General features: G+C 43.0%; 2 protein-coding genes across 12 annotated transcripts; one reads left to right on the forward strand and one right to left on the reverse strand.

The window, feature by feature from the left end:
* The first annotated feature begins 1,989 nt into the window (after nt 1–1,989).
* On the forward strand, nt 1,990–28,839 carry Pcbd1 (pterin-4 alpha-carbinolamine dehydratase 1). 2 transcript variants are annotated; one of them, XM_004846217.4, is made up of 4 exons: nt 1,990–2,223; nt 4,548–4,679; nt 5,202–5,282; nt 6,098–6,625. In XM_004846217.4, the coding sequence occupies exons 1-4, from the start codon at nt 2,221–2,223 to the stop codon at nt 6,194–6,196; spliced, it is 315 nt and encodes a 104-aa protein (XP_004846274.1). In that variant the 5' UTR covers nt 1,990–2,220; the 3' UTR covers nt 6,197–6,625. The 2 variants fall into 2 exon arrangements, with proteins under 2 accessions (XP_004846274.1, XP_087040855.1); XM_087184729.1 differs by lacking the exon at nt 6,098–6,625 and adding an exon at nt 28,483–28,839 and having other exon boundaries at nt 2,004–2,223.
* On the reverse strand, nt 10,594–56,048 carry Sgpl1 (sphingosine-1-phosphate lyase 1). 10 transcript variants are annotated; one of them, XM_087184721.1, is made up of 15 exons: nt 55,927–56,048; nt 55,300–55,369; nt 38,546–38,708; nt 33,925–33,992; nt 30,607–30,754; nt 28,071–28,147; nt 26,052–26,180; nt 21,437–21,525; nt 19,762–19,867; nt 19,000–19,098; nt 18,183–18,332; nt 16,410–16,648; nt 15,841–15,987; nt 14,571–14,691; nt 10,594–14,030 (listed from the first exon to the last, which is right to left on the reverse strand). In XM_087184721.1, exons 2-15 carry the CDS (start codon nt 55,324–55,326, stop codon nt 13,890–13,892), a joined length of 1,704 nt encoding a protein of 567 aa, XP_087040847.1. In that variant the 5' UTR covers nt 55,327–55,369; nt 55,927–56,048; the 3' UTR covers nt 10,594–13,889. The 10 variants fall into 10 exon arrangements, with proteins under 10 accessions (XP_087040847.1, XP_087040843.1, XP_087040848.1 ...); XM_087184717.1 differs by having other exon boundaries at nt 38,546–38,711; XM_087184722.1 differs by having other exon boundaries at nt 19,774–19,867; nt 38,546–38,711; nt 55,864–56,038.
* Between the last annotated feature and the right edge of the window lie 15,801 nt (nt 56,049–71,849).

The following is a 71,849-nucleotide window of genomic DNA, read 5'->3' on the forward strand; positions in this document are numbered from 1 at the left end:
TAGGAGACAATCTTTGTGACTGGCTCAAGCAGAGATTTCTTAGTTACAACCCTAAAATACCAATCCACAAAACAAAATGAACTTTTTTTTTGGTATCAGGGATCAAACTTGTATTCTTATGCTTGTGAGGCAGGCTTTTGAGCTAAATCCCCAGCTCAAAAGAAATGTTTAACCTGTTGAATTTCAACAAAATTAAGAACATTTTCTATTTGAAAAACACAGTAAGAGAATGCAAAGAATATCCAAAAATCATACATTTGATAATTGCTCTGTATCCAGAATAAAAAACTCTCAAACTCAATACAAAAACAAATAAACCAGACTCAGTAGACTATAGTCAGAAACTTGGGAAACTGAGGCAAGAGGATTGCAAGCCTGGGAAACCTAGCAAGACCCTGTCTCAAAATAAAATTTTAAAAGGGGTTGGGATGTAGCTCAGTGCAAAGGCCCTGGGTTTAATCCTCAGTACCACAAAAATCAGAAAGGGGAGGCAAACTCTCAATTTTTAATAAGCAGGGAATTCAAAGAGACAATTCACTTAAAAATACTTATTTATGACAAATAAGCACATGAAAAGATGTTCAACATCATTAGACATTAAGAAAACTCAAAACCACAAGGAGATACTACTTCACACCAGGTAAAATGACTAAAATGAAAAAAGCTGACTACACCAAGTACTAAATAAATAAATATGATTCAACTACTTGTGGCTGTTTCCTAAATGTTATAAGCATGCACCTGCCATTTGATCCAGACATTTCTAGTATTGACTCAAGAAAAATGAAAGAGTAGACAGGTAGTTAGACCTTAGCAGGCCTGATGCACAGAGGGGTGGGGTGGGTTGGGGGTCCAAAGTACCATGCTGTGCCAGTTATAGCTAAATGAAGAAACAAAGACCTCAGTGTATAATGCACTTATAATCATTTATTAGGTCTCTACCTGAAGCACAGGGCCTCTGTTTCTAGAACATGGCATACAGTATTCCTGGTTGCCATGGCTTATGGCCCAGTGATATCTGAAAAGGAAACGTTCTTTAAAGATCCTCCCATCTTGGGCTGAGATCTGATTTCATTCGAATTTATCTTTCCTAAATTTCTTACATGATTAAGGGAACACTGACCATCTAAAAAAGACAGATATTTTGCAATTCCAAAGTAACTTCTAAGAAAAATGTCAATAAGCATTATAATTCCTGAGTCCTAGGAATAACTCTTAAATGTCTTTGTGACTTTCTCTCTGGATCTGCTTTACAATAAATTCTGCCTTTACTCCTGCATGATGGTCTATGTGTGGACTGAATTCTTTCTTCAATGGCACAAAGAACCTAGGAGGAGGAGAAGAGGGGCCAGTATCACCAGCATCTGGGTCTAGCTTTCCTGGTGACAAAAACGTACCCACACACAGTCTTGTACATGGATCCTTCTAAAGCTTTATTTATTTACATATTTTTGGTACCGGGGATCGAACTCAGGACCTTGCGCTTGGGAGGCAGGCGGTGGAACCACTGAGCTAAACCCCGGCCCTAAAACTTTATTTACGTAACTGGAAGCAACGGTCAAAAATGTCCATCCACAGTGAACTGCAGAACTACCTGTGGTAATATCCATACAAATTAATACTAGTAAATACACTCTACTTAGCAATAGAAGCAGGGCACTACTGATAATGCAACCATGGACAAACCTCCAAATACCCTGAATAGTCCTACAAAATGTAAACTGCTCTGAAGTAACTCAGAGCGGATCCCTGGTTGCCTGGGAGCGGAACCTAGGGAAGGAGAGATTACCAAGTGACAAGGAGGCTTTTAGGGTTGATGGATATGTTCATAATCTTGGCCGTCGTGAATGGTTTCACGGGGAAAACATATGTCAAGTTGCACTCTTTAAATAAGCGCAATTTACTGTATGTCAGTTATATCGGAATGCTTTTTAAAAAGAAAAGGTCCTGTCATCTGGCGCCCAGAGTCCCCCAACGGGAAAGCGGCCAGGCAGAAGCGCTCATTGGCAGCCCGCACGCTCCAGCCCGGCTCCCACACGCAGGGCGGCTCTGGGTGCCGACGAAAGTGCTGGAAGGCCCGGAGCCGAGCAGCGCTGGCCGCAGTTAATCATTAGCCGAGGGCGGCCCGAGCTCAGCCGAGCACGGCCCCGCCCCGGAGCGGGCCCCTAGCGCCCGGCCGCGCCTTCCCCGCGCCGCCACCTGCTGCTCGTGCACGCAGACATGGTGAGCCGGGCTGGACGCCGCGGGGGCCGGGTAGCGGGGCGCAGCGGGAGGGAGGTGAGGGGGTCCCTTTGAACCCCCTGTGTCGGCCCCTCGGCCGGCCGACGGTGCCTGGGGCAACCTAGGCCGGAGAGGGGCGGTGACGGGCGGCCCGGCCCGGCGGGAGCCGCGCTGCGTGTGACTCCTGGGCCAGGGCTCACTCGGCCGCCGCACAGGGGCGGGTTCAGCGATCGGCGGGGTGCCGGGCGGACGACGGGAGCCCGAAAGCGTGAGTCGCCGGGGGTGCTGGGCACTGCCCCCTCGGGATTGCATTTGGGTGCAGGGTCTGCCTGGGACCCCGCCCTCTGCACCCACCGAATGCTGTCCTGGCCTTTAGACCCCACCCCTTCCCCTCCATGGAGTCTGTGGTCCGCAGGGGGGCGCTGATGGCTCAGGATCGCCCCTCCAGGCCGAGCTGCGGCCGGCCCGCTAGGCCGCGGAGCTTCAGCAAACAGACACTTCAGGTCCTGGGGAGTGATTGGGAGCAGTCAGGGACAGGATGGAGTTTGGACATCTAGGGCCTGGGGAGGGACACTGAGGCCCCAAAGATTCGGGCTTGGGTAATGAATAACCCTTCTGCATACTCCCCCAGAGACAGACCTGGGCCTGATGGTGATTTATTGAGCAAACAGGGCCCCCTCCCCCTCTGACCCCAGAGCTCAGAGGGTTTGTCCTTCAGGCCCCAGGCCTGGGACAGAAGAAGCTCTAGAGGACGCTAAAGAGAAAATGGAGCCCACCTCCCACCCCCAGCTCACCTGTATCCACCCCCAGTTCACCTGTACCCACCCACCCCTTTGGGACCCGAGAAAATAGTGCTTCTTGATGCCTTGGCTGACAGGTGGTTGCCTGGATACAGGGACCCGGCAGCCACCGGAACTGGCCAGCTCTGAAAAGAGACCTGTATGTTGGCCGGTGGTGTGGATCTCTGCTGCCACCTCTGCAGCCACCAGGACTCAGGACTGGAGAGGAACTAAGCCCTGTCAGTTCAGAGAGGGAGCTCTGGTTGTCAGGAGGGAAAGCGGACTTCACAGAGCTCTGCAGGGCTTCTGCTATCCCATGCTGCAGGCCCTCACAAGTCTCCTTGTGATTTTAGAAATGCAAATGACATTTGCTTAATACCATGCTGTTCACTAAAGTGTCCCTGGGGCACCCCTTGAGGATCTGTAAGGCAGAGGTTCTTGTCCCTCTACCCACAAAGCGAGAGAGGTGAGTGCCACAGTCCTGCTACTCAGCCCAGGGCGTCCAGTCTGTTGGGCTGCTTCATAAAGACTAAATTTGCCTCCTGCATGCGCTTTCCAAGACCTGATTGGTTTCAAATTCAGCACTGTGTCCCCATTGCCCTTCCATGGTTCTGTCTTGAAGTCCATGCTCTTGGATCTGTCCCTTCATCTCCTCCACCTGGATCTCCCCAGAGAACAGGACTGACCCTTGCTTCCTTGACTCCTGTGAGGGTCCATACACAGCCAGAACCACACCACTTTCAGCTGCTTTGAGGGCACCTGGCATTGCAAACAAATTGCATGGGGTACTGGGGCTGCCATTTGCCCTTGGACCAGTTACTGCTCAGCTCCCCAACCTGCCAGGAGACAGAAAGTCCAACAGCCTAGGCCTGGCCACTCAGGGCAGTGGCTACAGTTGAGGATATAGGGAAGGTAGTGCCAGTGGCTGTCAACAGCAGTGTGACTCAGTCACCTGGAAACCTGAAATAAATGCTGGGCCTTTGGCCTTGCCCAGGGACGCAGACACAGAGACCATGCTCTGAGAACCTGCCTGAGTGTCACTGATGAGGGGTGAGCAAGAGAACACCAGATGGGTCATGTCCCTGCTGATGGCCTCAGCTTCTCTTCGGTACACCTGAAGGTTACTGTCAGGCATGGGGTGGAGAGGTTACACTAGAGCATAGTCAGAGAGCTTGCATGCTTGTGACACTTCCTGAGAGGGTGGGTTGTAATACATTAGATCTGGGCTGGATTTTGCTTTTACTTCATTGATTTTATTTGGGGGGCCCTCTGTGAGGCTTTGGTGGGGCTTCTGTCCCAGTGATTGGCATTACACTTCCTTTAGGGTTTTCTTTCTCCAAGGGGAGTGTAAAACCCAAGACTTGAAAGCCTACTGGTGAACAGGTCACGTTGGAGCTCCTGGTCTGTTGCTTAAAGACCCACTGCTCTTTGATAGGTCACCTGTGACTGTTATAGCAGCTCAGCTGGCTAAATTCCCCCAAGGGCTTGGGGCTCTGTTTTGACCTATAAAAGGAAATGCCCTGGGCCCATGTGCTTCTCCTTTTCTAGGCTGGCAAAGCACACAGGCTGAGTGCTGAAGAGAGGGATCAGCTGTTGCCCAACCTGAGGGCTGTGGGGTGGAATGAGCTAGAAGGCCGAGATGCCATCTTCAAGCAGTTCCACTTCAAAGATTTCAACAGGGTATGTAGAGGAGGGGACAGCATGCCAGCCTGGGGTGGGGGATGCCCTGTGGACTTGTTCCCCTGCTTCAAGACCTGCTGGTCAAGCCCAGCTGACCACACTAATCCAGTCTATGTGGGTGCTATGCCAGTGGGAAATTCACTTCCCTGGATAACTGGGAAGTGTCAGGGAGATGGGCCTGGGGCCCTCCCTACCTGGAACTTTTAGGAACAATCCTCAGAGGACATACTTCAGGTAGCAAATGGATGTACATCTAGTGACATTGTAATAGCCAAAAGGTTGGCAGACTAACCTCCTGTGCTCTTCACTTTGCTGCTGATCCTAGTAACCAGACATCCTTCCTGCTAACCTCTAACTCAAGCCTCAGGACAGGGAGTTCCCTGGGGAAAGGACTAGAGCCAGGGACTGTGCCTGGAGGAAGGAAGTCCATCCTCCTGCACCTGGGGCTTATAATGGCCATAAAAAGGTACCCCAGCATCTTTTCCTCAGAACACTAAGTTGGCTCTTGCTTCACTCCAACAGGCTTTTGGCTTCATGACCAGAGTGGCTCTGCAGGCTGAAAAGCTGGACCACCATCCTGAATGGTTTAATGTATACAACAAGGTGAGTGGGGCCAGGCGCCCTCTTGTCCTCTGCCCCAGGCCAGTTCTGAGAACTGTGACTCACTCGGAAGGCTCCGCTGCGGGCCTGCCTCACTTGCTCATTCTGTTTATCTCCTTTGACTCAACATAAACACCGCTCCCAAATTGGCAGTCTCACTACAAACTAAGAAAATACAAATTAAAACACTGTGAGATATGTGGACTTACAGTAGACACTAAGAAGTCAAAAGCCAAGACAGGCAATGCTGTTGGAACAGGACATACTTATTCATTGTTAATAGCTCTAAATGGCTTTAATCTTTCCGCAGGTAGGGAAGAATGAAATAGGAATAAACTGGGAACTCAGAATATCTATGCATAGCAAACAGATTGTCTGCTCAGTGAATTGAGGAACAGTCATTAAATGCCTGCCACGTGCCAGGAGCTCTGCTGGACTGTTTATAAGAATGTTAAGAGTGGAAGACGCTATCTGTAAATAGACAGTGGTTAGCAGCCAGCAGTGGTTTTGGGGTTTGCCTTTAGTTTTCAGGTTACTCTTGACATCTGACGTCACATCAAGGGGAGGCACAGTAGATGCAGACCTGTCAGGTAAACAGTCCCCAGGACAGATGGTGGCAACCAGCTACTGTTCCCTAGAGGGTACCATAGTGGTGACCAGCTACCATCCCCAGCAGAGATCCCAGTGATCAGCTACTGTCAGTGACCATCTGCTATTCTGGAGCTCTTCCTGGAGCAGAGCCTAATAGCTAGCGATTCTCTGCCACTCTTCTGCAAAGTCGGTAGTCGGCAGGCCCTGAACTTCTGGTTTTGTTTCAGGTGCACATCACCCTGAGCACCCATGAATGTGCGGGCCTTTCAGAACGGGATATAAACCTGGCCAGCTTCATCGAACAAGTAGCAGTGTCCATGACATAGGCCCGGCCCTTCTTTGCATTCCCAGGGGAGGGGGTGGCAGAACTGCAGGCAGGGAGGGAGCTGAGCCCTCCCCCGACCCTGCAGTCAGAACTGCCTTGTTGACCCTATTGCCTCCATTTAAGGGTGAGTCCTTGCTGTAAATACCAGCATCACCGCCAACGCCAGCAACTGAGCCCTTCTCCCTCAGCCACTTTCTTCATCCTTGGGGCTTTGTTATTTCTACTGTTTTGAATAAGCTTTGCCTTTCTTTGGAACTTACTGGCATTCTGAATGGTGTTCTTTCCTGGCGGGGTCTTGCTAATTCAATTCCCAAGCAGCTGTGAAGGGTGAAATAAAGTCCTGTCTTAGAACCCAGGACCCTAACGCAAATCCCACCCCATGTCTCAGAAACCTGTGCTTTTATGTCACCAATAAAACTACTGTATCACAGGTCTCAAGCTCTAGAAACTTCTTTCCCACAGATCAACGCAAGTTAGTCAACAGGCATGTAATTAGCTGTGTGTGTGTGTGTGTGTGTGTGTGTGTGTGTGTGTGTGTGTGTGTGTGTGTGTGTGTGTGTGTGTGTGTGTGTGTGTGTGTGTGTGTGTGTGTGTGTGTGTTACTGAGGACTGGACCCAGGGTCTTGCACATGCTAGGCAAGCACTGCTACTGAGCTACACTCTGGCCAACAGGCATCTAAATGACAGCACTTCACATTGGTGCCCTCGCAGCCTGGCCCCGGATGTGTGCCACCGAAGCTTTGTCCTGCGCCTCTCATCCTAAGGAAGCACAGCTTCATCATCTCAAAAGAAAACAGAGCCTGAAAAAAAGAAAAATCATGGAAGAAGGAAGTCTTCCGTGAAAAATAGGAATGCTCTTTTGTCGAGTGAAATAAGGCACCGTGCTTAATTTTTCTAAATCAGTTTGCCTCACCAGACTATAGCCAGATGAAGTGAGAAAATGGGGAAATCTACTGAAAAAAATTTAAGAGTAAAGCTGCCAATTTCAAACTTCATTCTTTGCTAACAGGTGAAAGTGCTGATGTAACAGACATGATTCAACTTGCCATTTGAAGTTAGCAGTATTGATTATGAATATGTCACTGAAGAAATGGCTTTAGTGCCATTAAAAGACACAGCTAGGCCGGGGATTTAGCTCAGTGGTTCCGCTGCCTGCCTGACAAGCGCAAGGTCTCGAGTTAGATCCCCTGTACCAAAAAAAAAAAAAAAAAAAGCGAAATCTCTTCATCTGTATAAAGCAGTAAAAATAACTGATTTTTCTTTAAACTTTGTGAACATATCAGATATAGCCATAGTGGTACCCTGTGAGGGTTGGTAATGATGAAGGATTTAAAGTAGTTGTGTTTGGGCCGGGGATTTAGCTCAGTGGTTTCGCCTCCTGCTGCGCAAGCACAAGGACCCAAGTTTGATCCCCAGTACCAAAAAATATTTTAAAAATTTTAAAAAATAAAGTAGTTGTGGTGGTGCGTGCCTGTAACCTCAGCACTTGGGAGGCTGAGGCAGGAAGATCACCACAAATTCAAGGCCAGCCTGGGTTATAGTGAGACCCTGTCTCAAAAAAAAAGGGATTTATAAATTAATACATGATGCAATTGCTGCTGGCAAGTCACATTTAATGAAATAGTGCTGCATCATACATCAAAGAAATTCATGTGAGAAAGCTTTATAAGTGGGTGTTATGGGAGCAGGGCGTGGTAGTGCCCACCTGTAATCCCAATACTGGGGGGGGGGGTGCTGCTGAGGCAGGAGGATCTCTGTGAGTTCAAACAGTGAGTTCAAGACCAGCCTGACCTATGTAGCGCGGGACCTTATCTCAAAACAACAAAAAAAGGATGTTATGCAAGTCATCATCAAAGCTGTGAATTTCATAAGGCCCTACGGATCGAATTACTGCCAATTCCACGAGTTCCTTAAGAGTAAGGATGCTGATTATAAGGACATCATTTACTCTTTTGAAGTGAGGTGGCCAAGCTGGAGTAAAATGCTGAACAGATTTTGTGAACTGCAAAATGCTATCATCATTTATGGAATCAAGGAAACTGAAGATAAAAAATTCACCAGGTTAGCATTTTTAAAAATTGGACTACTCATTTAAATAGGATAAACGTGTCATCAAGGTGAAAGTCAAATTATTTGTGCTGTATTTCAAACCTTATTAGTGTACAAAGTGAAATGTAAATTATGGTAAGTTCAAGTTATGACAGATACTATGTTTTTTGACAAACTGGCTAACCAGTCCTGAGAACAGTGGAAATTATGCAGCCTTCTTTGTTTTGACACAGGCGTTTGAGATAGGTTGTTTCAATTATCAATTTTTTGGCATATCTGCAACTGCATTTTCATTTGGCATACATGCGTTGCCTGTAAATTTTCCAATGGAATGTTTGGGTTACAATCAGACGAGATCAGGGGTGTGCAGGGTGGTACGGCTGTCGAGTTACAATCAGACTCAGACGATCAACTCAAAGGAGAATTGGATCATGTCACTTCACAGTCCAACCTTAAGTCATGGCATCCTTTCCAGCAGTGTGTATGTTTGTGAACGACTAAATAAAACCAATCAAGCAAGTAAAAAAATGAAAGCACTTACTCTATACAAGGCGTTATTCCAAGTACTGAGGGAAAGGGAGGGAGCTCATCTGGGAATCCAACAGGAAATCCATTAGCTTTTATTAGGCAGGATGAATTAAAATGGCAATGGCAGGGTGAGAAACAGGGATTTGTGTGACAAGGGAGATTCTGAGTTATACCTCAAAGACCTCAGTAGGATTCTTGAGAGGCAGCCGGGTGTGGTGGCACACACCTGTAGTCCCAGCAGTCAGGAGGCTGAGGCAGGAGGAAAGCCACAAAGTTGCAGGCTAACCTGGGATACATAGGGAGTTCAAGGCCAGCCTGAACTATATAGCAAGACCCTGTCTCAAAAAAAAAATTCTTGATCAGCAAAGATGGCTGAGAAGGCATCATGAACACAGGTAAAGGCACACAGGGCATAAGACCTATATCTAGAAAGGGAGTGTGTGGCTGTATTCTTTTCTTCATGTAGTGACAATTTTTGGGGAGGGGATTACAGGCATGCACCACCATACTTGGCACAGTTAAAACTAATTTTATGTGTCAACTTGACTGGGCTGTGAGTGACCAGATATTTGGTCAAACATTATTCTGGAGGTGTCAGTGTGAAAATTTCTGGATGAGATTAACATGAATTGGTACCTAGTAAAGCAGACTGCCCTCCCTAATGTTGGTGGGCCTCGTTCAGTCAGTCGAAGGCCTGCACAGAACAAAAGGGCTAGCCCTCCCTTGAACAGCAAACTCCTGCCTGACTGCCCTGAGCTAAGTTATGTTTCTTCCGGCCTTCAGATTGAAAATAAAGACACCCACACTTTATAGGTCTGCAAGATGCAGGCGCCTGGACTGGAATTACACCATGGGCTCTCCTGGGTCTCTAGCTTGCCAAGTGCAGAGAGATCTTGGGGACCAGTCCCATGAGCCAATTCCTTACAAGTCCTCTCTTCCTTTGCATATGTATTGGCTGTTTCTCTGGAGAATGCTGATTAATACACAGGCCTAAACATCAGAAGGGAGATTTCTAATCCCGATGGTGACTGCTGTTCTCAGAATCTTAGCAAAGGTCTTTGCCTCACCTGTTTTTACTCTGTGAACAGAGAAAGGACAGAAGCACAGGAAGGGACTGGCAGGCTTCAATCCATCCGAGCAGTCAGACTGCTTTGCACAACTCGGCCTGAGCCAGCAGCTCTGGGACAGAAGCCTTCCCCCCACAGATGCGTGGGACTGGGAAGAGCGAGCAGAGAGCAGTCTCTGCTCTACCCCATATGAGTGCCACACACATGCTACCTCACATGTCCTCGAGGCAGACAGGAACCTCTTCTCCCAGCAGCTCTCACCAATGACTGTTAGCCTTAAGCCCTTCCTGGGCCTGGAGGTGACTTGCAATGGCTCACCAGGAGAAGGCATCTTGCAAGGCCACAGACCAGCCAGCTGGGCTGAGGTGATCCCTCAAAGGCCTTAAAAAAGAGGCAGGGGCTGATGGCTGAGAAATAAGCATATTGTCAAGAGGGTTGGCAGGACCCCAGCCTAGCCCATATGCTGGTAAAAGATACTCAATACTTATGCTGATGGCAATTTTTCTACAGAGCTTAATGCCAAGTCCAAAAAACTCAGTGCTCTCTCACCTGCTCCACTTCTAATTTAAATTGTTTTAAGTGTATTCTGGTCTAAAAACTGAGGATTAGGGAACACAAGACACCAGACATGGAGGTAACAACTATCCTGTCATATTGCTTTCCTGCCTCTGCTGCTTATCATGAATCAGTGAAAAATGCCAGCCTTGGCATTTGTATGAGACACTTTTATGTGGGACAAAGACATGAGCGATGCTTTTTCAAAAATAAATAACTTTATTCTAAAATAAATCCAAATAACTGTAATTATTGGGTAGGATATTAAGCAGAGAAGAGATTATGACAATGACAGAAGCCTTAGTGGAAGCAAGGCCATTAAGGCTTCAAAGCAAGAAAAGGTTGTCTAAGCCTGACTTTTGCCCACGTGGGCTAGAGTTGGTGGCTATCAAATTAGGTCTCAGTCATTACTTCTGCCAAGCTGGGTCCAGCTGAATGGTCAGTGCTGCCAAGAGCCCACAGAGAAGGCAAAGGGGCTGACAGCAGGAGTGGCAGCCACCAGCACCCCAAGTACTACCTGTCAGGTCAGCCCAGCCTCCCAGTGCAAGCACATGCTGGCCTCTCTTTCTCAGGGTGTGCAGGTGCTCAGGGCACCAGGCCATCTGGCAGGAAACAAAGCAAAGACAGCATTCCTTGCCTACTTTCTAGCAAAGCCTGAAAGCCAGAATAAAAAGCAGGTTACCTGCATGACAGCTCTCAGATCCTGACTAACCATGTGGGGAGCCTTGTCTTTCTTATTCAGAATAAAACAAGATGCCCAGCAGTTATGCATGTGAAGATCATCTGAGGAGCTCTACCTGGCACCACCCAAAGGCTGGGCTTGAAGTCAGTATCCTTTGGTCAGACAGAGCCACAGGCCAGGCTGGCTGGAACCTACTCAGATGGCTTAATCCAGCAGAAGATGGCAGAAATGTAAGACAGGGGCCCTTTTCTGGGGAACTAAAACCTTGAATTCCAGTCTAAATAGCCACCTGACCACTCCTGGGTGTAGAGATTGATCAACTACCTACTGACATGCTTGGAGATGAGCTGGACTGCAGATGGCTTGGGGCTGTCAGTCCTAGCATCAATGGTCACACAAGATTCTCCCAGCAGGGGGCGATCTCTCATCGGCAGCCCAAGTAAACGAATGCAACCATCCACAATGAGTAGAGTTTGGGACATTTAATTATTTAATTCCTTTTAAAGAGATTATTGGTGCAATTAGGAAAGGAGCATGCAGATGGGGAGGAGGAAGTTAAGAGAAAAGATTTAAAAGAGGCAAGTACCATTTTCCAAGTATAAAATGGGGTGTAGAACCCAATCTGACATCTGCTAGCAACATCATACCATTAAGAACCCTACCTATCTGGCACAGAACAGTTATTTTGTGCTTTCACACACAAATGCACATAAAATGAAAAGCCTTCAGAAACATTAAATCAAACTAAGACTCTTAATCAGAAATTAAAGTGGCTATTGTAGGTCCCTTTGAGAACACCATCAGGCCCTGGCACTAATGCAGTCACAGGACAGAGGAAGTGAGGGGGCTCAGGGTCTGGTCCTGGGGAGACTGTAGGGCACAGACTTCTATTTTAGTGGCTGGTAGCCATTCTGGTGCCTGCTGGTGACTCTGGGTCTCTAGGCCTCTTCCAACATGATGCACCGGAGACCAGAGACAATTTTTTCACAGTTTAGATGACAGCTTCTCTCTCAAGGTGTCTGCCAGTCCAGCAACTGAAGGAAGCCATATGATTCTTGTGTCTTAAAGATCTCAGCCTCTCCCTGACACACATACATTGACCATTGCTGAACAAGAGAGATGCACACATGCATGCACGCACCACATGAGCTCTGCAGTGACATGGCCAGCTGATCAGCTACTGCCTAAGAAGTACAATGCTAAAGAAACTTGCAGCAGACATGCTAAGAAGCCTGAGGGAAAACCTAGTGCCCATGGCTCTCCCAGCCAGCATTCCCGTGAGGGGGCCAGATGATAGCATCTGCAGAGGCTGCATGTTCAGGAGTCCCTGAGAAGGGGAAGGGAGCAAATTTCCTCCTCACTTGTTCTAAGTTCCCTCCAACCCACACAGAAACCTCAAAGTCTGGTCCACTTCCCCAGGGTCCAGATAGGAAGAGCTCACCGTTAGGAGAAAGGCACATGGTATGTCACTAGAGCAGGACAGTGGCTTGGCGTAGATCAAGGCCCCCAGAAATGAAGAAGAGAGTGGGAAGAGGGTGCAGGATTTTGTCCTGTCCCTGCACCACCCCAGGAACTAGGTTTTATGAAGGAATCCCAGGCCCAGGGCCATAATGTCTGCTTGCTGACATACTATCCATTCCCAGATATTTATCTAATCCTACACTGCTCCCTTTCAGCTAGGGCTGAGGAGTGTCCAGTAGCTGAGGCTAAACTGCCAAAGTACCTCTGGAAACTGAGCAAAGGGGAATGGGCAGGAAGAACACACAAATGCAGGGAAAATGTTCCCTGCACTCTCCTCATACCCACCTAGGGTAAGTGAAGGCAACTTGTGGAGGTGCTCTGAGCTCTTCCTTCAGCAGACATACTCTCATTACACGAGTTAAGGCAATGGGGAGCAGAGGACCACCGCCAACTCTGGTGACACATATTTGAAGCTGGTGCTCACCTACACTGACATTCAGGAAGCACAGAAAAGGGTCTGGTGTCTGTTCATCATAGGTCCAGGAGAAGGCTCAGTATGCTCTGGCCACTGACAATTCAAGGAGGCAGCACAAAAGCCAGAAGGCCCTAAATCCTCTGAAAACCATGTTCTCATCCTATTCTATGGAAACAACAAGATAATGGGAGCATCATTTCAAATAAGTACCTCCAAAGACAGTAGCAATGAGTATCAAATGGGGCCTGCAAGCACAGACGAGGGCCACTGGAGCACTACCAACCAACCCTGCCATGGGCTACTGAGCAGACGTGCTCCCCCACGTCACAGGGTACAACATGGACAACCTGTGCCCTGGAAAAACAGAGCAAGCTGCAGTGAAAGTGACTTAAGAGACAACTGACCTATCTAAGCACAGGCCTGAAAAAGCCTCCTACCTAGGATGCACCAAAGGCCCACCCCAGGAAATGTTATTACATAAATGCCTCCTACCACCTGGTTAGCTAAAACCTCTGCCTTGGGTAGCAAACCCTCTGTGATCTCATAGCTTCGCTACAAGTCAGAGCCACCACACAATGATTAAGTGAACAAAAAGACAAGAGAAGTTAGAGAGGAAATGGTTAAAACAATTCCTACTGCTACATTTATAACAAGGGCAGGTTCATTATGCAGTAGAATCCTTCAAGGCCTTCAAATTTAAAACCACAAAAGGTAACAAGAGGAGGAGTAAGAATCCTGAGGCTCAAGCTGTCACACAGCCTATCTTTGTGCTCTATGGAGCAAGTCCAGTTGTCGAAGTTGTGGGTGGCTTGTTCCATACCTGGAGAACCTTCTGAAGGCCAGGAGCCCTCTGAGATGGCCTAGAAAAGCCCCAAGCTCAGCGAGGTTTCGGAGAACCATTCATCTGGCTGCCCTGGGTTACAGTGTCCGTACTGTACAAGCTGTCCAAGAAGACTGAGGAGATTTCTGCAACCAGGTTCCTGTCAATGATTGTCTGGGACATGCCATAGATGGCACCCTACAAAGCCAATCAAGGATACATTAGTGATGATGAGCACAGAAACAAGGATACAGCTGTGGTTATGATCCCCTCCTCCCCCAGTCCTAGCTTTCTAAGTGCAACACCCTCTGCCCATTCCCACTCCAGGTCTTATTCTATTAGAAAAACAGCTGGCACAGCAGTTTTCACAGGTACTTTCCAGTCTGCCTTTCTCTCTATAAAGGAACTATTCTATAAATGCTGAGAAAAAAAAACCCAGAAAAAATGTTTACAGTTTTTTCTATGTCAAAAATTTCTTTTCAAATGTACGCTACCACCTACTTTTGGATAGCAGTTTCAAATTCACAAGGTGGTTTATATACAGTAGATCTCATCTGACATGCCCGTTAACCCTAGGAATGGGTGAGGCAGGGGTCAGTAGCAACAATGAATTAACAAAGAGAGAGGTGTAGATAATGGGCTCAGGAAAGAACAGCCTCCAAATTGTCTGATGTTTTCAAACTCCCACAACAACACCTCAATTTCCAAGGGGGTAAAAAAATCTCCAAGTATCTTTACCATTCCTGTGACCTTTGCTTTGCAGTTCTTCATGATTTGGGTGACAGATTCCCGGACGTCCTTTAAGAACTGGATTGCCACTCGCTTCCGGGTATGTACTAATGTGATGCAGATATGAATGCTACGGCAGAAGAAAGAGAGAGATAAGGCTTGAAAACAGAAAGTATTTTAAAATAAAGCAGTTCCCCATTTACTGGCTGCCTCTTCAGATTATCTCTACTGTTCCAGTTCTTGGAATCAGGACTCTCCAATACTGGTTTTGCCAAGCATGGGCAGGTATCAGGCTTCTCAGCATGATCAGGAACCAGCTAAGAGAATGAACACAGCTGACTTTTTTTTTTGTCCCACCCCTCATAACTGCCAATCACAATTCCTTCAACCATGTGACCACCAATGGGATGCTTTTGTCTTAGACGATAAGCCCTCATGGAGAGATGGCCATGCGGCTGGGGCCTTGAAGGACTTGAAGGCAATGAAGAAACAAATTCACCTGGAGAGAAGATGGAATACAGAGAATTGTGAAGAGGGTAAGGGAAAGTCCAGGTGGGGTTGGCAATAGCAGCAATTTATGCAAAGGTAAGCTGTTATATAAAACACACTGAACTGCCCCACTCTGCTAGAGTGGAGGATTTTAGGGCACCTTAGAAAATTCAGTTAGAAAAGCATACTGAAAAACCCAGCAGCAGGCCTGAACTCTCAAGCAAGCACCCTCTTATAGATTTGTTTTGTTTTGGTACCGGGGATCGAACTCGGGTCCTTATGCTTGTGCAGCAGGCGGCGAAACTACTGAGCTAAATCCCCGGCCCTTGTTTTTTTGAGACAGGGTCTCCCTATGTAGCCCAGGGTGGCCTTGAACTCACAGCGTTCCTCCTGCCTCAGCCTCCCAAGTGCTGGGATTACAGGCATGCGCCACCACGCCCGGCCTCTCTTGAGGGTTTTGAATTAAATATTACCCAGGTAACAAGTACCTTATATGAGCAATTGGATGGCTGTGTAGAAGACGGATTGGAGAGTTATAGAAGATAGAGAATGGGGAAGAAACCTCATAAATAAGCACTTGTCTCAGGAGGCTGGCACTTCATTCTGCCAGAGGTGAAAGTGAATGGTCTTGCTCTTTACATCTAAATATTCCAGGTGGGAAGAGAAATCTTACAAATACAGTTGCTACTCAAGAGCTGGGTTCTACCAGGTAAAATCTGCATCAGGTTACCTAGCTCCCCAAGTTCTGCAAAGCTATGGACAGACGGAAAAGGGGCTCCTTCAAGCATACCTGGGTGGAAACTGCAACTGGTTCAAGTTCCACCCCTTAGCAGTCATCAAGTTTGATAGCCGGTAAATGTCAAAATCATGGGAGCCCAGAGAAATGACTGACAACTGAGGATCCCCGAAAATGAAGATGCCTTTAATATTTTCCAGTCTGAAAACACAAACAGAAAGGAAATTCAGCCACATCTGTTCCTCTAGTCAACATCCCTTTAATCTGAATCTAACCTTCCTTAAAACCAATCTACCCTTCTGAGGTTTTGTCTTCTCAACTTCAACACTAAGAAGGCTAGGATGGACAGACATTAGAAATATCCCAAGGCCCAAACTCCAACTAGACCTAACGAATCAGAACCACTGGCTTCTACACGTCTACCCAACTCCTGAGTCCCCTGCAGAGAAGGGAACTTTCTCTTCCTGCCTACACCAACTCCTAGGCCACTGTCCTAAACCCTTGGTCTCTCAGGAGATAGCAAATGGGCTAGGGTTATGAGTGTGCAGCCAAGCAGATGCCTTGAAAGGCTGACTAGTGGAAAAAGCAAGAGCCAAACCAGAACTCCCGTCTTCCATACATACTCAGATCGGAGGAAGCGAGCAGTTTTGATGATCTGTTTGGTGGCTTCAACATAGCCGTTTTCACCGAAGTGCATCAAGGTGGCCCAACAGGCTGCAATGATGCCACCAGGCCGTGAGCCTGCAATGCTTGGGGAAGCGTAGATGCCACCTGGCCAATCTGTAGTAATGAAGAACTGGTACTTCCTGTATTTCTTGTTACGGTACAACACCACGGACGAGCCTTTGGGGGCGTAGCCATACTGGGAGAGAACCAGACAGGTGAGAATGTGGCTCTGTCTGGCAGGCCCTGGCCCAGAGCATGCCATTTACTTATTAGATCTTGGTGGTGTTTTCTTCTTATTAGATCTTGGTGGAACTTAAGGGATGGAGTTTAGATCTAACTCTGTCATGGGTAAGGACTCTGAGGCTCAGGAAGAATAGCATCTTGTTCAGTAATGGTTCCCCTCCTCTCTCATCCAATGTGAGCTTTTCTTTATTTAAAATCTTTCTCTGGAGTTGGTAAGTCAGGGTGGAAAGCCTGCAAGCCTAGAAAGAATGGAATCCAAGCCACCAGGAACAACTAACATCACAGTGTGACCCCTTCCTATCTTTTCTGCTTAGTATTACACATCTTTGTAAGAATATTAGGGTGCTCAGAATCCAAAAACAACTTCATCCAGCTTGAAGATATACTGTACAGTTGGTTTCCCTCACAGAAAATGGGCCTCCTAATCAACTCTAACTGAAGCTAACATGAACTATAATTTCATTCCTAGACCCACACAGACATGGATGGTTAAGGGAAAAGGGCACAAGAGCTATCTGGGTGGCAAGGCAAAATAGATTCTGAATAAAAAATTATTATAGATCATTTAGAGTTTAAGCATACACTTTTTTTGTTGTTGTTTGTTTTTTGGTGCCAGGGATTGAACTTGGGACCTTGTGCTTGCGAGGCAGATGGGAGAACCACTGAGCTAAATCCCCGGCCCTGATCATTTAGTTTAAAAAACAAGTCTTGGCTCTAGCTTAAAAGAAATTCTGAAAATACAATCAAACAAGTGCACATAGCCAAGCACGGTAATGCATTCCTGTGACCCCAGCACTCTGAGACGCTGAGGCAAGAGGATCACAAGTTCAAGCCCAGCCTAAGCAACCCAGTGAGACCCTGTCACAAAATGAAGTGGGCTGGGGATACAGGTCAATGCAAAGGACCTGCGTTCAATGCCCAGTACCTCAAAAACAAAAGAAGGCACACATTCCTGAGGCTTCTAGTACTACTTCTTTATGTGGATATATTTTCAAAAGCGTTTCCAACTGATCTGGACTTCATCTCAGTCCATCAGTGGTGGCGGGCACAGACATTTCGGATGCTGTAAGGCAAACATTCCTGAGCACAGGGGCTTCCTTTCCCAAAGGACTCACTCAGGCTCGGGGGCCCCAGCAGCAAAGAAGCAGTGGTATCAATAGCTGCTCGAATTCCAAGATCAATCCTCAACTTCTTCCCAGCCACCTCAACAAGCTCAGGCTTTAGACTTTGTTGTAAAGACCTTAGACTGGCAGGCCTCAGGTCAACACCATCAGTCTGACTGGGAGATTTCTGCAGCCAATGAGATGAAATTAATAGCCTCCTTTTCACTATTACCACCATATCCCATCTAAATAGCTGATGATTCAGGAGAAAAAAACCCAGATTTAATTTTATACTTTGGGGAAAAGGTAATGCTTTAGCCAATTTTCTTGTGGGCTACAGTTAAAATAACCAATTGTTGGCATTTTGTCTCCTCCTTAGCTTACCTTATGGGTATCAGCCGAAATACTGGTTACACCTTCTACCCGGAAATCGAATGGTTTCTCCAGTGGGTATCCTGCTTTCTCCATAAAGACGATAAGGAAACCCCCCAGACAGGCATCTACATGAAGAGGTATTTTGTATTTGATGGCCAGCTAGTTCAAAAAAACAAGGGACAAAAGAGAATTTCATTTAACAGCCCTATAATAAAAACTTTGCAGGACATGGGCGGAAATGCTGGCTGGCTATCAACACAAAGCTATTCTGAACTGTAACTCCCATGTGTTAAAAACTGGCTATTTTTGACATTCCTAAGAAAGTTTTTCCTTCAATTGTATTTAGCCTTCAAAATAATCCATCTATGTTATGCTATCTAGTTTATTTAAATGTGCATGACCTCAAATTCCCTGCACTATCAAGCGGGTAGTGAGTAGAGCTCTGATGCAGGCAGCCATGGTGGAGGGAAAGGTCCTGTGTGAGTCCCTGCAAGGAGTGGGGGGAGTGCCGTGGAGCATCCTGCAGGTGGCACATTCCAAAATACACAGTACTTCTGATCTGAACCTAAAAGTCAATACCATTTCAGAATACCTACTTAAAAGACAAGACTTGGTCTCATATTATCTCTCTCCCAAAGCACAAGCTAGTGACTTTCAAAGGCTCTAACAGGGTTGCAGGCCTTACCCTAGGGGTGATGAGAGCTGTTCTTCACTGCTATGGTTAAACCTAAAATTCAAAACTGCTTCTATTTGCCAGGTACTGCACTATTAGATTCTATTTTAAAATCTCATTCTGACTGCCAGGGTGGGCCAATTCTCTCATCACCTTGGCCACTTCTGGGATAGGATCTATCACACCATGAGGAAACTGTGGCGCAGAGCAGACGAGCATAGCAGTGTTCTTGGAGATGGCTCTTCTCATTGCCTAGGGATTAAGTTCAAAGGAGAAAAATGAGAATCTAGGTCACAGTTATTCTTCTCTTCTGCTTCCTGAGAGCAGTCAGGGCCACTAATTTAAGAGTTCCAGATCCACTCTATCACAGGAGCCTAGGAGAAGACCACCTCACCACAGGGCAGGACACAGATGCTCTAGACAGGCTCCTTCATGGAAACAAACCATAAAATAAGAACAATACAACCAGTGGGCGGGGGCTGAGCAGCACTACTGAGCTAAGTGGCAAGAGCCAAATATAAGACTCAACCTACTAGCACTGAGACCCTAAGTAGATGGCTTAATCTCATCTGTGAAATGCAATAATGTTAACAGGGTCGACAAGCTCTGGTAATACTGAAACTACAAAGTTCTTCTGCAAAAATGTGAGGCATAAAAACAATTACTATTATAACAGTGGTATTAATTCAGGTCAATCAAAACCACAGTTGAGTCTCAGAGCAAGTTCATTAATGCTCATTTTATACATGGGGGGAAAAAGTGATGGTGTACTGAAAGTAAAAACAGATCTTTAACATCCCAAGTCAGGGGCTACATGATCTGGCTGCTACGGTTCATGGCAGTGGAGCACACCCACGTGTGACGGGAAAGGTCAATATGGCGCACCTTCCCTCTCTCTTCCTCCAGAGAACCTACCCGCACATTCACCTCCATCATCTTGTTCAGTGGGACCCGCACCATCTTCATCCCAAAATAACTGGCTGCTTTGTCAAATGCAGCATGGGCACTTACGGGAACCACTCTAGATGATGGGGAAGAGGAGAATAATGAACTCAGACCAAAAGTGGACTCAAGAAAAGTATAAAGTTAACAGCTCATCTAAACCTTCAGGAGTAAACTTCTGATTATTTTTCCTCAAATTATTGTAAGTGTTCACATCATTTTCTTTTCTAACTGTAAATAAAAAGAAGCCAGCTAACTTTCTGTAGAAAATTTCTCCCTACTATTTAGGAAATCATTTGGGCAACAGGAACAAGAACTCAGATGTAATTCAATCTGGAGGGCTCCAAAACATAAATTAGGTCTGACTTTGGTATAAAGTCCAGGGACAGGGGAACGGATCACAGCAGCATACGGTAGCACTTTCTGACACAATACATGTTCCAACAGGAACATGGGGGTGCTTGGCAGCGCTCAAGCATCAGGTCAGTGGGCCCCTCCAACTCTGAAAGATCATGAGTCTAGGAGAAACTAAAATCCACAATTCTTCTACACACTTGGAAGCAGTATTTCAAATAGTGTGGAAAAAGGAAACAGAATCTCAGGTACATACTTGCTTTCATACTTCCCTCAATTACTTATAATGACTCTGTTCCTTTTAAGGGTAAAAAAATCTCTATTTTAAGTTCCAAGCACCAAACATTTATATAGGAAGCAAAAATGATAGACTGATTTCTTCTCGTAGGCTAAGTATGAGTCCCAGCCTGAGGCCATAAGCCACTAAAACACCTTAGTCACTGACGGCTGTAGAAAACCATTAACCCGAAAGGTGTAGTGTAAGCACACTGTACAGGAGACGGTCTAGAGAAGAAAATGCAACCAACCACCAAAACTATGTCCATAGGAAGCAACAATCTCAAATCTCAAAAGAGATTTTTAAACTATTCCCCCCTTCAAACGGCCCTCAGACTGAAATTTTCTCAGGGAATACCCCAATACAGCACACAATAGTTAAGAAACTCACTGAACTAAAGATAACTATAGTTTTCCTTAGGCTCCAGATAACTTATAATAATCTTTTTAAAAATCACATGCTGGGGCCGGGGATTTAGCTCAGTGGCTCCTGCACCTGCCTTGCAAACTCAAGGTCCCAAGTTCGATCCCTGGTACCAAAAGGAAAAAACAAAACAAACAAAATCACAAGCCCGGAGTGGTGGTGCACACCTAAAATCCCAGCAATCAAGAGACTGAGGCAGGTGATTGATCGCTCTGAGTTCAAGGCCAGCCTGAACTACATAGCGAGTCCCTATCTCGAAAAACCAAAAAAGGAAAAAAAAAAAACAATCACAAGACACAAAGACATAACATAGTCCTCTAACTCTGTTACTTCTGGAAAGATAATCTCATCCCTGCTTGTAGTACACACTACATATAAATAGCCAGGGTTGGAAATGGTCCACGAGGGTAAGTGGCCTATCCACTTAGAATTCTGCTGAAGTGAAAGGTTAAGAAGCGCAGAGGGACCAGAGCAGGGGAAAGAGAACAGCAAGGGCTGAGGAAGAGAAGAACCAGGGAAGCAGATTATTAGGCCCAGTTCCACACAGCAGTACCCCAAATGGACAACCTCAAAGGCGGAAACGGTCATGCATACATTTCGGGAGTTTTGATCCCCTTCTCTAAGGCCAGGTCCCGATAAGCTTTGCAGGCCATCAGGATGCTTTCTGTCCCCCCGGAGGTCACCTAAAATAAAAAAGAGATGCCATGTAGAGTGGTGAGTTAGTGATAGATATCGGCATGTATTATCTGCCTTGATCTTGCCAGTGTCTGAAACTGAGAGAATGAGGACCTGGATGTATGCTGCAGGGCAGATACTGCTATGTCTTCCAGAAAGAAAACTTGGCTTTGTTGCTAAGCCCAATCTTTCGTTCAGAAGAATAATGAAAATGAGAAGAATGAACAAGGGATCAGCATTGTCTGGACAAATGCACATTTGCCCAGATCACAACTGTGTGTACATTTTTGTATTCAACAATTTTCAGTTAGGAAAAGGCACTTCATACCACTCAAAAGTAGCAAAGTTACTTTTTTTTTCAGTGCTGGGGCATGCTTAGCTGTTGAGCTACATCCCCAGTCGAGGACTGATTTTATTTTAGAGTGCATGTCAAAGAACGTCAAATTGTGAGGTTACAATTCTAGTAAACTGTGTGAAACATTAGATCAGAGAGAGACATTCAGACTTTCCAAAGTGAACTTGTGGTTTTGACAAATATGAAAGACAGAAAAAAGCAGAAGTTTCTATTTATAAGTTAGTTATCTGGAAGCAAAGCAAAAATTCTTATTTTTTAAATGAAGTAAAAGTTTTTCTAAAGGTAGGCTCAGCCTTATACAAATTTCTAATAGACAAATTTTTTTTGCCGGAGTTCAAACGAAGACACAGAAGTCTTTTCAGTCATCCCATTTCCCTCACTAGACTACACTCACAAACGCAGAAGCCAGTCTGTTTGTGACAACATTCCTAGCACTTAGCCTAGTAGCAGACAACTAATAGATCCTCAGTCAACATTTCTTGCTGTTTGATTTGATCAGTAAACCATGACCAACACGAGCATGTCGCGGATGCTTGGTTATCTTTTTTTTTTTCCTGCACCAGGGATCGAACTCGGGTCCTTGGGCTTGCACAGCAGGTGGCGAAACCACTGAGCTAAATCCCTGGCCCGCTTGGCTATCTTTTGATAACATCTGAGGATGAATTAATTCCAAAGAAAACAAAAGGCTATCAACACTGAGTTAACAGGACATCCTTTTAAATTTACCATTTCTGAAGATTCAAATAACATTACGTTTATTCTTCTCAAAGAAGAGAAAACCAAGTCCCTAAGCAATTCATTCAATGTCACCTATTAATACCTGGTGATAAAAAGTAAAACATTTTATGTTTTGGTAATTAGTGAAGCATAAAATGAGATGGAATGAGAGACAGTGGTTATTAAACTTTCCTCATAGCCAAATACAGGACAAAAATACCATTGGATACGGAACCATTGTGGTCAGGAGTTATATGGACAATTACTCAGAAAAGTTAAGTTTTGACTCATAAAGTTGACATGAAACATGTGACCCTCATCCACAAGATAACTTGTTTGTAGGTCTCTGCATTTCTTTGTCAGGAAAGACAAAGTGCTTACAGTTGAGATCGGCTCTACAAATCAGCACCAAGTCCTGTGGTCTGGCATAAGACCTCAGAATGTCACATGAGGAGCTGAACCAGCTGTGAAGGAAACATGGGAAGAACCCGCAAAGCCAAGTCTCCAGCTCAGCAATCTCTTACTAAGATCTGGGAATGACCTAAGCAAAAGTATTTCCAAAGCCCTGGCTACTCACTTCATGTGCCCTATTCCCTACTTTCTGGCCAATAACTAATTAAATCAACATCATTTTTACTGGGCAAAAACCTCTGCACTTTGACTATAAAAGCAGGAATACTTAAATTCTACTTCTAAATTTAAATTCTGATCCCTAAATTGTGTGTTTTAAAATGCTGTAACTCTTCCACTTCTCTGCACCCTTTATACCTAAAGAAAGACAGAAACTGTGAAGAAAGTGGCATCTTCAGCTAACTACTTGGCATGTTATTTGACTTTTTCCAGCACACATATGAACTCTTAAACATTTATTTTGGAAAGTTAAGAAATCTTCTTTCAGATCTTTTTGGACCTGCTGGCGTTTGCACAAGCCAAAAAGTTCCACATGAGAACCTACTTTCTTTTAGTAACATTGTTGCCTCTCATCCACTGTAACTGAAGCAAATAAAGTTAATAATAGGAAAGATCCTTTAATGTTGAAAAACAATGAGACCCTTAGTCAGGAATATCTGGTCTTCTTGCATCTTACCTCTAAACGCTGAACTCTGTCTACACTAAAAGCAGCTTCAGAGAAACAGAAACTGAAATAGATCCTAAAGGAGAAGAGGAGGGAAGGAGACAGCAAAAGGGAGAGAGAAACTCAAATAATACCAGAGCTACCTAGTTCTCTTATGGAAGTCTAAATATTATCAGACTTTTAACATTTTCTGATCCTTGCCACACCATTAAGAAAGTCATAATGCCACAGACATGACTGAATTACAGCAACTCAAAAAGCCTCTAGGGTTGGGTTTCTGTATTAAGATGGAAGACAACTCCTTCACAGAGTTCCTTTCCCTTAATAACTGAGAGAATGAATAAAAACTAAACACACAAAAAGACTCAAAACCTGTAGTAACAACCACCAAATTAAAAAAAGAAGATAATGCAATAAACTTCAAATACTGGAAATCAAGAAAAGGAAAGAGAAGTGGGAGAGAGGAGTGGAAGGCAGGAGAAGGGGATAAAGGAGGAAGGGGATGGGGGACAAGTGGGCAGAGAAGAAGGCAGGTAGGAAAGGAAAGAGGAAGCAAAGAAGGGAGGAAGGGTTGACAAGCTAGGCTCAATGGTACAAACCTGTAATCCCAGCTACTTGGGAGGCTGAGGCATAAGGATTTCAAGTTCAAGGAGAGCCTAGGCAACTTAGCAAGATCATATCTCAATACACAGAAAGGAAGGAAGAAAGGAAGGAAGGGAGGAAGGGAGGGAGGGAGGGAGGGAGGGAGGGAGGAAGGGTGAGGGAGGGGGAAGAAAGGAGAGGGGGAGGGAGAGGGGAGGGAGGGAGATGAGAGAGAAAAGAAAAGAAAAAGTAATGCACAGTGATAGAGTTCTCTGCTAGATAAAATGGGTCCGACAACCCTGCATCCTAAAATGGGCCCCTCCTACAGGAAAGGAGTCACTCCAGAGAGAAAAAAGACCTGCTTTTTCCCACCTCGCCCCCAGTCGTAGCCAATCATCTGCCACCAGCACACTCCCCCCAGCCCTTACGAACCTCACCCAGCCAACCCCTGGTTTCTGTTCTCACCATTGTTCAAGACAGCCCAACAGCTCTGTCCCTCAGCTCATTTTATTTCTCTCACACAGAAGCAGCAGAAGCACAGTAAAACAGTTCTTAACCTACTCTGGAAAACAGGGGTACTGGGGAGTCAGAAAAACCCTGAGAACTCTCATTAATAGTCCCCAAAAATCTTCAGGAAAGCAAACAGAAAGGGTTTCCTTATCTTCCTTCTCTTTTGATCAGTGAGTGGCGGACATGGCTGCCAAGGAAAATTAGCAAAATGGGAAGAGAGAACATCATGCCTGCCCCTTTGAATGAAAACTTTAGGAATGCAGGATGAAACAAAATAAGAATCTAAGTTCAAAATGTATTAATCTATTCCAACTGGCCAGAAAGAAAACTAACAGAACCTCTAAAGAACAGACGCAGAAATTCTAACAGAAGAAAGCTTTAGCTACATTCTGCCTCTAATCAAATGGTGGCAGACAAGCAGTCACTATGGTCAGAACAAATAGACTGTTTAGAAAGAGCCACCCCAGGATGGGCCAAGATAAGGAAAACAGTAACTGTGCAAAAAGACTAAAAGAGAGGGGGAAGAGGGTGTGTGCAGCGTTCAAAAAAAAGCCCAACTCAGAGGGAAACAAGTTAAGGAACAGAAGGCAATTCCTCAAAACTGTTTTTCACTCTAGATTTTCGAGGAAACAAGAATTCGAAGACTGAACAATGAAGCAACAGAATAAGACTACAGACCTAAAAATACAAAGTAGCAAATGGTACCAAAGTAGAATAAATACACCAGAAACCGAATGAACACTGCTGAGAATAAAAATACTGACTTAAAGAGAAAAAAGTTTAAGTTTTTAAATCACACTCAATCTAGATCTTTCCACAATAATCATATTATTTACTTGCACTACTGGGGATTGAACCCAGAAAGCACTGAGGTACAGCCCCAGCCACTGTTGAGACAGGTTTGAAGCTGCCCAAACTGACCTCAAATTTGAGTCTATTGCCTCAATCTCTAGAGAAGCTGGGATTAAAGACAGACATGAGCCACCTTACCCAGCTTTTATTTTTTATATATACAAATGAGAGTGAATCCAGGGCCTTGTGCATGCTAAGAAAGCACTTTACCACTAAGCTATATCCTCAACCAGAAATATATAAATCCTTCCCCACAACCAAAAAAAACCCACAAAACCCTATAATCCTCTGGGCTGGAGATTTAGCTCAGTGGTTCCACTGCCTGCCTCACAAGCGCAAGATCCCAAGTTCGATTCCCGGAACAACAACAACAAAAAACATTGTAATAAACCCTACCATTTTAAACTTAAGAAGATTATTTGATGCTATCTGCATATACTTACACATCCACAAGAATCTGGTCCCCCATTGAACAAGGAACACGCCATCCTCACAATTTCTGCCTCTAATTTGCGTAGTCCTGGGAAAATATCTGGATGCAGTGGGTTACTCCATGCAAAATTTCCATACGCCTATGAGGAAATGCAAGAAGATGTGAGTTAAGACTGCTATTACAGTGCAGAGGACAACGACTCATGCACCAAATGTAAGTTTCAAGTTAACAGGCCCAAAGCTAGAAAGCTAGAAAAGCTAATATATGTTCTTCAACTTGAAGAAAGTCAAAATATACTGGAAGAGACAGACATACAAATAAATTATTTTACAATGTGATAAGGGAAGAAGTATAAATATAGTTAAAAGTAGACACCAACAGATCTTATTTGATGTCATAGCTCTGCCTATTGTTTTTAGCTGTGTACATCAAATAACTCTCTGAGGCTTAGTTTCCTCATCTGCAAAGAGGGATAATCATGCAACTTACCTTACAGAGTTTTCTAGAAGTAAATGACATACTGCATGCAAAATACTGCTTAGAGTACCTGGCACAAGGCTGCTAGTGGTACTGAGTGCAAGACCAGATATACGTGCATAGCACTAAGAGACTCCAAGGAGGGAATAACACAACATGCTCACTGCTCTTGGAGGGGTCTGTTAAGTGGAATCCTGAGAGGTGAACAGGAATTCATCATGAGGAACAGGAGGAATGAAGAGCGGAAGGAAACAAGATGGACCATGGCATTTAGTAGAGACAGGAGCTCAGTATTCACATGGGATGTTAACCTAGAGGTTAAACGGCAGGCAGGAGCTGACTCATGAAGCGACTCACATTCCCTGCCACATCACAACCTGTGCTTTACTCTACAGAAAATGCGGAACTATTAAAAGACTTTAAGCACAGAAGCAAACTGTAACACTCAGTAAGGTGTGCAGCTTCTTAATTAACAATCAAACACAAAGGCCTGAGAGATCATCAGTCCAACCCCAATTTTATGTGATGAACTGGGTTTCAAAAATAGATTTGAGGGGCCGGGGATTTAGCTTAATGGTTCCAGTGCCTGCCTTCCAAACACAAGGTCCCGAGTTCCATCCCCGGTACCAAAAAAAACCAAAATAAAGCAACCTGCTCATTAAGACAGCAACTTACATAAGGTGGTAGAATTTTTTTTTTAAATAAATAAATAAATAAATTTGATTAGGGTTGGGGTAAAGCACTTCCCTAGCATGTGCAACACACTGGGTTCAATCCCCAGCATCATACACACACAATTTAATTTGATCAGAAATGGAGGAAGCTACAGACCATTCTAAAGTCAACAAAGACTGAGAATGCTCTAAAGTACAGTGGATCTTGGAGTTACAACTGGCCTGACATATGAACAACTTGGGTTACGACTGGAATTTTAGTTTTAACTTACAAAGTCTTGAGTTACGACTCAGATACAGATTTAACCCTTAAAGAGTTCTGGAAGGAACATTGTAACATCCTTTCCTGTGTGGGGTTGAGAAACCCTGGGCCAGTATCTAAGGACAATGTGATCTGCCTGTACATAGGAGACTTTGAAGGCTGTGTAGAGGAGCCTGAGCCTTCAGTTGACCAACCTGAGTTACAAAGCCCTCTCAAACGAATTGAGTTCACAAGTCAAGGGTCCACTGAGGGAGACCACAATCATTTCAGGTCATATGATTTGAGGAAATTATGACTGAGTGTCTCTATCTTGTTTCTTCTTACCAAATAATTGTCCTACCAATAAAAATCTCAAATCTCAAATAATATGCCTTCTCCACAAGGCCTCTGTAAAGCCTAGAAATTTAACATTTTAATTTTTTCCAGAAAACATCTCTGACAGGATTGTACTTATGTGCTCGTGTTAGGATGAAGAGAGCCTTTCTGAACTTCTATGATTTTATTCAACAATGAGCTTTCCTTAACAAAGTTGTTCTGATGACAAAAGGAAAGAGGAAAGTGAGGTCAAGTACACTAGGAAAATGCCCGCACGCATCCCTCAAGCCCTGGCATTCACCTGCACAAGCAGCTCCGTGAGCTTCTCCTCCCCGCTGTACACAGCTCCTGAGGCCTTCCCTTCTTGCCAGATACCATCTGCAAAGAAAGTCAAGGGCACCCAGTTACCCGGGAGACAGAGGAGATACAAAGAAACCGCTCTGGGCACAGAAGAGGAATCCAATGTAGATCTTATATTAAATCAAGAAAGAATTTCAATAAAAATCTACTGTCACAAAATAAAGCCTGTCAATTAATGGGAACTGTGAAAAGATACTAACAGCACTGAGGTGCAACTAAAACAGTCCAGTGATAATGCTGTCCTCATCCTCAGCAGCATTCTCCCAGCAGAAAAACTATCCTTTGCCAACACTTATTTTTTGTCGTTTGCATGACTTTAAAGTGACCTTTTCCTTCTTTCCCTTCCCATCCAGTCACAGAAGTATGGGAACTACTGTGAGCAGAGCTGACAGAAAAGAGCAAGACCAAAGTGTGGGACCTCATACACTTATCATCAGAGCTGGAGCCAGGGCACAGGCCACAATGAAGGATGAGCCACGCGCACCCCAGTCTCAGGACCCTTCCTCCTTCCAAGCCTGGAACCCCAAACAGAAGTAGCCACCCGTGACCAGTAAGGTTTGCCGTAGCATTCAAGATCAGGCACACAGTCACTCCTGGGAGAAAGCTGAGAATGACTCCTGACCCGAACACGGGGTCAGACTTTCCACATCCTGCCCCTGCTGTTCCTACAGAGATATTCTACATTATACCAATAAATCTGTTTATGTGGGTGTCTTGGGTCTTTTTGCTGCAACACAGCTGTGCCCTACTGAAAGAGGGCAGTGAGAAAGCTATCACAGAAACACAGGAACTGAAACTACAAATATGGTAGTCACAGGGCCTACAAAGCAAAAATCTTCAGGTTAGCAAGACAGCAGAAGGCGGAACGGCAGATACACACACATGCCCCTCTCCCACAGCCATCTGCAGAGCTCCGGCTTGCTACCAGTTTGACTTCTTTTCTTTCCTTGAAGGACACTGCTGTACTATGCATGTTTTAGGCAGACCACCAGCCTTTTAAGAATAGGCTATTGGCCTTATGGCCTATTCTTTTCCTATGCTAGAGAGTAGGACAAGGGACATGACTTAAAAATTAAAGGGAAAAAAAATCAGATGGGAGCAACCAGCCATCATAATAATGGAACTCTTTCATATACAGATCACAGGCACCAAATTCTGGTCTGTATCATCACATCCTAGACTATATATAATTCCGTATAATCCAAGGTCAAGAATTCAACATGTATTGACTAGAAATTTTGTTTGTCAAAATGCAATGTGGTATCCTGGATTTGATATAAGAATAGAAAAAAGGGTATTTGTAGAAAAACTAATTAAATAGAATTTATAGTTTAGACAACAGTACATACCAGTGTTAATTTTTTAGTTTTAATAAATGTACCATGGCTATGCAAGTTGTTAACGTCAAGAGAAGATGAGTGAAGGGCACAGAGGAAATCTCTACATCATCTTTGCTACTTTTCTGTAAGTCTAAAATTAGGCCAAACTAAAAAGCTTATATTTTTTTAACAAGTATTTATAATATGATCTTAATCTAAAAATCATGTATGTTTGTATTAATAGCAGCAAAAGTAGTTAACATTTATTGAACCTTAGGCACCATCCAAAATATGTCAGGTACTATACAACATTTCCATGTATGATCTCATTTAATCCCCTTAACCAGCCTTTCAGGAAACAGAGATTGCAGGGACAGAGAAAATGGGGCACACAGAAGGTAAATAACTCTCCCAAGGACACAGTTTAAGCAGCAAACCAGGTTGTGACTCCAGGCTAACTCCATGGCTAGTACTCTTAAACATTAAGCTATCTGGTGTTTTTATCCTTCCCACAGGTTCTCATGCATATGTATGTATATGCTCACACCAAACACTGCTGACATTCTGAGACAGACACAGATATCTACAGTATATCTCTAGATATACTCTAGACCTAAACAGATCTATCTATATCTACCGAGGTATGTATCATCTGTGTTCCTCTTTGGATGATGGCATTATAGTGACTTTTTCTGCACTTTCATAGAGATTTCATAAACCTGTATTTCATTTCTATTTAGATTCTTTCTAAAAATACAAATGTCTGTTTTATTCATGTTTACAAAAGGAAATGGAACCAAGTTCCCCCCTCTCTGAGATTTTCATGTTTTACAAATGAATGATGACCCAGGTATGGTAGCGCATGCCTGTAATCCCAGCACTCAGGAGGCTGAAGCAGGAGGATTGCTGCACATTTGAGGCCAGCCTGAACTACATAGTGAGTTTAAGACCAGCCCCTCAACTACATAGCAAGACCCTGTCTCAAAAAAAAAAGATGAATCTAAATTTTTCAAATACGAAATTCCTTGAAACAGGGAGTGGGCCCTCCTAAACACATAGGGTCCGAGGATGAGTTCTTCTTAACCTAAGCAAACAATAAAGGATGGCAAAAGCAGCCGCACTGAGGAGGCAGCAGCACACCTACCCCAAGTGCCTTACCCATGGAGCTGTACTCCTTGAGTCTCTCCAGGACTGCTGTTGTGCTCAGACCCTGGGCAGGCAGGGCTTTCACATAGTCTTTATCCACTTTCAGGTACTGCAAGTGCTTCCCAAGGTCTTCCGTGATCTTGTCCAACTCTTTCTGAATCTCCAAACGTAAGAAAAAAGGTAACAAGATGAAAGGATGTAGTTCAGAAAGCAGAGAAGCCAGTTATGACACCTAATCAACTGCCAAACACCAGGCATTACACACAGGCTACTGAACTGGGACAATATTTCTTTCTTAAAGAGATAAGATATTCTGACTGTTTAGCCAGTATGTGCAACACAGCCTCTGAGAATTTTAAAAAGCCAACCTTTGGGGGCCGACAATGTAATTCAGTGGTACAGTGCTTGCCTAACAAGTGCAAGGCCCTAGGCTTGATCTCCAACATGGCCAAAAAAAAAAAAGTCAACTTTAAAATGGTCAAAGATGCACTGAATTTCCTCACACCCCTTTTTTCTCTGCCATGGTGACATCAGCACTGCTTTACCTGGTTTGCATTTGCTGAAGTCAGCATTAATATGAGTGAAGTATTTGGACCTCACTCCAGCCTTGGCAGCAGCTACAGTGTACACATGAAAGCAACAAAGGCAGAGCCATGAAGCCAGCCACGATGCAATAAAAGGGATCCCAGTCATTATTCAAGTGATAAGCAACTTCAACAGATACACGTAGTGCACACCTGGCACTGGAGGTCCCAGACAAGCTCCTGCGCACAAGCACACAACATTAAGCACTGCCAGGATGACTGCATTAATTCTCCTTAAGCTGCTGCTGACAGTTTGTACTGTCTGACTGAAATCCTAGGAGGAACAAAGGTCTTTCTGCTACTTGTAATTTATCAGCTATGATTATTTCTTTCATCTTTATAATGTCAACTTGGGAGCCATTCGCTTTCATTTACTCACTCACTCACTCACTCACTCGGTTAGCAAATATCTGCTGAACTACTGCAGGCCAGGAATACACAGTGAACAAAACAAACCAAGGCAGCGGGTACACAGTGGAAAAACCTCTTGATCTCATGAGCCTTATTTTTAGTGAGACAGACAGAAAATAAAGTCAGGTAAGGAAATGTTCAGGGTATAAGGGGGAGGAATCAGTGGGGCAGAGAAAGGAGGGAGGCAGAACAGCAAGGGCTACTACTTATGTGAAGAGACTCTTGGGTGGCAAATTTGAGGAGAGAAGGTACATGACAAAATGCTACGGCTTTCAACAATGTGTTTGTTAAAATGTGTTTGCCCAAAATCTCACTCTGAACTATTTATATTTTCTCAGTCCTAGTCCTGGATAATTAAAATACAAAGTGCTCTTAAATGTGCCCCCAGCAAAATCACAGGGAAAGCCACTCCTCCGAAGCATGTCTGCAACAGCCTACCATGCCAGCACCGGCAGGCAGCAGAGTCCATGCTATTTGGCAATGTGGAGGCAGCCTATGAAATGGAAATATTTGTAAAGTGGTAAACAAAAAATTACACTGCACCCATGGCGACCACGTAAATAGGAGCAAACTATGTGAACATCCATGCATAGACTACGCTATTATAAAAAAAAAAGACCAAAAAAATTTACAATGAGAGGAATATTAGAAAGCTTAGCAAGTACATTCTCACCCCCAGTTCTTGCCTCACAGCCTCTACTACATTACTCAATTTAAATTTCTTCAAAGCATTTATTTCAAAATGAAATTTTTATGTATTTTTTTTATGTATTTTTCTACTAAAAATCTGCACACCTTCCACAACAGGCAGAACTTCGTCTTGTTTACCACTATATCCTCAGCACTCAAAAAAGTGCCTGGGGGCCGGGGATTTAGTTCAGTGGTTCTGCTACCTGCACCGCAAATGTGAGGACCCAAGTTCCATCCCCGGTACCAAAAGAAAAAAGTGCCTCGCACTGAGCAAGTGCTCAACAAACATGATAATAAATGGACAACTAAGATAACTTTTTTCTCTAAGCCTCAGAATCTGCTTTTGAAAAATAAAGGGCCACCAGAAAGAATCTTCCAATTCTGTTATAAGTTTACAAATGGGCTCTAGCACTCTCTCAAAATCTTGAAATGGAAAGACTAAGTGAGAAGGATAAAAACAGAAAACATGCAGGGACACAAAGGGGAAACCCTGCTATCCTTTGTGACACAGTCTATCTGCTACAGTAATGCTCCCTCACCCCAGGACACTTAAGGCCAAAAGTGAATGAAAATTTGAAGGTGGGTTAAGCTGGAATAGAACCAAAGGAGAAGTGAGGAGCAGGACAGGCTGCTGGAGAGGACAGCATCAAGGGCTCCTCTGGCTTCCTTAGAGCTTGCATGAGACCTGCCCTGTTTATCTTCACCTGCCTGCAATAAAGACCATGAGACGGTCACGGGGGTATCTTACCCAGTGTGGGTGAGGGCAAAGAGGAAACAGTAAAGACAGCAAGCAGGTCCAAAAAGCAAGGGAATACCACTGTTATCTCTCTTTTTTTGGTACCAGGGAATCAAACTCAGGACCTTGTGTTTGCAAGTCAGGCAGCGGAACCACTGAGCTAAATCCCCGGGCCTCCACTGTTATCTCTTAAAGTTTCCAAATCTGGGATGGGCAAACTGTAGCAAAGGGCCAAAGCTGGTCTGTGTGTTTTTAGGGAATAAGGTTTCCCCGGAATACAGTCAGACTCATTTCTTACAACCTGTCCTCTTCTTGCTACAATAGACACGGCACAGCTTGCAGAGATTAAAATGTTTCCTGTACAGCCTTTTACAGAAAGTTGGTTAATCCAATTTAATTCCTAATATTTAAATTTAGCCCATCCAAATATTGTTTTAAAGAATAATACTTTAGGGCCAGGGATGTAGCTCAATGGTGCCACGCCTGTCTGGCAAGCACAAGGTCCTGAGTTCAATCCCCAGTACCAAAAAAAAAAAAATTAACACTTCAGTCAACTTTTCTAATTTCAAATTACTCTTCTTCAACAGATCTCTCATCATATGTCGGAGAAATGGTTAAGTCAAGGTTTCCCCAACCTTGGCCCATTTAACATCTTAAGCAGATAAATCTCTGCTATGGGGCTGTTCTGCATACAGTAGGATGTTTCAGACACCCTGGCCTCTACCCACTAGATGCCAGCCGTACTGCACCGGAGTCACAGCAACCTGGACTGTTTCCAAACACTGCCAAGATCCCCTGGAGATGGGAGACAGGATCAGCCTCTCCTCTGCGCATAGCAAGTTTAGCAAATAGGAAGAAAGAGTTATGATTACCAAGGTGGGAAGAAAGGCCTAGGTAGCAACCACTTACCTTCTTACCAAGAAACGGCATCTTCCTCACGAGCCTAAAAAATTTCTTTTTAAACCTTGACCATAAGCCTACAAGAAACAAAGGTTCTATTATTCCAATGTATTTTCATGGATATGACCTGCTTGCTAGTCAACACATTATTCACTGTGCCTTTAACAACTTCACTTCCCTTCACGTTGTAAAGAAAGACTTAGTTTACTATTTAAGACACCTTTGAATTTTCTGAATAAATATCTACGTGGTCCAGAATTTATTAAAAAAAATAAAGATACAGTGACTTCACTCCATCGCTTTCATTTATCTCACAGACCTTAACCTGCCCCCAGGTTAAACACATCTAGTTTCCAGCATATTCTATGTTTACGTACATACAAGTAACAATAAAGACATATACTTATTTCTCTCCATTTAATACAAAAGGTAGCATAGCCTAGCGCTGTATTAGACCTTATTTTTCTACTTAGAAAAGTTACCTTAAAAGATCAGTGTTGCCCCATTCATTTTACTAGCTACAGATTATTTCATTATTTAGAAGTACCATAATCTAAGAACTTAACCCTAACTGATAAATTATAGGCTGTTTCTAGTATTTCCTATTACAATCTATGCTAAAACAAATAACCTTGTAACATACACCATACTGCATTCGCACAAGTCTATTTACAAACAAATGTGCAGGAGTAGAACTGCAGGGTCAAATGATGCATGTACTCCAGAAACTTGCCCATGGTTTCCAGATGCCCAATGCTTCTTATCCTTGTCCCCAAAGAAATGACTAACCCATAGTCTTTTCAGTATCTATGTTCTCATCTCTCAACAAACACAGACACTAGCAACATTTTCTGGACCTAAAAACCACCTTCAGGGCTGGGGATTTAGCTCAGAGGCACCGTGCCTGCCTCGTAAGCACAAGGTCCTGAGTTTGATTCCTGGTACCAAAAAAGATTAAAAAAAAAAACAAAAAACAATAAAAACTGCCTGAAAATCATAGACACCAGAACCTATTCTGTCAGGTGGTGTAAGGACAGAGAATTGTATTTGACAGGAGTCAATTATAAGTGCAATTACAATAAATGTATAGTTATAAAATTTGTGTCATAAAATTATAAGTGATTTATACTTTAAGTATAATGTATAATGATAAACTATAAATACATGGTATCAAACTAGACTGCTTAATGCACTCACATTCAATAAATCTCAACTGACTGACAATCTTCTGAGATTGGTCTAGAAAGCTTTATATACTTCCTGAGTGACTAAAAGGCAACTGATGGTCAGGGCATGAAAACTTTCTCAAGGCCACAGATCACAGTAGTGACAGCAAGATTTAACTAAAGTCTTCCATTTTATAGTTCATGACTCTAATGCTTCAAATGCACAGTAGGAATCTTCTGTTATCCCACAGGAGCTTCAAAAACTCTAGACCTGGCTTTTATGCCAGGCATGAACTGAGTATGAACCTTTACTGTGTTCCTAAAGCAATCTAAGCATTCCATCTTCCCTCTTCATACCACAACCATAGCAATTTAAAAAATGAATTTGTGGGCAGGGGATTTAGCTCAGTGGTTTCACCGCCTGCTGTGCACACGCAAGGACCCGAGTTCGATCTCCAGTACCAAAAAAAAAAAAAAAAAAGAATTTGTTCAGCTAAAACAGAAAAGTGCCTGTGAAAAAACAACAATGATATCTCCTCGCAGCTTATAAATTCTGTTTGTGACTAGTTAGGTCAGGTATTTCCATGCTGATTTGACTATGGGGAAACAATGCGTAAGGTGCTGCCAAGACACCGTGTGAGAAATGGAGAGTTGATCACCTCCCCTCACAGAAGGCTGGTTTCTGTTGATGAATGATGGACAACCCCATGGTTAAATTCAACACTGAGCATTAGGAAGTAAGCTTTCAGTTGATAATCACAGAGCAGAATTCAGGAAGAGATAACGCCTAGGGAAGTGGCTAACCTCTACCCAGGATCTACCCTTGCTGTTCCCAGTTCTTACTTACACGCTCTACACTTTGTTCCAGAGTTACTTAACACGACTCAGATTTCAGACCCTTGTACTACAGTATACTAAAAGTAACATGATCATTCAGCAATTCAGAGCATACTTCTTTCTACCTGAGCAAGGTACTGATAAAATAGCAAGCCCATCAAAATTATCCCTGATCTTTGGAGGAAAGATATTCTTATCTGTATCTGAAATTCAATTTGAAAATTACAAAATAAACTGTTTTCTATGTTCTCAGCTGTATGAAACTGTCAATATTCAACAATTTTTGGCCTCTAAAATCTACATTTTCTATGCTTCAACCTGATTTAGACCTAGACGCTTTTGGAAACAAGACTTTAATTTTGTTCCTATGGCTCATCCATATTGTCTAAACTTCCTACAGTGCACACATTCTGATTTTGTAATGAGATACATATTACTAAAATGCCTTGGAGATCAGCCACAAAGATCTTTAATATTTTGCTACTAATATTTTCTCACGGAATGTTTAGAGCCAGCATATTCCTTTTTGAACAAGAAAGGCAGGTAAGCTCCTACTGGGACCCAAGATGGCAGTGCATCTGCTACCAGGTAAATGAAATGCACGGACGGCACAGTAGGCTGCAGAACCGAAAGTGAGTATCTAACCAGAAAAGTGCAAAGCATGTGAGGTAATGCATATGTGAACTAGCTCAATTTAGCCGTTCCATGATGCACACATATTCCAAAAGAGCATGTTGTACAGATAAATATATGCAATTTTCACTTGTCAACTAAAATAATTAGTTTTTTTTAATTAAGGAATTAAAATACCTAATGTTAGTACTCCTCATGGCAAATAAATACAAATCTCAAGATCTCTAAATTTCATCTGGTTTCATAAATGCAGTACTTCTAAGAGAAAAGTACATTGCTTCTGTTTGCCTGGTGAGGTGCCCACACCCTCTGTTTGCACTCATGTGCTCAGCATGAAGGCAGTCATTTTTTTTAGACAACATCTCCCTAAGTCACAAAATTGCCCAGACTAGGCTCGAATTTGTGATCTTCTTGCCTCAGCCTCCCCGAGTGCTGGGATGACAGGTACGTATCACCATGCCTAGCTTATGTTATATATATCTTATCACAATAAAAGGAAACGGATGCATACTGCTATACCGCTACTCCCTGGAGTTCTCTGGATGGGGCAGGGGCACTTTACCTTGCAGGGTGATGAGGTCTTGGGAAAGCAGTGTGCTGAGTAGATGACACACATTGCACCCACATCCAAACCACTGAGCATATGCAGCAGAAAAGTTAATCTAATCTGTCAGAGTTTATGAGAACTGAGGACAGAGATTGTAAAGCTGCAGTGAACTGTTATTTTAGGCAGGACAGTTATGTCTGTTTTTCAGTTTAATTAAAAAGCTCTAAAACAATGGAACTTGTTTTTCCTTGTCGTTTCTTGCAATGTTTATTACTCCATAACTGCAATGGCTGCCTGCATGGTAAAGAGATAGACAGAAACAATCTGGCTTCTGAACTGACTTTCCTGGTGGAAGAGAAAGCAAGCAGAAAAGACACAGATAAAGAGCCCTTTAAAAAGATGTTATCAGGGTGGTGCACATCTATAATCCCAACACTTGGGAAGCTGAGACAGGAAGATCACAGTTTGAGTTCAGGCCAGTCTCAGCTACACAGAGAGTTCAAGGTCAGCCTAAACTACGTGGAGAGATCTCTCAAAACAAACAAACAAAAAAGATGTTATCAGGGCAACAAGCAAAGGAATGTAGAAATTCAAGCAAAAGAGAGATGACTAGATTCTCCACAATGTGATTGGTTCTTCATACCAAGAAAGTTAATTCAGACACCCTGGAGAGTGAGGAAAGGGTGCAGGTTAAGAGAACAACTACCACCACACCTACTGTTTGGGTTTAGGTATCATCAAATATACCCTACCAACCATAGCCTGAAGGGAGAAAATCCGCTCACACCAAGGTCACATGCAGTCAGGTTTCTGGGTGGAAAGGAGATGGGTGAACAGCAGAGGCTTAAACTTGAGGAAGGGTGGAGGATTTACAAACCTATCACTGAGAGTTATCTTCCACATCACTTTAGAAGTTCCACTCCAAGAAGACAGGCCCTAGACTACTTGGGCGGGTATCCCCAGAGCCTGATGCAGTGCCTGGCACTAAACAGGCAAACAGGAGCCAATTTAACCTAATCATTATTGAAAAGGATGGCCCAAGATGAAAGCAAAACATTTCTGTTTTGGGCCGGGGATTTAGCTCAGTGGTTCCGGCGCCTGCGTCACCAAGCGCAAGGTCCCGAGTTCAATTCCCGGTAGCAAAAAAAAAAAAAAAATTCTGTTCTGGAGAGATATTGGTAGTGAAAAAGACTTAAGCCATACTCTGAGACATCTATGAACTTTACAATGACTAATTTCTGAGGAATTTTAAATGTAAGCTATAAATGCAAATAAATAAAATTTAAAAATCAACACAAGTAGAAGTTATCAAACTGGAAGACAATGTCTTTAAGATTTTAAAAGTCAAAACCAAACCAAAAGGCAAGAAATTAGTCCAATCCACCAGCCATGAGTTCCAAGGCTATGGACATGTCGTGCTACCTTTACAGAGGGACAGCATACTTACTCTCCGGCTGGAAGATAAACCCATATGCCCAAACTATCAGCAGGGTCCACAGGACACTCCATGCAATTAGCTGCCAGGGCTCATATTTGATGCAATACCCATTTACATAATTCTTGGCTTTTGTGGAATATGCTTCCAAAATCTCGAAGTAAGGCTCAAAGTTCTTCTAGAAATAGAAGAGAAAAATAGAAACATTACACTCAGATAAATAAAAGTCTGTTTTTAGCTTGTTCATCAATTCTGATGAGGCCACACCTCTGCAATAATCCTATCATCCTCTATAGCCCTCAGGGCTTCTGTGTCAGTCACTCTGGACTAACACTGCCATTTAAGAGGCACTAGACTTTGACTCGATTTTTTGATTTTTTTTGATTTCCTGGTTTCCTAAAATAAGAAGGCAAAGCTTGATCACTGTGTCAACCCTAAGCCTTTTATGACTGCTGGTATTCTCTGACCTGTCTCTTAACTCAAACTGATCCTCTTAATATGAATGTCATTTCTCTCCTGTACTTTACTTAAATCTTCCCCACTCTCTAACCTAGCAGTGGGCAGACTGGTTCTATAAAGAGCCAGACAGTGAATATTTTAGGTACAGTGAACTAAATATTCTGTTACAGCTACTTATCTCTACTGCTGTAGTTCAAACACTGTCATAGTGTGTAAATAAATGTAGTGTACACAATTTAATTATGCTCAAAGAAATCTGAATTTCCTATAATTTTCTTGTGTCACAACCCCCCACCTTGCAACAATTTAAAAAATGTGAAAATCTTAGTTCACAGGCCATAAAAAAACAGGTGAAGGGCCAAATGGATAGAGTATGTGGCCCAGAGTATGCCAACCCCTACTCTACTGACAGTAAAACTCCTAGTTTTATTATCATATGGGGACATTTTATTATCATATGTATCCCTCATGATATTTAGCACATGGAAGAAAAAAAATCTCCTCTACTCTAAATTCACCAGTATATCTCATTTATCAGAATTCATCTCATCCTTTAAATCCTCAAGTATGCATCGCTAACAGTCTGTACGGAGCTTATCACAACCTGCCTTGAAGTATACTTCTCCACTTATCTCCCTGACTATGGTTCTTTATGGTTAGATCTTAAAGACCGGCCAGTTTTTACTTTTATTTACAACTCCCAATAGTGTCCTGCAAAGACAAGTCCATCTGATGGCCTGTTATCCATTTACTTACTCAAATTTTTAAAGTACTACACTGGGGAAACAGTCAAATAAATATCATGCTTCCTTGTTCTCACTGAGCTTATAACCTAAAGGGACCAGTACTATGTGTCTGTATATACACACACATTCACAAATACACAGGCATACACACATAAACTACTAATTAAAACTCTTCAGGAGAAAAGCTATAGAAGTACTGATGATGAGTACTGAGAGAGCACTGAGGAAGGTCTACCAGACTCTACATAGGGAGATAATGATAATGAGAATAAAATTTAAGCTAGCTAAAATGATAAAACAAAATTCTCAGGGACTGGGGATTTGGCTCAGTGGTTCCGGCACCTGCCTCACAAATGCAAGTTCCTGAGTTCGATGGCCAGTACCAGAAAAAAAAAAAAAAAATTCCCTAGGGAAAAAAGTTAAAAGAAAAAAGTCATACCAGGAAGAGAAAACAGCTGCAAATGTATAAAGGAAACTGAGAAGGGTAGAAGTTCTGTGTGGTAAGAGTGACGCTACAGGAGGGCAGGGGTCCTTTCTCACCAGTGCTAAATCCTCAACACAGGACAGAGTGGAAGCGGTTAATAGTGCCTGACTAATGAGTGAATGCAACAATCAGAGACCTGAGGCTGGAAGGACATTGACTTATTCTACTGGACTAAACATAAACTTCAAACACAAAGCACAAAGCATAGAAGAATACACCAATTTCTTTACGTAAAGAAATTGGTTGTCATCTATTAACATTTTAATGTATATTCATTTTTATTCCCAAAATTCCACTTTTCAGTATCTACATGCTTGCACATGTATACAAAGCAACATGATCAACAAGGATGTTCATTTCAGTATTCCTTGTAATGGCAGAAGAAAAACATAATAAACATTCCAGGAGGAATAGTTAAACTATAATACACATATTTTATGTACCCAGACTATAAAACAACAGAAAGACAGGTCTTTTTACATGGAAAAAACTCCCAGAACATACTATCGAGCAAAAGAAGGCAAACTACAGAACAAGAATAAAATAAAAGACATGGATTGCTAGGCATGAGAGTAATTTTTTAAGAAGATAATTTGGTGGGACAAGAGTAACAGGAGGACAGAGATTAGAGGCAAAAATTTTAGTTAAAGAGATTGCTGAAAGTCCTGGAGAGAAATAAACTGGGTTCCACATTAGATAGTATGACACTGGGGACAAAAAAAAAATAGTATGGATTTGGAAGACAGTTCTGGAGGTGAAACAAATAGGATTTGGTAATTTATTACTAATGGTAAATAAATATGTAGTAGGAAGAATACAGATAATTCAAATTCTCAAATTTAAGCTTCAGAGACTAGTTAAGTGATGTCACCACCGACTCCGGTAAGACGAGAAAAGAAAGGGAAGCTGAAGAAGGCAGCAGATGTTTTGAGTTATGTTCCTACTGGACACACACATACTAACAGTAAAAGCGTGAAAGGTTAAAAGGACAGGTATTAACATGTGTTTCCCGAAAACATTTCCACCTGCCAAGGTTACGTTGAAACCTACCACTGATGATATCGATGGGTGGTAGATGGTACTGAGATGGGAGCTTTGGGGGCTGATTAGATCATCAAGGCAGAGCTCTCATGATTAGGATCAGTGCCCCTGTAAAAGAGGCTCCAGGGAGCTAATTCTCTCATTTCTTCCACTTGGAAATAAATTTTTATTGCTTATTAAATCCCTTGACTTTATGGCATTTTGTTACAGCAGCCCAGACAGACTAAGCTGATACTCTTAGTAATTAAGACAGTGGCACAGGCAATTAACATTAGGCAAGTGTTGGGTTCCCTGGAGGGCTATGAAAACAGCTTCTCTGCACCCCCTGCACCACCATGCTTTTTGGGGCCATTCCCGAGAGCCCGCTGTTGCTATCAACAACCTCAGCACTCCAAAGCAGTGGCAGTACTGGTCAAAACCTGGGAGAGACCAGAGGAGTCTGTTATCATCAAAGGTATGTGAGACGTCCATTGTCACAAAGAACAGTCTAGGTGGGACCAAAGCTGGGACCAAGCTATCTGGGCAGATAATGTGTATGAATGGTCACTGAGATCAGCTTCTCTTCCGGTACCAACTCCTAACTCACTCAGAAATTAGAGGCTACCAATGTCAAAAGATGAATATAGATATCATTGACTCTTTCCAGTATTGAAAAAAAAAATAACAGAACTAGCATTAGGGAGATAGCAAAGAACCAGTAAATTTCAAATAATTTTTCTAAAGCATTAAAATTCAAATATGAAGACACTGTCACTAACATTTTAAAATTAAATTCACAGAACACATTTCCTTGGTAACTGCTTTGATCCTTAAGATAGTGGGAATCCTTAAATTCAAAAGGGACACATTGAAAGGAGATACATCTCTAAAATCTCTAACTCCAAAGATAAAATGGTTCCGTAGCAAGCTTTATTTTTTGGGGGGTACCGGGGATTGAATTCAGGTCTTTGCGCTTGCGCAGCAGGCGGCAAAACCACTGAGCTAAATCCCCAGCCCAAATTTTGAGATGGGTCTTTTTTTTTTTTTTTTTGGTACTGGGGATCAAACTTGGGTCCTTCCACTTGCAAGGCAGGAGGCAGAACCACTGAGCTAAATCCCTGGCCCTGTAGCAAGCTTTTTAAGTAGGCAGCCAGTTGAACACAGAAATTACATCTCTTGGCATCATGCTAAGTGCCTTCTAGGTTACTACAAACAACCTATCCAATCCCCAATGAAGAAGCACCTCATGACACTGGCAACTCACTGCAGAATCAGGCTCTGTGGGGTTATGTAGCCTATCTCCTTGGGAAAAAAAGGGATGAAGCAGCTCCTTTGGGCCTTGAAAATAACACAAACCCCAAGCTGGGTCCTGATGCAATACTCCAGCTCTGAGGAAGCACAGAATCTAGGAGCTGAAGTGAACCTTACAGATGGAGTGCAACATTTTCACTCTCCAAGCAGAGGCAGAAGGAGACAGTGTGCCTAACCTTATAAACAGGTTGGCGCCTGAGCGTAGCAAGGCTCCTGACCCAGTCAGTATTCGATAACTTTCAATTCTTAATTCTGTGTCCCTGGACACAGCATCACCTATCACATTACAATCCAGTGGTTCCTCAAGTTTTCTTTTCACAATTTATGTTCTAGGCAACACCAGTTTAGGTTCTTGGACATACGGTACTGTTCACAACCATCTAAAACTGTGCAGCTAGGTCATGACCAAAGATGAATGTCTAGATGGAGATGGCACAAGAACTTAATGTAATTTCTATTTCCTTACAACAGCAACAGTGCTATTGATTTTTACATGGTGCAAAGTAAGCTTAAGTTTGTATGATCAAAATCAAAACTAAGACAGCATCTTCCAAGTGAAATAATTATAGTATTACGTTTGCTTTTCACAGCTTTGTTTCCTATGATGTTAGCAAGTTTTTACCTTCCCCTCTGAAGCATCTCTCCCACTTAAGCTGTGCAAGACACAGTGGCAGTGGACTGAATCTGCGGAGGACAAAGGCTGATCATTTGTAACTGGATTTTGCCAACACTGGTACTACTCTCAGGACAACCCCAAAGATACATCACATCACAGGTGATAAGAGCTGATCTATCCTTTGCTGATAAAGACACTAAGGTCCAAAGGTCACACAGCTCAAAAATACTCAAAGGACTGAAACCTTCTGGCTCAAATGCATTGTTTTTTTCCACTGCCCTGTTTCCCAGAAATAACCTATCCATGGTACAAATCAGAGAACAGACCCAAAACTGTCAATTCTCACAGTCCCTTCTACTTTATCCCAAGAGCCAAATTAAGGGCCCATAGTTCCACTACTCTCCCAATCAAGAAAGACAAGGATGGCCATACATGATGACACACGCCTGTAATCTCAGCACCTGGGAGGCTGAGGCAGGAGGATTGCCATGAATTTGAGCCCAGCCTGAGCTACATAGTGAGTTCAAGCTCACCCTGAACTAGAGTGATACCTTGTCTTAAAAAAAAGGACAACACTGCCAAATGATCTTTGCCCTGCAAAGGTCAAACACTTTTAGGGTGTGGGCGGCTATTAAATGGCTTTCCTGAACTATAAGCTACATTCTTCTCTCAATTAGTGACTTACACACACTATCTGGTTCTAAAAGAAACACTAAAAAAAGCAGTTTGAGAAGTACTTCAGAAGAGTTGTTTCAAAACCATAAAATGTTACTGTTTGAAGGAACCTTAGCGACTACCTAGTCCAATCCCATTTGAATAATAAACTAAGGTTCTAAGACTAATACCAAACTGTGCCTTTCCTGGGCTCAAACTAGAGGGAAAGCACACATTAGAAGCTAACTTCTTAGTGGGCATGATGGCACATGCCTATAATCCTAGCACTCTGGGATACTCAAGCAGAAAGACTGAAAATTTAAGCCTAGCCTGGGCAACTTACCAAGACCCTTCTCAAAAATTTTTAAAAAGAGTCCAAGATATAGTTCAGCGCAAAGGCCCTGAGGTTCAATCTCCAAGATAGATGGATGGAAGGAAGGAAGGAAGGAAGGAAGAAAGAAAGAAAGAAAGAAAGAAAGAAAGAAAGAAAAGAGAAAGGGAGAGAGAAACCCAATCAGAAGCCCAAAGGGAAACCTCCCTTGGGTCATTAAAGAAATCAGAATTGAACAACAAAACCAAACACCCATTCCAAGCAACCAGTAACGACTATGATACAGATTTTTTTCCCCCCGAAACAGTCTTGCTGTGTTACCCAGACTGATTAAACTTGTGGGCTTAAGCAATTTCCCACCCAAGCCTCCCAAGGTGATGGAACTACAGACACACACCACTCTACCCAGCATGATACAGAAATTTTTGAACTAATTATCACTTCTTAGGAGCTCAAGAATAAACCATATACTTCCCCTAAAATTCTACTATGTGAATCAGCACGTGCAATGTCTGAGAAGTTCATCTCAAAACACTTAGCAGCCCACACACATTCCCTTCCAGCTGTGTTTTGTCACGGTTGGATATGTATACTCAGCACTACTTCATAAGCACTTCCAAGTTGTTTTTTTCGTACTGGGGATCGAACTCAGGACCTTGCACTTGCCAGGCAGGCGGCGGAACCACTGAGCTAAATCCCTGGCCCAGCACTTCGAAGTTTAACTGCTGTACACTTAGCTCCGGAGTACTCAGGCAAGTACCTTTCTATCGCTGAGATACAAAACTACCCTGGCCACAGAGAGGAGACAGAATGCAGTATTCCCAAATTATCGAGGGTTTACTCATGGAAAAGCAAAGCTTCTATGCTCCTAAAAGCACAGGGGCCAAATACTGACTGTAATCAGACAAGGCACAAAGTAAAGATAGATGTTGATTCTGCCAAGTAAAAATTCTGAGCACTATTCTTCTCAGATATACCAATAAAGGTACTACAGAGAGCTTAAACTGAGAGAAGAGTAAAATGCATAAAACTGAGTTCAAAAAGTTCAAAATGCTGAGGGATGTAGGTTAAAAGTAATTATGGGTTAGTTAAATACACTCTCAGCCCAAAGCAAGTATGTAAGACAAAGGAGAAACCTTCTATGAAAACTTGCACATGGTGTTTTACTAGAACTCCCCAAGTCTTACTATAAATAGCTAAATGACTCACTGTGAAGATGCAGGGGTTATCCTTCAAAGTACAAAGAAGTACAATATCCTTTGAAGACTAGAAGTGAGAGATTTTTGAATAAGCTAGATCTACTGAAATAATCCCATATTCTTCACACAGAAAAGCCTTACTTTCTCTGAGCATACCAAAACTGGGGAAGAGTTGTGCTAAATTTCTCCCTTCATACACTTATCTCACTAACAGAAGTAGTCTACCTTTGTCATGAAGCTAAGAAACCTAGACTTTCTGAGTTTATAATCATTTGTAGGAATCCCTTCCCTACAACTGACATGCTGCTGTCAGAGATGAGAAACAGTGAATATATTTACAATCTAAGTTGCTAAGGCTACGTCTCTGGAGATTTCTGACATATAATCCTGTTCAAAAGACTAAAACAAGGGCCAGGGATTTAGCTCAGTGGTTTCGCCGCCTGCCTGGCAAGTGCAAGGTCCTGAGTTCAATCCCTGGTACCAAAAGAAAAAAAAAAAAACATCAAAACTAAAGACTGAAACAGGGCTATATCTTCGGGTCTCTGGCTGACTCTCAACCTGAACCTACATAAAATGCCCTATAGAAAGTCTGTCTTTCAAACTGTCACCGAAGAGTTGCTTTTAAAAACCCAAATAATCGATGCAGGAATTTAATTTAAAATTAACTTTTGGAAGAGTTTCTAACATTCTGAAAATCTGTTGGAAGTGAGGAGGAAATGAGTGCTTCTAATGGAAAACTGGCATTCATTATGTAAGATGCCCTCTGGGTTTCTAATCCAAGTAACTATGTAATCTAATCCTAGTAACTTTCTAAAGTAACTATGTAGCTCTGAAAGTGGTAGATAATTAATGGCAATGCCAACTAATTTTCTGAGATGTACAATCAAATGCCGCCAGATCAGTAAAGGCTCAGTTGATTCCTTCTCCACTTTGGAAGAAACGCATTTGGCCTCCATTTGTACATTCATTTCAACGTTCTTGATCTGTAAATATGTCTGTTCTTTGGACTTCTCCTTTGAATTCATTGTGACATTTGCCTGGCTTCCTCACTATAAGTAAAAATAAAATCGGGGCCAGGGATTTAGCTCAGTGGTTCTGGCGCCTGCCTCACAAGTGCAAGGTCCCGAGTTCAATCCCTGGTACCAAAAAGAAAAAAATAATAAAATCTTTAAGAGGTGTTCTTTGTATATCTGTTTGTGAGTCGTGATTTTACTTTATTAAAATTATCTTTTAACAAAAGCTAGAAATCTTTATAGCTCAAACCCCGCCCCCCAACAAAATGCATGCAAAAAATTACAGAGTTCAGGACATCTCAAAAAGCAGTTGTTGGGGCCCATATTTCCTAACTAATACTTAAAATGAATCAGAGAAATAGTGTTAGTATTACAAATATGTAAAGTAAGCAAAAAACACCTATGTCTCCTATAGAAGAGAAAAAAATAGAAACACCATTGGATATGTCCATTACTTAAAATTCTCCAGGAAAAGCCCTACAACTGCAACAAAAAAGAATAAAGTTCTGATCCATACTCCAACACGGATGTTCCTCAAAGCCATTATAAATGAAAAAAGGCAATCACAAAAGACCACTTCATGAAAGATCATTTATTATATGAAATTTATAAGAAATTATAAGAAACAACTCTGTCAATGTGCTGGGACCTACTGAATCTTATATTTTAACATTGTAAACTGTGTGATATGCATATTTTGGTTTAATAAAGTTGTTTTATTTAAAAAAAGAAATTTTATAAAACATTTATGTGAAATGTCCTGAAATAAATCTAGACAGCATATTGGTAGGACTCCTAAGACTAGGAGTCTTGGGGCAAATAAGGAAATGACTGCTGAGTATAGGGTTTCTTTAAAAATGTTCTAAAACTGATTGTGGTCATAGCTGCACAACTCTAAATATTAAAAAAAAAAAAATTCACCGAGCTGTACACTTCAAAAAGCATCACCATCCAGAAATCCCATTTGTGTTCACTAAAGACTCTCTTGGGTAAGAGTAACCTAAGACTCTTTGGATCCACAGGCTTTCTCAAAAAAAAAAAAAAAGCTTCTGAAAAAGTTTCCAAAATGGGCTAAAACAGCAGCAGATACTGTTATTCCACAAATATGGAGTAGTTTCTGGTATCTAAGTAACCTAGTAATCTGTAGAACAAAAAGGGGCATTATTGTCTAAAAGTACATTTTTTAAAAATTTATAAATAGAATTACTATCTGCTAAAATGATCAAACTTTGTAAACACACTCTTTTTTCTTTAGCAATTCCCCAGGAGGGTAAGTGCTATAAGCTAGCAACCCCCTAGCACATGTGAGAAAGTCAGCAGCTTCTGAGTCCTTCCTGATTATGTCATCATTTCTCCTTTGGACTTTTGGAGACGTGTATAGGTAGCTGTGTGCTCCTAGAAAGTCACCATTGGCAATCAAAACCTTTGACTTTGAGCTCTCATTTGGAAGCTGTGTGATATCTGACACATTACTGAACTGCTATGCAACTGGATTTTGCTCATATGCAAAAATAAAAAAGTTCACCAAAAATAGATGCCACTATCTACTCAAAGGGTTATGAATATTAAATGAGGTAAGGCAAGAAAATTACTGCACATAATAAAGACTTACTCAATATGTGCATTCTCTAATGAAATTTTCCTTACTTCTTTAGCAAGCACCAAGGAAAAGCAACCTTAGCAGTATCCATCAAAGTCACAAAGGAACTAGGAGAGGCTTTAAGAAGTTTGATTCACATCCCTGTGCTGTATTTTCTTGCAGATGGTGGTAACAAAATACATCTTAGTAATGAGCTGCTGGTCAGTTTGGTCAGCAATTATGTTAAATCAACTCTTAACCTTCAACAATCTACTAAATCAATCAGATGATTGCAAGTGCTCTCTTACCTACTAACAAAACAAGATTAAAGCAGTTACCCACTGTTTGCAGACCATAAATCTACGTTTTCAGTCATCCAAATAGACTGCTGATACTGTTACGGTCATGACTCATGGGAAAGCATTTGAAAATGCTTTCAAAAGGTCTGGGTAATACAATCTTAGATTTTCTTCTACTCTGGCCACAAAATAGCTAGACAAGGAACAGATCCACCATAGTATTCTCTTATTTGCCCTAGACTGTCTTCCATTAAGAGTTTGAAAAGAGATTTTCAATTTGCCTCAAATGTCTCACAGACTAGATGCCATTAAGACTGGAACTCAATAAAGGATCAATCTGTTCCATTTTAGATCCATCTACCAAAATGCAGTTCAAAACAGTGAATTTAAATGCTTTAGAAAAAGCCTCCAGAGAACAGGGCTTCTCCAATACTGAGTATAAAGTATAAATACACCACAAGGGCCACTTAGATTCTAAAGTGTTCCAGAGGATTATGATTTTAGTCTCAAAATTAACTACTACAAATGATATTTTACAACTCTAAATTCAGCTCTTAACAGGGTCCTTTTAATACTAAGTAAGAATCTGGGTTGCTTGTTCTCATCAAAAGTTTATTAATATTTATAGGCTAAACAAATAAGAATGTAGTAGGCTTTCCTCTCTGGGGAAATTACAGAAAAGGAAGGGCATTTCACATTTACAAAGTACCTATATACTTTGGGAAAGAGTTCTCAGTACTCTCTTCAACATTTAGTGTGCAGGTAATAGAAATTTAACATTTATTGCCCAAAGCTAAATCCAAATGTTATGTATTAGAAAACCCTATAAGGATGTAAATTGGTACAACCACTCTGAAAACCCGTTTGGCACTACACATTGTGCCACAACAAATCTATTTATGTTTACTAAAAATCATGTTGAAAAATGTAATAGTATCATTCATAATAGCCCAAACACTATTGTTCATAATGGCCCAGACATAAATGTTCATCAACTGTAGGACAAATAAATTAACCGCAACTTATGGCCTAGGACTGTCCTGCACATTCTGCCTATACAGCAAGCAATTCATTCATTTTTATGATAAAAAGCTGTACAGTAACTCCCTGACTTACCAACATTCAAGTTGCGAATTTTCACAGGTGTACTGTATAAGACTCACTTTGCTAGACTATGAACAAATCCGACTTACGAACACGCTCCTGGAATGAAAGTTGTTTATAAATTGGGGACTTACTGTATTATATTAAGTGAATAAGCATTATTAGATTAAAAACTCAACTTACTAAGATACAACAATTTTTAATCTGTGTGCACCTAGCAACAAAACCTCAGCATATATATAACAAAATCTATTATAAGGAGAACTAGACAAAAAAATTGTTAAGGTGAATGTCTTAAAAAGGGACCCACAAAACAGGAAATCCAAATGGTTAATAAACATTGAAGAGGGCACTTAATTTCATTAGTAATTAGGAAATGCATATGGAAACCACTATTAGATTTACCCACTTTCTAGACTGGTTAAAAAAAAAATCAACAGCCTTATAAATATGTTTAGCAAGCTGCGCAGAAACAAGAACTCCCATGTACTTGCTACCAGCCTCTTTACAAAGGCTAGCAGTTATATATCAAAGTTAAGGGTATATATCCTTTATAATCCAGTAATTCTACTCCTAGATATAAATCAGAATAACTACTGCACCTCTGATCATTTGTCATATACAAGAAAGATTATTAACAGTTATGTTTTAAAAAACCCAAACTGGAAAAAACCTAATTGACCACCACTAGTCAAGTAAATAAATAAACTGTAGTTTGGTCATACAATGAAATTCTACACAGCAATGAAAATGAATCAACTAAGCCCTATGCAACAGCATAGATAATATCACATATTGAACAACATAGGAAAATCACCTAAATTTGATCTATGTCAAGTTAAAAAGCAAAACTAAACTGAAAGACGCATACATAGGCGGTTGTAATACAATTTTTTAAATGGCGAGGAAATAATTATAATAGGACTGTTGTTATCCCTTGAGAGAAGGAAAGGAAGTCTTTGTGATGGGGTAGATGTTTGTGATAGGTAGTTGGGCGTAAATGTTCTAATTCTTAACCCAAGTGGTAGATGCACGGTTTTCTTTAGGTGTGTGTTTCATACACTCTTCAATATGTATGACACAATTCACGCAAGAGCATCTGTAATTAAAAAGGAGTGCAAGCCCTTCTTCCCCATCCTCTCCAAGATGAATGAAACCTGAACCCAAAGCAGCTACCCTGGACCAGGAACACTTGCTGGCAGTGAAGTCACAGAGACAGAAGTCAACCGGAACCTCAAAGACCTGGCTGGCCATGTCAGCCAGGAACTGCCTATTCCACATTTTCTTATATAGTTCTATCTTTTTAAAACCTCTATTATTTTAGCTTTTTCTGTTGTATACAAGGACAGTCAAATCTAATCCTGACGGATACATTCAGTGATTTAAAAAAATGAAAAACCTGCTAATGCCATCCAAGCAGAATGAACTCCCTGAGAAAACTCAGCACTCACTGCTGACAAGGCATTGTGGAAGGGATTCCTACACAGCAAAACTGGACTGCAGGGCTTCTCAAGGCGCTTCATGAAGGCAATTAAGATTCTAAGGCTACTACTGGGACAAAGCGGCCCTGGCTTGCCAGAGCTATGGCAACTCTTTGCCTCAGAATCTACCCTCCTCCTGTCAGGACCAGTGAGATTGTAACAATTCCATCTTATGCATTTCCAAGATTCTGCTCAAGCACTAATTTCTCATTTGTGCCTTTTGAAACTAACAACCTCACCTTTAGCATGCTAGGTATTCCCCATTTCTCCTCCATGTCCTCTTTCCAATTCCATGTGCCTGCCCTCTGTGAATTAAATCAACGAGGTTCCCTTATCCTCTGGTTTCCAGCTGAGGTAGACCAAATGGAAGCTCCAGGAGGAAATAAGAGCGTAGGAAAGGCATTTGATTCCCTTCCTGCTGGGCCACTGGTCATAACGGCTACAATCCAAACAGGCTATCTCCCCTTCAGGTAAACTCTCACAAATTTCCAGAGACTGCTCCCTCCCTTTCCCTCCAAGGTCTACTAGTGATAAAGGCTCTCTAGTTGCTGGATCCGAGATGTTTCATCATCCCCTGTTGGTTTTTCTTCACCTTGCCCAGCCTTGGTAATGGAGCCTTGATATCCTCAATCACACTGCTACAATGTGCCAGATGACTAATGTATCCAACACACTACTTTCAGCCTTCCCTCTTCCACCTTCCCAGATGACTACTATCTCCCCTCACCCCATCCCCTGGTTCTTTGCTCAGTAATTGGGTTCTGTATGTTTACACATACAGACTGACTCACTACAAATCAATTCCCTGTGGAAAATTCTTAACCCCAGGCTGATTCTCAATTCTGTCACCTATGTGTACAAATTGTATGTAATATTAGATTGGCCAAAACCTAACTAAGAAGGTAAATGTTACTAAAAATTCCTGACACATAGGCTGAAAAGCTAAGCCAAATCTTGGGATTTGGACTTTACTTACGACTTCCCTAAAGACTAATTAATTACAGTTCTGCTCCATTTATAAGATTGGAACAATGCCAAATATAATGCTTATCCTACAATGGCCATTTACAAAAGTTCAAATGTCTTCTTGCCAATCTCCCATGCACTTTCCCCTTCTTCCAGCTAATCCTACAAATAAGACACCAGTGCCAAATGATAGAAATGAGCTTTTAACAACATCAGTATTTCAGTTTACTGCTTAAATCCCATGTAATCAGAAAGCAAGCATTCCTGAAAAAGATTTGAAGGTCAAAGTAAAGCTCAGAGACCTGGAAAGATTTGATTTTTGAAGCAAAAACCAAAACTAAGTAAGGTTTGCTATCTTCAAAAGAGTCCTATTGAAATACTGAAAAGGAAAGCATCTCTTAAAAATTGTGCTCTGCTGCAGATCATGCTGCATGCTATCCAATACACACTCCAAAGCAGTAGAGCTTGACCCATGAGCAAAATGACCCTAAGTAACTGGTCTGAGAGACCTGTTAAGGTCTAAGAAAAGACTCATTTCCTCACTCACAGGAAAGCATAAACTACAGAGACACACATTTACCTATGTTAAGGAACCTCAGACTAGGGTTTCCCAACCTCAGTACTACTGACATTGTAAACCAGATTATTCTGGGTTGCAGGGGACTGTATACACTGCAGGATGTCTGGTTGCAGCCCTGACCTCTATTGCAGGATGTCTGGTGGCATTCCTGACCTCTAACCAGTAGCACTCCTCAAGTATGCTGACTGAAAGTGTTTGCAGAGATTGCCCAATGTCTCTGAGGAGCAAAACTGCTCCCAGTAGCAAACCACCGGCCTAGATAAACAATGATCACTCAAACCCCACCTAGCACTATGGGGCCTCCCACACTAACCTTGATTCACCTACTAATAGCAACAAACATGCATCCTTGGGTAGGAAACAGAAAAGCCACTTGAGGAGTTGACTAGGATTTAAATAAACGACAAGTACTTGGCAATTTGCAAAGTGATCAAACCTCCTGCCACTGAGAAGAATATGGATGGAAATACTTTTGCCAAAGTAGAGAAGGGCTGCTCCCCAACTGTCTGATTTGAATTTGTTCTGAAAGCGTCACAGCTCTCAGCAAACGAACGTACTTACTCCCTTTATGCTCCTTGAGACACAGGTGGAAAGTATCACAGTGGCAACATGTCACATACAAGCAAATGGAAAAAGCCAGGCAAACCACCCTAATCAAATGAGTACAAAATTGAGATTAGGAACACACTGCCCAAGCTAAGTTTCTTGGTCTGGATTCAAAATTCATTATATAGGCACTCCAGGTGATCTTCGAAGTTTCTCTCATAGCATGCTGTTAGCCCTATCAGACCCAATGCCCTCTTCTTATAACAAGTATTTTCTAATGCCCCTTTACTATTTTGAAATGAAATTTAAAGATTATAACACTATACCTATAGACAAATTTTAAAATTTCACTCTAAAGCCCTTTAAAGGAAAACAAACAAGATTTTATAATAAACCATGTATTTTCAGACAAGACTGCACAACCAGACAAGACTTCCTCTCCTCACCCCACCCCCCATTTTCAAAGTGCCCCCTGGAGGTCAGAGGAATTCCTCTATTATACACAAATGTCTCCTGTCAGGCACAATGGTCAGCAAGCTCAATCTCCTATCAGATCACGGTCCAGAGCAGTGTCATAAGAGGGGTTGGAGAAGCGGATCTAAAGTCCGATCACCTGAGGTAAGACCTGGTTCCACTTCATTACTGTGGTAGCTGATCTAAGTCTAGCCTTTCATTTATTAAAGGAAAATGCCAGCATATTTTTCAAAAAGGTTTTTGTGAAAATTAAGTGAGCATGCACAGTATCTACTTCTGCACCTAATATGTAATACACACTCAATAAACATTAAGCATGCACAAGGCCCTCAGTTCATTACCCAGCACTGCAAAAATAAATAGATAACTCTCAAGGAAGGGACAACAGCTTTTCCAGTGAAAGAACTTCATGCAACCTGCATGTTGTCTTCAGAAAATGATGACTGCTGAGGGGCATCCGTAGCTATACCTTTTTAACTGAAACTTTATAGCAACAAGCAAACCAATACCCCTAAACGTTCTAGATTACGAGGTGAGATGAAAGGCATGGTAAAAGTGAGGTAAATATTTCAAACCAAAACTGATTGCAAAGTTACTATGTTGAATAGTTCACTCAATGTTCAGACTGTTAAAGTAAGTCCATAGGCCCCAGAAGCAATAAGCACAACTATGTTAGTAGAGAAACAAATACAGGATCTATAATTTACATAAACACAAATCTATAAGAGGAAAACCAGAAACTGCCAGTTAAGCCACTTTGCATTAAGTCTCCAGGATGCTAATAGGGGTTATCTCTGGGTGATGGAATTATTGCAAGGGGTTGGGTGGATCAAAGTGGAAATTTGTTTCCTTTTGTTTACTGACAAAAATAATAATAATAAAGATTTTAAATTATACACGGCTATTATTACCTACTGGAAATCTGTGAAATATGGGGAAAGAATCTATTCTAGGTGAACTCGTCAAATCTATGTTGATAAAGCAAGTTTTCCTCTGCCTGACACACAACCTAAAGTCGTCCTTGCCCCACCCACACCCCAAACTAAAAGGAATCACAACTTACTCTCCCCCTTCTTTATGTTTCCTGAAGACCTTACAGGTTTTGCCACTATAGGAAGTCAGCACTGGTATAAGAAAGGAACACTACTAGTATTTACCAACTTCTCTGTAACAACAACCAACTCTCTGGCATACTGAGATGAAGAAAGATAGAAAATGTTCTTAAATCGCTGATACTGCACAAGGAGCTATAAGACTCAGAGAAGTGACTTACTAAACAAAAACTAAACCTAAATACTTCTTCTATATCTTTATTTAAAAGCTATGAGCTTCCCATAATTTTCACACTAAGAGTCTGCACAGAATCTAAAATGTCACTGTGTACCTGGCAATACTATTCTCTCTACTCGATGAAAAAAACAACACATAAAGAGACTGGAAGGAAAGAAAACAGCAGCCTCCAAACCAAGAAACAAAAGAACTTAAATCAAATTAGTTCAACAAGCTTTTGTCAAGCATTTACTACAGTCAGAGGACCATGGTAGGTATTTATTCACTTCTAAACAAGACATAATATCTGCCTCACTGGGTATCATACCTCTAGAAGACAAGTACTTATACACTAATGTATGCCAGGCCGTGATAAATGTAATACTAAATTTTTAAAACTCTTCTGGTGGTATGGGAAGGAAATACAAACCACCTGCAAGAATTTTGAAAACGATTCTTGAAAAATTTTTAAGTTTTATATACTGTGTATGTAATTCAGGCACGTGCGCCTCCTGATCATCACCACCACCACCACCACCCCAAGAAAAGGTGGCAGAATTGCTCCTCTATCAAAAGCGAGCATCAGAGATGAAATCGTCACATTGAGATCCTTTGGACGTCTGGGAAAGACTCACCAACATCAGAAGGTCCGTACTAGGCATCTTCCTCTTCCAACGTCCTCTCAGTTCCCCCTTTTTTCAGTGTCTGTAAAAGGAAAACAGCTTTGTTTACTTCTAAGGTTTTAAAAACTGTCCCGACGGCCCGCTTAGATTCGCTAGAACAAACAAGCCGGGGTGCGCTCCCCTCTTTGGAAGACTCAGATTTCACTCCCAGAAACTGTATCTCACTCCACTCCAAACCAGAACATCGCAATGCCGCTGCAACTGGTTTCCCTTCCACGGCGGACTAGCCGGGATCCACACACAGGTAGGGAACACGCCCTGGAGTTCCCGGGTAGCGTCCCCGAGCCCCGACGTCCCTCGGACCTCTGACCAGGCCGGGCTTGAACGCCCGGGCACTGATTCAGGGTGCATCCTCCCCCGCTCCGTCCGGGGACCAGGGAGCCAGGCACTCTCCTACGCGCCGAGCGCGTGGGTCTCCAACCCACCCCGTCTCCCTGGCCTCGCGCCGCTGGCGCCCCGACCCGCCTCCTCTCGGGTCTCTTCGCCCTCAGACCGAGCCCGCCGCAGCCCTTCCACCTCCTCAGACCGGAACCAGCTGGCCCGCTCCTTCCCGCAGGCTCGCTTCCTAGCAAGCCGCACCAGCTCCCCAGTCTCCCTCTGCGCACGAAAGACCGGCTGGCCGCAGAACCGCCGCTCCCCTTCTAGCCACCGCCGCCGCCGCCGCAGAGATTGGAGGTGTTGCCGCCGCCGTCCCCGCCCCTTCCGGAAGTGGCGCCCTCAGCGCTGGCGTGCGCGTCCCCGCCCCTACAGCCGCGCGCACGTCCGGCGGCGTGGGGCCCACTCTTACCTCCGGGCCCACAGGGCGTGCGCGCCACCTGCTGGCCAGGGAGCGCTTCCCGGGACTCCGAAGACCATCTCTGCTGACTGTCCTGTGGCTTCAGACACCCTACCATCTTCTCTTTGAAACTTTCTTAAAAACCAAGAATTAAGATGTGTTATGTATGGGCCGGGGATTTAGCTCAGTGGTTTCACCACCTGCTGCGCAAGCGCAAGGACCCGAGTTTGATCCCCGGTACCAAAAAAAAAAAATGTGTTATGTACACGTATCAACTCCCCACCATGAATGTAATCACTGTGTACTGCAAACATGTACTAATAAAAATAAACTTTCGAAATTAAGTTTCTGGTCACAGTTGATCACTTAGGAGCCCCTGAAAAAGTCGGCCTGAGAACAAACTGATCCAAACAAGCACCTAGCCTGGTTCTCTAGAGAAGGGCTTTGAGACTTTGAATGAGTGACCATGAGATTTGTCCCTTGTTTCTCTCTTGAATCAGACTTTATTTGTCCATCGAAGTCCATGGAAAAGAAAGAAAAGCAGCCTGTAAACTTGTTTAATGGAAACAACCTCCCCATTCCCTACAAAAAAACCCACAGAAACCCAGACAGGTGTTGGGTAAAATGCTACCTATTTTCACAAGCAATATTGGGAACCATAAATATTGGGAGAAAGGCCCACCTTGGCTACAAAAGGCACCTTTCATTTCCGGGTTAAAAAGAAAACTGGCTTTCAAATAGGATTTCTATAACTTTCCTGTGATGTCTTAACACTAATTTAGTGGAAACAGAAGACAACATGATTATATCAGTGACCTGCATACTGTAGTATGTTTCTTCAATAGGTTTTAAAAATGGATTTAAATACCTAGACACAATCTTGAGCCTCCAAATGGAAATGTCACCAATGAGAATAACCAGTTCCATTCCCTTGCAAAATGTTGTTATGGCACTAAAATTAGGGCATTGTCATCACTACCCTCATTATCTTTATCTGATGTTTTTAAGATGAAATTCCTTGTTATCACAACTGCCCTCCTCTGTGCACTCTGTCAGCATGTCTCAATTTCACAGCCAGAATGGTTAAGGCCCTGAAGACACCAGGCAGGTTATCTCTGGCCTCCCTCACCCCCACCTCATTAGCCATCCCAGACACCTCTACCACCCAGAGCCTCTGAATCGGGCACTGACACTGCATACCCTTGCCCCTCCCAGTGCTGTTCCCCAGGAAACGTGCATTCTCAGTGTTGTGAGGTCAGAAGATATTTGGGGAGCTCCTAGCAAACCTACTCATCAGGAGTCACCTCAGGTGTGCCCTCCACACTCCCCATCCCCTATTTATATAACTGGGAACTAAGTCGCCACGTTTCACTTCTTCATCAGAACTGCCCCCACCCAGTTCCCTAGGCTGCCTTAGCATCCTTTAATCTAAAACCTGTGCACACAGAGCACTGGAGGGCAGAGCCATGATTCCCCCCTGCACCCTGACACAGGCTGGGTGTCTAGTTCTTCCCAGAAGCATGAACCAATTCAACTGACTAGCACTCACTTTGCCAAGAACTATGCCAGGCACTTTTATGTACAAGGCCCTATTTATATCCTGCTTTGCCCAAATCAGCTGACTCTTAGCTCATCATCCCCCAAGTGGTAAACTACGGTCCCAAGATAAGAGAGGCAAGGACCCAGAGAGGGATGCAAGACCCAGCCATTCCTAGCAGAGCTCAGATTACAACATGGGGGTCTGGACTTGCAACTGTGAGTGCCTGAGGCACTGCATGTGTGAGTGTGTATGTGTGTGAGTGTGTGTGTGTGTGTGTGTGTGACAGAGTTCAGACTCTGCCACCCCTATCTCACAGTCCTGCTATTTTTGGAACAACATCAGCAGGACTTAGATGGCTGGTGGGAGGCAGAGGTGAGGTTGCTTGGAGCTTCTATAAGCAAAGTGGTTTCCCAAGAGCAGTTTTGGCAGCATTGGGATGCTTGTTAGAAACGCAGGTCTTGGTGCCCTAATCCAGACCTCTTGAATCAGAATCTATATTTTAACAACTATTTGCAGAAAAGGCACAATTTTATTATAAGTATGTGTTTGTTTGAGATAGTTTAAGGCTAAGAAGAAAATGTACATGTGTGAGGGGGCAACTACTGCTTCCTAAATGGTTCTTCGGTATCATCATGGCACCTTCTGTGATAACAAAAGATTGGCAGGGATTGGAAGTGGCTGTGGAACCAAGGAGAAAGAGAAAGTCCTGCTGGGAGGGGTGTAGAAAATGCTCTGGGGCTTCCCCATTATGGCTTCTTTAATTTATACTGGGAGGACTTCACTTCCATGCCTACGTCTACCAGTCGTTAAAACCACTTATGCCAGCAAATCTGGTTCTGCTTAAAATGGCACCCACCTATGGCCAAGTCAAGGGACATAAAAAGCACGAACCCCTCTTGTCCCCACTCCTGTTCCTGACACCCCTTGCTCAACTGAGGAGCATCTTTGGAAATTTACCCCAGGATGGGGCTGTTGGGCATTTCTGAGGAGTTGGCAGCCTCTGAGCCCTTGTGGAAAGGAAGGGCACATAGGAGCACCCCCTACAGGACGACACTCAACAGGGAGGCCACAATGCCCCAGCAGGAGCAGGAAATCACCAAGCAGTTCCAGCAGCCAGCAAGGCAGGTCACAGCAGAGCTGGTCATCAAGGGGGAGGGAGGCTGAGGGCCATTGAGGCATTCAAGCACCCAGAGCAGAAAGCACAGGCCCAGACTGCAGTGAGCAAAGGGGCAGTGAAGCACTGCGTCATCGTGCAGCTTGTGTGAGCCCACTGCCTTCCCAACTGTGTACCCCAGGTGCCAGTTCCCCAAGTCAAAATGGCCCAGACTTCAGAGACCAGAGACTTCCTTCCGTGGAAGCCCCACCTTTCCCAGAGGCACCCACCACAGGCTGTACAATCACCCCCAGGGAAACATCAAAAACAGTGTGACTTTATCAAAAACCAAACAAATTCAAACTTCCTTTGGCAGAAGGAAATCAGCAGGGAACAGCTTTGAAGGCAAGTGTAGTGTCCTCTACTCAGAGATCACTGTACGGCCTTCAGCATGTTTGTTTTCCAGATTTTAAAAACATTTTATTTATGCATTTAAAATGTGTGTACTCCAATAATCAAGATCATTTGAATTTTTTAAATGGCATTCTGATTAATCCACATTTTACACCCTACAAGGCACTGGGGACCAGCTTGGATTTCCCCCCTAATTTCATTGTCATCTTACTCAGCTTCTTCCTTCACCAGCATGTGAGTTATTTTCTTTCTCTGCCAGCCAGGCAGGCAGATGGGAGAGGCAGGCATAGCCTTGGTTGTCAGTAGTTCACCGTTCTTTGATGTGAAAAGGGAACATGGATGTTTAAACTTGATCTACCCTTGGCATCTTACAAAGTCAAACAGCGAAAAGAAGGAAAATAAGAAAGCAATGCTTGCAGAATGGACAGGGCCTACTGGCCTCATTTCCACTTGTCTGCTTCCTTCTTCCATCCCTTTGTTTCTTTTGGAGGCAGCTGATTTTTCTCTTGCATTTCTGTCTTCAATTTCAACTTTCTCCATCTCAGCCATATTGGGTTTGTCAGATACGCCTGCAGAGAAGCAAGATAGAGTGCTAGAAAGTTATTTTAACTGTTAAAGCTGGCCTTCCACCCTTGTAAAATGAGAGTTAATAACATCTCCCCTAGGACTGTTATGACCATTGTACCCACACCTATGGGGCCTCGCCCATGGAAGGCATTCAAGAACTACTGCCCAATACTCCAGACTTTGTGATAAGCCCAGTCCATCTTTCACCTTGATGGGATAGATCTGGCTTCCATCCCAAACAAGATGACTGGTCCTTCTAGGTGAGCCTCTGCCTTCTAAGGGAATCCTGGGCCTTTGTAGGGCTTGTCTGAGAATGACCAAGACCTACCGTATACCCATAGGCTCTGTTGCTTGTATATCAGTTAACTCCCAAACCAACTAGATCCAACACCCTTATTTACAACAAACATTTTTAAAGCTCCCATTTGCTATCCTGAAATCAGATTCTTATAAACTATCAAGCAGGAAATACATCCTCTCCACCCTCTAAAGTTTCTATAATTTATCTATGAATTAAACTGACAGCAGTCAGATTAACAGTAGAGAAATCATATAAATTTAATATGTGCGTATGCACTGGAGCCCCATAAAATGTGTGACTCAAAGAAGGCTAGATGACTGAAGTATATACAGCATCCGGAGCTATAGAAAGGAAGGAGGGCTTGCTTCCTGAAGGGATGGTGGGTAACTCAGGGTGTAACTCAGGGAGAGGGAAGGGATGTATGGTGAATATGTGTTTTCTTACACAGTTAAAAAGCCTCTCAGGTAATACAGTTGCATGGAGGGCCTCAAAATAATAGATGTCAGCCAGAGACAAAGTCTGTAGTGTCACCTTCAGCCTCTCTTCCTGTGACACAGTTAGTTGTCCGTAGTTGATAAGATTGCTGGGGTCAGGGGAGAGTACAGGACAATGAGCCCCTTGTTGGAGGATGTATCTTTGGGCATATAAGGGAATGTCAGAGAAAGCCTTTTCCTGTCCTTCAAGGGAGTAAGAGGGGAAAGAGCGCAGTGCAGGAGAAGGTCAGAGAGACCTTGGTTCTTTAGTTTAAAACACTCAGGATAAAATCAGAACTGTCATATAATTACGAATAACCATCATGAATGAGGAAGCCACACACACAGCCCAGAGGTAGTGTCTCCATGACTCAATTACCATTGCAGCAGTTTTGCTACAGGGGATGTGATTTTTTAAAACCATAGATCAAAAGTTGACCAAATTCCAAACACAATGAGAGACAACTTAATGCAACTTTCAGCAGGGTAGTTGTGCTCCAGGAAAGGTGTGTGAAAAAACCATGGCTACCAAAACCAAAACACCACTTCCTGCATGTCAAGTGAGGTTGAGATTTGGGCTCATGTCCCTAGGAACTGGCTTTTCACCTACATGAATGTTCTGGCAGAGTGGAAATTGTACCGTCTCGGGATAGTTCACTGGGAGGAGCTGCGTCCCAGCACTGAATGCCAGGGAAACCATGCCCACCACTAGGACCATGGAAAATGTTTTAATTTCTAGGATGCTCCCTAGAGAGCCAAGATGCCCCCCTGAGAACTGTGATTTTGGACTGACAATAGGAATCTACTCTAGCACAAGCCTCATTTTAGTATCCACGGCTGAATATCTGTCAAACCAGAAAGGCGGCCTGTGGTTGCCATCTGGCACTGAATATCAGAATCTCCAAGGAGCTTTTCAGGGTTCTCTTGCAGACTGTGTGAGGAACCAGGCCTGGGTATCTGCATATTGTACACCCCAGGATAAGAGCTGCTAACTTCTACCCACTTTCATCTATTTCTATGCTTTGGTCCTGCAGCTGACAGAGATTGAACCTAGAACTCCTAATATTCCAGCCCCCAAAGCCCAAACCCAGAAAATGTAGTGAAACCTGTGATTTCTTGCACTGGCTTGGAGATACATGTGCTTTGTGCCATTTCTCCTCCTGGCCCTCAACTTCCTCATCTCAACATTGGATAGTGAAAAGAAACTGCTCTCCACCTCTGCCAGTCTAGGATTCTTCATGGCCTACTTGGCCACATCCCGGAACTCTGTTTGGTAGCTCCACTTGTCTGGCTCCAGGTTCCTAGGAATGGCTGCCCATCATGGGGTTATTTGATTGTAGAGGGTGATGGTCTTGGTCCTTTGGTGTGGACAAGCAGTGTTGCCAAGATGCCCTGGGAGGCCAGTCCCACTGTCTTAGTTTCTTTCCTTGTTGCTGAGACAAAATACCCAACACCCATAAGGTAAGGAAGGAAAGGTTTATCTAGCTCACAGTTTGTAGAGGTTTCAGTCCATGCAGAGGGGCATCACAGAGGAGAAACAGTTCATGATGGACAGAAGGCAGCAAAAGCAAACAAGGAAGTGACCACAGCTCTTTCTATCCCTTATATTTTATCCAGGCAACTTAGGGCAGGTAGCACTCATGCCCTTAATCCTAGTGCCCTTGACCCTAGCATTGCATCATGAGTCAATCACATACTCTAAATCCAACCACCTCTGAAAAAGCTCCACCTATGACCACATGAGGCTTTGGGGAGACATCTAGACACAAGCCATAACACTCATTCTCTGCCTTGTTGACACAGATGGGACCTAATGAAGAGGCATAGTGTAACCTAAGTCCTGGGTAAACAGAGAACGAACAGGTAATGACAAACCTGGGCCCACAGTTCTCATTCCCTGACCTTGTAGAACTGGTTTCTGGGTTGACTTAGAGGAACTAAGATTGGGAAGGCTGTGCAGCACCTGTGTCCCCAGCTCTGAGATCCGGGACCCAAGGGCATGCATCTCTGCCAGGGGATGAAAAGCCTTGTATGCCTTCAAAAGCTAAATGAAAGGCATTTTCTCCCATCAGTTTTTAAATTCTAAGGACAGAGTTACTTTCTCTACTCAGGGTGATTGACCTAGGCAAATCAAGGACCTTGTCCAAATCAAGGACGACCTGAGCTGAAAATGTAAGACAACCAGGAATTAACCAGACAGAGGTTCCAGCTGGACAAACTGCACAGGCCCAGGCCAGTGGTAGTGACAGGAAGCTCAGTGTGACTAGACAGACATGAGGGAGGGAGAGACAGAGGGCCTGGCATGGTGATTGGCAGGGGCAGATGTGCATACCAGATGAGCCAAAGGCACATGCCTTTATATACCAGCCAGGTAATAGGACTTCAGTCATTCATTCTCTTTTCCCTCACTGCTTGTAAAATTTTGTTCTTCTGTTGGATTTCTGGAATCCTAACTATTATATGCCTATATGTAGATTTTTTTTGATCAAGGCTATTTGGAGTCCTATATGCCTCACTTATCTGTATCTCAAGTTCTTTTCCCCTCCTTGTGAAGTTTTCTGCCATCACTTCTGTGAATAGTTTTTTTATGTCATCTGCACTCTCTCCTCTTCATTGACTCCAATCAGTCTTATGTTATTCTTCTTTGCATCATCTAGCAGCTGCTGGATTGATTTCTCTTGTTCCTTTACAATTTTAAAGCAATTTTTCTTTTCCCAGTCACTAATTGCAATCTTTTCTTCTATATGTGAAATTCTATCCTCACATTGGTTCATTCTGCTGGGCAGACTTTCGATGGAGTTTTTAATCTCCTGGAAATCTGTTTGCATCTGTTTTATGGATTCCATTTGTTTCCTGTGTTGGGATTCCATCATGTTCCTCAGATCCTCTATTTTTTTATCTGTGTCCTCTCTAGATTTATTAATCATGTCTTGCACCATGAGCAAAATCTTTGCTGTTATCTGAGTAATTATTTCTGATTTCATTTTTCCCAGATCCTCTTTTGTTGCCAGTTCAGAGTCCAGGTGGTTGAGTATCAGATTGTTCCATCTTGTTTCCCTTTGGGGTTGCTGTAGGTAATCCAGAAGTCTGTTTTTGAGATTTGTTTACGTGTCTTCTCATTTGTTTGAGGGGGAGGGGTGCTTCTGGCGCCTGTGCGGCTCACCTTCTCTGCCCTAGGAGCCTGGGATGGCAGCGAGGGAGCTTCCTTCTGGGTGCTGGGACCGGCTCAGCTTCTCTGCCCTAGGAGCCTGGGATGGCAGCGAGGGAGCTTCCTTCTGGGTGCTGGGACCGGCTCAGCTTCTCTGCCCTAAGAGCTTGGGATGGTGGTGGGGGAGCTTCTTTCTGGGTTTTGGGACCAGCTCAGCTTCTCTGCCCAGTCATTCATTCTCTATTAAATGCTAGTTTATAACAGTTTGGTCATGAGATGCAACATTTGCATGTTCTAGCAGAAGGAGACAAATTAACATAGTAAATAAGTAAACTGTATGGCAACATAGAAGATGCTAAGGACTACAGAAAAGGAGGCAAAGCAAAGTACAGGGAGTACAGAGGATGAGGCTTGGGAAAGGAGGTCGTGGATATTAACTACAATTTTAACCAGAACAGTAGGGGAGGCCCAACATCTCAATTTTTTAAGGAAAGATGGAAACACATCCCCTCCCCTTTTTGTGCCAGAGATGAATGCAGGGCCTTGTACCTCCTGAGCAAGCACTGTACCACTGAGCTACATTCCAAACCCCTCTCTCGATTTTAAAGTTGTAATATCCTAGGACCTTGCTAGAATCAGAGATTATTCTCATTCTCTTTGCTAGGCCCACTTTGATTCCTTGTGCAGATGTGTGTATATGGTATAGGGGATTGAATCAAGGGCCTTGTATGTGCTAGGCAAGCACTCTACCACTCAGCTACATCCCCAGCTGTTTTTTAAATTTTGAGATAGAATTTCATTAAATTACCCAAACTGGCCTCGAGCTTCCTATTTTCCTGACTTACAGTTGTGTGGCACCATGCCTGGTTACTTTGGTTCCTTATATTAAACAGTGGGAACAGTTTCAGCACTCCGAGAGACACAACGCAGGTAAAGGGCTTGTCCCTGCCTCATAAATGCAAACCTCAGGTATTACCAACAAAGTCTTTGCAGCCTGTTGTGGAGGAGGCTTCCTTTTCTCCATGTGCCCCAGCTATTCAGAGGTCCCACTTTCTTGTGGCAGACACAGAGAGGCATTCTGCAGCCACCTGCCTGCCCCAACTCTGATAGGAAGACAGGACTTTTGCTTTCAATGGGAATGGTGCCCACCCTGGAGGGAGAAAGATGCACAGTGCTGCCACCCACAAGCACCTTCCTCATCTCCTCCCATCACCACGGGAAGATGCAATGTGTGGGCCACTCTTTATTCTTAGTTAGCAACAGGACACAGCAAGCCAACACAATTTCTGGACAAAAAGAGCACCAGTTTTTATAGGACCATACTGTTTCGTTGTTGCAATCTGGTGTGTCCTGCGACAATGATGTAACTTGCTGAATCACTCTGGTTTGTTAATTCTGTCTTTTTTTCCCCCTCCTAAAAAAAGGAGAAGGAAGAAAAGGTTTAGTTGTATGGTGATTGTAAAGAGAGCTAACATGTCATGAAGGAGAATATGACTAAGGGACATGCAGAACTTCTGTTTTGAATTTTTTTTTGGTACCAGGGATCGAACTCGGGACCTTGAGCTTGCAAGGCAGGCGGCAGAAACACAGAGCTAAATCCTCGGCCCTTGTTTTGAACTTTTTAAAAACTGCACTATACTTCAAGTACAGACAAGTCCATAAATCAAAGGGTAGAGCTAGGTGAACATGCAGAGAGAATGCCTTTGTCGAGAACCACCCAGATCAAGAAACAATACTATCAGTCCATTTATTTTAAATAAATCCAACAGAACCAGATATGAGTGATAAGCCTCCTGTCTGAGAGCCCAGGGTCCTATAGAACATACCATTTGGATCTTCAGCCACAGAGCTACAATCAGCCATTGAGGTCATTTGCAAGGGACCCACAGAATCACATTTGTATTTTTAAATGATCCCACTGTACAGTATGGAGAATGGCTGGGAGAGGGTCCAAACAGGAAGACCAGGTGCGAGACTTTTGTGTCCATCCGGGCAAAGAAGGAAGGGAGCTGGTTCCTGAATAGAGTGGCATAAGCTCAGAAGATGGAATTCTAGAAGGTGAGACAGCAGATGAAAATAAGACTCCAAAGGCACAGGGTTCCCTGTGCTGGACCAGCAGGATCCTACATAAGCCCTCCAGCCAAGAGTTGGCGGGGGAGCAGGGAGTTATATGTATAGCTCAGGGCAAAACAACCCATATATAACAAGCTATGCCTTAAATCTTTTTTGAAGCAGAATTGGGGTTTCTCCCCCTTAATTATCAGGTTCTTCCTTAATGTATGGTTTCCTATAACATAGAGTTGATTGCAACCATAACCGGTGGGTTGATGGTTCGTGCTGATGCTGTTTCCCTCTACCCTATGTGTTATGGTTGAATGATGTCCCACAACAATTCCTGTGTTGAGCCCTTAAACCCTAGTTCCTCAAAATGTGACCTTATTTGGAAATGAGATCATTGCAAGTTCAATTAGTTGAGATCGGGTGGTCCTGGAGGAGTAGGATGGGCCCGTAACCCTACTCCCTACAAGCACTGGTGTCCTTATAAAAAAAAACAGGAGGGGGCATTTGGACAGACACATATAGGGAGAATGCCATGAAGAGATCAGGGTGATGGTCTTACAAGGCAAAGAACACCAGGTTGCCACAGTAGGAGGGGGAGAAATGGAGTAGGTTTTCATTCACAGTCCTTACAAGGAACCAAGCTTGCCAACATTTGACTTCCAGCCTCCAGCATCGGGAGACCCTAAAATGCTGCTGCTCACAGTTTTTAGTACTTTAGCCCAACAACCTAATTAGCAAACAACTGTACCTAGATGTTCAAACTAGGCTGCTGTTGTTTGATTGTGTCCGCCAAAACCCATGTGTTGGAAATTTGATCCCCAATGCACTGTGTTGGAAGGGAGAAACTGGAAAGAGGTGTTTAGGCCACAAGGGCTCTGCCCTCAAGAATGGATTAATAAAGTCATTGTCATTTCTGGAGTAGTTTCCTGGTGATAGGGCTAGTTTGGCCTCCTCTTGCTCTCTCTTGCCCTCTTTGCCCTTCCACGACAGGATAAGGTAGCAATAAGATGTTTGCCAGAGGCTGGCCCCACAGTCTTGGACTTGCCAACCTCCAGGATCATGAGCCACTAAATGTCTGTTCACTGTTAGTTACCTAGTGCTATAGCAGTGCAAAACAGACCAAGACGTAGCCCCACACCTCAGTAGCCTGGCAAAGGAGATTAGGAAGGGTGGGGTGGCATGGCCACTGCCCGTAGGGAATAGCCTCACATTCCCTCTGAGTATCAGTGGTGGGGCAGTGTTGAGATGGGAAGGCAGCTAGAGCCTTGGAGTAGCCACTTACTGGCTTCCTGGTGGACAAGCTAACTGGAGCTAGTCCTTGGGATCTGCTTGAGAGGACTGCTACTTTAGCTGCGGGGTCCCAACCAACACTGGCCACCTAGGGACAGATGTTGCAGAAGGCACTAGGAGGAAATCACTCGGACACATTCCAGATATTCACTCCTACTCTCCACTACCCATTTAATTCAAGTAATTCAAATATTTAAATCATTTTCACTGGATGTCCACTCAAACATCTAGCTCAATGCCCCTGAATAATGCATCATCGTAGAGCCAATTAAACTCATTTAGTTTGATTATTCTTTTGAGGGGAGGGGGCAGTACTAGGGATAGAACATGGGACCTTGTGCTTACAAGCCAGGTGCAGTGCCACTGAGCTAAATTCCCAGCCCATTTAGACTGAATATTCTTACAAGTCCTTTCAATAGGCAAATCAAACCAATCCTTTAAAACAAATTATTTCTAGTTAATAAGCCTACTGCTGACCCTGGAGCCCCCTCTATGCAAGCCTTGCAAAGTTCCTTGCTGGGAACAGAAGGCCCAGCAGGGGTTGCCCAATATTGACTCTGGTTGCAACCTCACAACCATAAAACAAATCAAAACCTGAGGCCTGTTGCCAGACAGCCAGAGGACATGCATCAAAGGGGTCAGCAAGGTTGCCTGGGCCTTACCCCAGGCTATGCAGACAACATTTACCTGGCAAGCTTTCCATAAGTAATGACCCATGGCAACATCCGTCTATCAATGGATGTGCTAATCTACCTATGAATTAGATCATACCTGGAGAAGGCCTCAAAGAGAAAGACACATACAAACCCTGTCAACTGAATGCTATTCTTGAACTCGGTACACAAGTCCCCTTATGATCAGCCCCTACCTCTCTCCATCTTCTTCTCCTCCTTTTCCACCTCAACCTTAGACTGGACACCCTAGCTATTTCAACAATGACTATATAATTTATAGCCTAATCTGAGAACTTTTGAGACTGAGGACATATTAAGTATTCTGGGACAACAAGCAATAAGCTGACTATTCTGAGCATCATGGGACTTTTAGTCTTTCTAACCACATGGAAATAGAATTCTCAAAACTTGTCATGGGATATCAATAGCCTCAGACTTTTGCATATGCTATATTCTTTTCTTAGATTACCCCCACCCACTTCTTGGTCCACTTGAAGCAAATTCTATAGCCTCCTCCTGGATAGAATCTCACAAGGACCCTAGATGGGCTTGGATTCTCTTTCCCATGTGTCCCCATTTCCCTAATATTTATCACAGTCCATCTTAATTTCTCTGCTTCCCTACGAGACCAGTAACTAGGTCAGGTATTATATTTTTTCATCTTTACATTCTGTACCCTATTCTATGTTGTAGATGCTCAACAAGTATGTGTCTAATAAATGGTTTGGGAATTATCCAAGAGAAGGGGTACATGTGAGAAATAACTTCAGATATCTGAAGGGTCTACCTATGAATGTTTGACCACTCAAACATCTAGCTCAACATAGCACGTAAATGAGCACATCTAGCTCACATAGTACATGGCTCAACATAGCACATACCACATTGTAGTAGCACAGGAGGCTTAGATTTTATTTGTGTGTATATAAAGACTAGAACAAGAACATCTACTGAAAGGTTCCAGAGAATATATTTCAGGTCAATATTAAGAACTTTCTAGCCAACAGAACTACACAGAAAATAAACAGGCTTCCTTGGGCAGTACACAGTTGCTCATCACTAGAGGCCAGTGATTGACAAATACTAGCCAACATTTGGTAAGAATGAGGCAAGGATTCAAGCATGCAGAAGATAAGTGGTCTGGATAAATCCCTGAGACCTTGTGACTGAGTTGTTAGTTGATTCATTTATCATTCAGTGCATGATGAGCAGCAGGCACTATCCCAGGAGCTTGATGAGTTAGCACAAAACAAACACACCCATGCATCCTCCATACATATTAAGGCCCTATGCTTGGTGATAAACAAGACAAAGATGGCCTGTGGCCTTTTGAAGTTTACAAGCTTACAGAAGAGATACATAACACTTGTAAGCATCATTGGGTACTAAGGGAGAGTGTGAGGGGAGAACTAGGGTAGAGATCAGAGAAACATTTAAGTTGAAAGAGAAGCATGTAGAAAACTTGCTTATTTTCTGACCTTAGTCTTTCTGAAAGCTCAAGCTCCTCTTTCCTTTGGCTGCTTTTCTAGTTCAGTGACCTTCCTGAGTTCTGGCTTCAACCAGTCTATACCCGTCAGCTTCCAGGCTGTGAGCCCTGCTCGGGTGACAGGTAACCAGGCAACTGTGATCATCCCAGAGGAGACAGGCAGATGAGCCATGTGGGGTCTTTAGCCACACCCCTTTCCTTCCTCCCTACTTCTCTGAAAGGCAATCAGAGTTATACAGAACTCAGAACAATAAAGTCATAGGCAATGCCAGGTAGGTGTACCCCAAGAGCCTGGCAGAGACTCAGCTCTTTGAGAAGTCAGCCTTCATCAAAGCACCCAGTGGTGCTGGCCACAATCCAGCACAAAGCAGAACAGACATAGTAGGTGAGCCAGGGGAATGTTGTCACAGTATTTTCTCCATTACACATAAGGGGAATAACATCAAAATATAGCAGTTGCAGGAGACCATGTTGAAACCACACTGGGCAGGCTGTAAAATATCATTGAACGGGCTTATGGTTTGCCTACTGATTACATTGTGAGTCTGTCTGACAGGCTAGATGAGCCTTCCACTGGCATATGGAAACAGAACTCCCTATGTCAACAGTCACAAGTGAGATCTCAATGGACAATGATATTGTGTTGTCTCTGATAGCAAGATAACACTGCAGCCAAAGACTTAATGGCTCTTTGCAGCCATTCTCCCAGAACAAATGTTAGCTAAAGAAAACACAGATTACTCATTAATCACAACCTTTATCTTTCATAGGAATGCATCAGTCCTGCCTTTTACAAGCCTGGCTCTCATCAGTTCCTTAGCCCCCAACTGGTTTCTGCATTTACCTTTACACTCCCCTCAATGTTGTGTGGTCAGTAAATACTGGCAAGTCCGCAGCCTCATGGTCTTAGCTTTGCAGAAGTCTGACAGTCCCAGGCCCCCATTTATCCAAACCTTTGTCTTGTATTATTCTTTATCCTCACCCTACCTTCATTCAGGTGGTCAGGGTAGCACAGCCCCCGATAAGCAGCCACTCATGAAATGTTTGTTTTATTTGAATAAAAAATAATATGAAACAAATACCAAGCAGAAAGCCTTCACTGTGGGCCAGGCCTATGCTTGGTAATCATATAAGAATTAGCTTAGTTAATCACCAAACAGCCTCATGTGGTCAGCAGAATTATTATCCCTATTTCTCAAGTGAAGAAACTGAGATCTAGAAGTTGTCATCATTTACCTGTTGTCACATAGCTAGAGAACGGCACCCTGAGTGTCTGTGGAGCCTGTGCTCCTGGACTCTGTTCCACAGAGCCCTTCAGGAGGTTAAATGAGAGCCCAAAAATGCACTGTGGGCTGAAATGAGCTATACACTCTCTGAGCTCCAAAGGTAGGTGAGTAGCTCTTCACCAGAGCATCCATTTACCAGGAGAAGAATCTAAAATATAAGTTTATAGCACAGGCAAAGTAAGAAGAAAACAACAAACTAGGAAGAAAAATTGTATTATTCACAATACAAACCAATGTAATCTCTCTAATATATAAATCTCTTTATCCATGGAAGAAGGACTACTGAACCAACAGAAAACTGGGCAAAAGATGTGAGCACAGAAATATATACAAAAGGTCACAGAAATATATACAAATAATACTTAAATAAGTGAAGGATGCTCAACCACACTCCTAAAGAAATGAAAATTAAACCTGTAATAAGGTAGCATTTGTCTCAATAAACTTGAAAGATTGATGGGATGCAGCTATAATGGACTTTAAATATGTATTTGAAAAGAAGAAAAGTCAATGAATTAAACAGCCATCTCAAGAAACTATAAAAAGAACAGCAAACTAAATTCAAGGAAACTAGATGCATTATAATAACTAAGAGGACCAATGAAATGAAAACTTGGTTCTTTGAAAAAAATAATTAATAAAAAAAACCAACCCTTGGCAGGATTGATCAAGGAGAGATAGATAGATAGATAGATGATAGATAGATAGATAGCTAATAAATAGATAGACGATAGATATATAGAGAATTTGATCCAAAAAAGAAAATGTCATTATAGTTCACAGAAACACTGTAAAGAGGTAGCCTTTATATAAATAAAATAGAAAATATACAGGATATGGAAAAATTCCTAGGAAAAAACACAATAATATACACCAACACTGAAATGACAGAGATGCCAACATATATTTGATAGCAGCCATGATTTTAAAAATAAAAATCTTCAGTGAGAATTAGGAACACCAGTGAAAGATAATAATAGAAAATTTCAGAAAAGTGATAGAAGATGAAACAGGGAGATAGCAAAAGACCCGTGCCTCTCCTCCACCAGCAGATGCAGAACATATTTGATGGGGAAATGAACCAGGGAGATAACAAGAGACTTGGGGAGAATGAACCACAAGCCCTCTGCAGGTGTGGTTGGGCTCAGGTTCCATTTTCTAGGCTTGGGTATCATTTTCCTAACCTTAGAAGAGGCAGCCAACAGTAATCTGAACAATCAGTTTCTGTAAAATGTGATGTTGAGGATGAGCAGGATCCAATGGGAAGATGAGAGGATTTCTCAGAGTGACGCTGGCCCAATAAGGGAAGGGGAGGGTGAGAAGTATCCTGGCAAAGAGAGCCAGGGAAAAAAGTAAGCCAAAGAGGGAGTCAGGATGACTCAGTGAAGGATGAT

This window comes from Heterocephalus glaber, unplaced genomic scaffold, assembly GCF_053883595.1.
Source record: "Heterocephalus glaber isolate CG9 unplaced genomic scaffold, H.glaber_assembly_v1.0 deba00001497, whole genome shotgun sequence".
Taxonomy (NCBI): Eukaryota; Metazoa; Chordata; class Mammalia; order Rodentia; family Bathyergidae; genus Heterocephalus; species Heterocephalus glaber.

Bases quoted from the DNA above. Each gene is read 5' to 3' on its own strand.
- Pcbd1 (XM_004846217.4), top strand. The intron at 4,680-5,201 runs GTATGTAGAGGA...TCACTCCAACAG, and splicing joins ACTTCAAAGATTTCAACAGG to GCTTTTGGCTTCATGACCAG. The intron at 5,283-6,097 runs GTGAGTGGGGCC...GTTTTGTTTCAG, and splicing joins GGTTTAATGTATACAACAAG to GTGCACATCACCCTGAGCAC.
- Sgpl1 (XM_087184717.1), bottom strand. From the start codon at position 55,326: ATGCCTAGTACGGACCTTCTGATGTTG. The intron at 38,712-55,299 runs GTGAGTCTTTCC...TTCTATTTCTAG, and splicing joins GTACGGACCTTCTGATGTTG to AAGAACTTTGAGCCTTACTT. The intron at 15,988-16,409 runs GTATGTATGGAA...TTGTGTTTTCAG, and splicing joins GCTCGCTTCCTCCGATCTGA to ACTGGAAAATATTAAAGGCA.